Genomic DNA, 72,089 nt, shown 5'->3' with positions numbered 1-72,089 from the left:
CTTCAATACTTGAAGTAGTGATTTTCATATTTTAGTACTTCCCCCTACCACTAAGGCCACAAAATTGTGTTCAGTTTTGGGCTCCATACTACAAGAAAGATATCAAGGTCCCAGGGCATGTTCAGAGAAGGGCAACAAAACTGGCAAGGGATCTGGAGCATAAGTCTTACAGGGAGCAGCTGAGGGAGCAGTTTATTCTGGAAAAAAGGAAGCAGACAGGAGGGCTTACTGCTTTCCACAGCTGCCTGAAAGGAAGTTTTAGTGAGGTGGGGGTTGTCCTCCCAGTTAAAAGGGACAGTACAAGAGGGAATGGCCTCAAGTTGCACCAGGGGAAGTTCAGGTTAAATGTTTGGAAAAGATTCTATGAGAGAGTGGTGCGGAATTGAAACAGGCTGCCCAGGAGAGTGGTGGAGTTATTGTTCCTGGAGATGTTTCAGGAAAGTGTAGATGTATTACTTAGGGACACAGTTTAGTGGGTGGTATTGGTGTTTGGTGGACATTTGCACAAGAAGATCTTGGAGATCTTTTCCAACCTTAATGGTTTTATGATTCTATAGTTGACAACAAAGTTCCAATTGTTCTAGGGCTTTGCCTAAGCTACTCCAGATCCCCAGGTACTAAGCCTGCATCTTCTCCTTACTGTTTTTATTGGAAAAGTAGGAAAACATAGAGCTTTTTGTTTTACTTGTTTTGTAAAGCCAACGACGGCTTTCAGAAATTCTTACTTCATCCCTAAACTTCTTAATATCTAAGATTAAGAAGAAAGCTAAGAAAGGTTAGAAAATCTTTTCCCATTCCTATTAATCCAAACATTACCTTTTGATAATGCCTAACATTGCTGCAGGAACTACTGAAAGCTTTTAGAATTTTGATAAAATTCAATCATCAAGCATTTTGCATCTCTGATCTATCTACTTTCCAGTGTACTTAAAATCATTAAATTAATTTGACAACACAAAGCTAAACTCTAATTTTGAGTTTGTTATGTTATTGTAGATACAGTAGCTGCTCTTCATTATACCGAATCAGTCTCCAACTATGATAATTGGAATACTTTCCATAGCCAATTCTTCAAGATCATCCTGATTATTTATCAACGTTAAATATGAAAATATCATCACCCATCATTAAATTTATTTGAAGAAATCTGTTGACTGTAACATCTGGAAGTATATGGGGACACCTGGCAGTACATTCATTTTCTGAACATCAATTCAGAAGTTGAATTTTCCCACCATTCCATTATAATTTTATTAGAAAAACATACAAACAATAGTATCATTACAGAGGTTTGATCAATATACAAATCTGAACCGACTCAACAGTTTTCTTTGAGGAGTCTTTCTTACCATATACTTCTTGAAGTAATTTTGTTAGGAAAAAAAAACACTATTTTGTTTTACTCTATTCATGCATCTTTTTTGCAGTTTATTGCACCATAAACATCACGTCTCTGACTTCAGTAGAAAAGCTATGGTTTTACCAAAAGTATTATCCTGATATATATTTCTTTTAGTTCTTTTATAGCCAGGTTCAAAAGATGGCATACAACTCTTTCATTAATTCCGCCAGAGACATACTGCTATTAATAGTGTGACTCCCATTGTCCTTCATCTCCTCCTTGCATGCTTTCATCCCTTTTTAAGTCCTTATTCAGCATAGTTTCCAAACAATTTCATTACATTTATCCTCCAGGAGCTCCCTTTGTTTTGATTAACTCCCATCTTGCTGATTTTGTGTCATTTTTACCACAGTTGACTACCTGAAGAATCAAATTCCATTTTCCTGGCAATTGCCTTGGTATCTCCTTCAGTTCTCTGGACGGTCTGCTTCAGAAAATAAACATTTTCTCATAAGAGTTATCAGATTCAAAATATATGGGAAATAATGCACAGACACAAAATATCAACTTTATCCTTTGTTATGGAGAATTTCTAAAAAAACTCTTGTCCAGTTGTTTTTCTTTTTGAGTGGAAATGATGCCAGGAGTACCACTTGCCCCTCCGCATGCAGTCTCCCAGCAGATAAGCTTCACCCCAGCCCCTGCTTGAAGTGTCATGGGCAATGGTCTGGGGAAATCAAAGAGGAGGGTCACAGGGAGAATAAAGATATCAGGCAGAAGGTAAGGGAAGTAAGAGCAACTCTGCATATAGAAGGGTCATAGAGACTTCAGCAAATCACTGTCTGAGACTTGACATTGTCCTCAATTATAAAAGCATGTAAAATTTGTTTATTAGGATGACACTGCCAGCTGTCACATAGTCTCTTGTCAGAGCAACATCAGGAACATGTTAACTTGCTAGCTGAGAATTCATTGCAAGCCATTCATTGCCTCTTCTTTCTTGGAAAAAAATGTTTGTCACCTTGTCAGCATGAGGAAATAATGTGCTCTGCCTCACTGAGACAGCAGACAGAATAAAAGCTCACATCAGAGATGGTGCATGTGTAGGCACAATATTTTTTACTTCAGAGGAAGCAAAATCAAGATACATTTTGCTATTGTGAAATGCGCTTCAAAGAAGTGCATACTTGGACCCAGATAGTCGCAACCTTGGTGGGCCCCAGGATGTTGTGGCATTTGCCTCATCAGGTGGGCAGCGAGCATTTTCAGCATGTTCACTAGACCCCATCTGTGCTCCTAGTCCTTCCCAGTACTAAGTCCGGTGCCTGCAGCCATGTTCCGTAGTCTAAGGAGTGAAAGTGGCGCAGCTGTTGATGGTAAGGCTGTCGGCACAGCTGTTGATGATAAGGCTGTCAGCCCAGATGTTGTCACCATGGGCAGCACAGTACAGGGCACTGGTCAACTGAGAAGGAGCCTGAAGGTGGAGGTGAGTATAGTTTCTGCCAGGAACTGATGGTGTTATGGCAGAGCATCTGCAAAGACCAGACTCACACTAAACAAGGACAGCAGGAGGCCATGTCAGTACAGATGGCAAAGAGTGGCCACTGAGGCAGCAAGGGCCAAAAGCCTGTAGCTTCCATCAATGGATGGAATGCCCGTTGCCCACCTACAGCTTCAGCATAAGTACAGTGCTCTCCTGTTTACTGTCAGAGACAAACGGAAAAACTTCCAGGAAATTCATCAGGACTAGCTGAGCCTGAAATTGATAAATGTAGGAAGGAGAAAGATCATTGTACTATTGTAGGAGTCTCCTTCTTGTGGGGGTTGCAGATACTATTCTGATAACCACATACGATGTCTAGAAATGTATCTTCCTTACTAGTAACTGACCTAACATCCTCATGAATTAACTGGAAGATGGAATGGAGTATATTCCCAGCCAGCTTATGGAATGCACAAAGCAGTGAGTAGGACTGCCATTCCAAGATTTGGAAGGCTGCAGAAATGGATTCAGATGAAAGTCGTTGGATACCCTGAAGAAGTTACCTAATCAGAACAGGTATAGGTTTTATTCTTTTTTTGACAGGAGCAGTGAATAAAAATTCCTGACTCCAAATGACAGTACAGATTTGTATCAAGAGGAGACCTCTTTGGAATAGTGGATCTATTTCTGCATTTCACTTGCCAGTGGTTTCAGTTTATGTTTAATTCCAAATGTGCTTATTACACATCATTTGAATAACTTGTACTGAAATTGTTTAAATATTCATCAGATCTTACTACATGAAGAATGTTACATATTACTTACTAGTAGTAATACAACTAGTATTTACAGATTCATACTCTCAGGATAGCTTTATCTGTGTATCATACCAAGTAGCCTTGAAGCCTGTGAGTCATAAATGCATTTGTCAATGGTTAGAGTCATAAATGGAGAATCAAAAAACATTACTCTACCTTATATTTTATATTTACGTAATTTACGATTTATATTTACGTAATTTGCTCTGAAAGCAGTGCCTACATTTATTTCCATAATGAATACAATGGATATAAAGAGCACAATAATACTACGTGATAGAGCAAATTCTCAGCGATAAAACGCTCTTTTTCAACACAGCCACCACCATTAGCTGTGCATTTTCACCAGCAATGAACAACAGTCTACATGCTGCGCTCATAAAAATCTGCACCAGTGGAGGTGACCACTGTCACTGTCACTGCTGCTGAAATCCACCACCCACTGCCTCACTGTGCTCACTCCACTGTTTTTCCTCACAGAGGAATTCAGTGACACACATTTGCTTCGTACGCTCTTCCATGTCAGATATCATTCTGTCAGACTGCCTCTCTGCTGCCATCTGTCATATGGCAACAAAGTGTAATAGGATATTGGTGGGAAGGTTCGGCCTCTACTGCCATACCACCAACATCTGCTTCTGATGTCGGCTGATATCATAAAAGAGAACATACTATTTTTGGAGCAGACCTCATATTTTCTATGGTTGTACAGCTGATGCAGTTTGACTTTGTCATCTTTTTCATTGTCACCTCCAAAAGAGGTTACAGAATTCATTTTATTAGGTAGAAAAGAATTCTAAATCCAAGTTTGTGTGATGGCTGCCTCAAAAGTAAAAAACAAAAAACAAAACAAAACAAAACAAAAAAAAAAAAAAAAAAAAGAGGAAGAGGAAAAAAACTTCTTAAGACATTCAAAACAGAGGCTGAAAACTGTACCTAGTAAGTGTCTGTTATAATGGTTGCAATCATCATATGTCTCCATTTGCTTCCCACTATGTATAATTAGACATAATTGCACTTACATACATTTGTGATTGAATTGCCAAATGAAAACATTTGCTGTTTGATTATCGTCTGTGTTGTTGCACATAACACCTGAAAAACTGCATTTCATCTGAACATTTTAAAATGAATAGCTTAACAAATACTTAAAAATATCAAAATTCAAGAGCTATTTTCTATGTTTTATCATTAAAATAAGGCTTTAAATTCCAATTCTACATTACAATTCTTTCCATTATGCCATTTAAGTACTCAGTAGTGTCCTAAGTATACATATTTTAATTGACTGAAGAAATACATAGTTACCCTTGTAAAACTCAAGCATATGAAGTTTTATTTTCATTAGACATGTGACATAGCAGTTGCTAATAAGTGAAGTTATGAGATGTACAAGCTCTTGCAAAGTATTACATATTAATAATGCACCTATTTTAAGCATGGAAGAAAGAAAAATATATTTAAATGTTGTACCTAAAACCGCACAAATATTATAAATCAACCGCTCATGCTGAGTTTAAAGAAAAAGATTTTTTTACAGATTACGTTTTAATTCTGCCCTATAAGTCATCAAATATAACTGCATCAGAGCAGTAAATAGGCAATAGAGGCACTAAGTGCAAACTGGAACACAGGAGGTTTTGTCTAAACATTGTGAAGCCCTTTTATTGTACAAGTGATAGACCACTGGAACAGGTAACCCAAATTGATTGGTCAGTCCTCCTCTCTGGGGATGCTCAAAAGCCAGATGTCCTCCAGATGACGTGGACCAGATGAAGTCCAGATTTCCCTTCCAACCTGAACTATTCTGTGACTCTGTAGTTCTGTGAACAGAGGCCAAGTAAGCCATAATAGTATGCTACAAGAAGTGCTCTGCTAAAAAGCTATAAAGTGTCTTGCAAGATTCTACATCTAACAATACACTATAGAATTTTTACTGAATTATTTTCATTGAATCATAGTATGACAGAATCATTAAGGTTGGAAGAGACCTCTAAAATCATCTAGTCCAACTATTTCAATGGAAATAATTGCCAAATGAGAGCTGAATAGTGTAATTCACTAAATTGCCTTACAAATCTTTATTTCCCCACCCAAAAGGCGAGGAGCATAAACTAGCGCTTCTTATGGTTGCCTCTGTTATCAAGGAAGAGAAGAGTGCCAGCTGCACTTTGCAAAGATTCAGTGACAAGAATACTACAGACCATTATATATGTGAAAAACTAAAAACATGGATTGAAATAGCTATTGTGCAGGTCCACCAATGTGACTTATGCCACAGTGCTAAGTTTGGGCCTAATGAACACTGGGAGAAACTTCTTAAAGCACCCAATTCCACTTAATGGACTGAAGATTTTAGATATGGTTAAATCATAAAAGCCTTTTTAGTTTAAAAATCCATTTAATTGGGTTCTAATATTATAATTTTTTAATTCAGTATAAATAGTTAGTCTTAAATTTTAACAAGGCTGCAGTGTTTTTTCCTATTAAAATGTTTTCGTTATAATGGGACCTTTAAAATCTACATAGATTTATATATGTAAAACATACAATTTTTATATATATATACATATACATGCACATATATACATATATATATACACACACCAAGATTAGCTGACTCCAGGATTAGTACAGACTTCAATATTTGTAAGCATGAGACTTCAAAAAGTCTCTTTTACTGCATTGTACTGCTCCTTTATATTGTAATGTCATTTCTATAATTTCTTCACACTGATCCATCTCCAGAGTGTGCACCTTCTTTCAGGATAATATCTTCTCCTTTTCTTCACTGAAATTACTGTCCACTCTTTGTTGTCTTGTCTGCCTTAAATTCTCATTGTTTATCAACTTTCCACTAAGAGCTTCTCTCTTCCTTGCATTTTCACATTGATGTTCCTTGGCTTTAACTTATCTCCTGATGATGCTTATTTTTCCCTCTATTTGTGGAATTTTTGAAGAAAAGGAACTTGTGAGGCTGAAATAGATAAACAGACCATTACAAGTGGCCAATTCTGAAACTAGTCTTTTTCTCAACCATGCAACAGCAGCCTATGTAAGCATTATTTTTATTATCTGGAATACATGTCCTGTTATGCAAAAAGCACATGAGAGAATAAAATGGCTCTTCTTCCTGACCGTGAAATAAGGAGTGAAATAAGACGTGAAACAGAACAGTTTGAAGTGAGAGAAGGTGGAAAGAAATTAATTTAGAGAATGATGAAAATCTTTTTCTTAACAGATCATTGTTGAAACTGATTCCTTGAAAACATGCCATAGTAGCTTTTGTTTGAATAAATAGCATAGAAAAACATTCAGCGTAGTAGCAAAAGCAACCCTTTTCCATTATCAGTTGGGTAACAAGCTAGAAGGGAAAAAGGAGTGTAATGCCACTCAACTGAAATCATAAGCAGCACGGGTACCAAAATCTGTGAAGACTTTGGGTGGTACACCTCCTGTCTTCAAGAGATCAGTGTGAATACATTTTGCATATGGGAAGTAATCCTGTAGTTTTTGGATGTAGCACCATATATCAGTAGGCCCCATACTGAATGGTAAGTGAAAAAAAAAAAGACCTTTCCATAGTTAAATTAAAAACTGCAATATGTCTGAAGCAAAATTGTTAATGCAGCAGTAGGATAACATACTCCCTCCCCCCTCACTAGCATTAATAAATTTGAGATTTCTATGGCCTATTTCATATGAAGAGACACTGATCATAACTTGTCATCTTGTGAGCACTGTAATATAAGCTGCAGATTCATTACACTTTTATGGAAATACTGTATCAGCCTGGAGTGTAGACCTTCTTCATAATACCCATGAAAATGCAAAGAGATTTTGGTTATTACTAGATTTTGCCGACACAAGGGCAAAGAACTTAGTAATAAGAAGACTGTGAGTTATTACTGGGTTTCTTTAACAAGATCAGGCCAGAGAACTCTTTAAACATGGATTTTTCTAACGTAAGCAAAGTAGGACAAATTACCGTCTCATTAGAAACATTTACATCACATGCTTTATGTCATATCCTTTAAATCCAGCAAGTTCTATGTCAGTGAATTCTGTTAAATACCCCTTCAGTATACACAGACTTTTCAGTCATCAGTTTAGCTTCTACATATCCAGAGGATCATAAAGTATAATCACTGCTATCTATCTATCAGGTGTACTGGAATTAGCAATAAACCCCTGTCATCTTTCAAACCTCCCTGGATGCAGCAGGAATTTACTTCACAATCTCATGGGAAGGTGATACAGTAAGAACCTGGAAATTAAAAAGTCTGTGAGATATGAGAGGCCAAACTGAAAAGAAAGTACAAATTAACTCAACTTTCTGATGGTCCTAGCTTTAAGTAACAGTAATTTGATTATCATGACCTAAAGTTGGAAAACAATGTAAGTTGGAAGCCCTCTGGAAGCCCTCTGTGAGAAGCATTAATTTCAACGAAGCAGCAGTCACAGTTCAGAAACAAACTTTTTTATTAAAAAATATATATATTTTCTATTGTTAAAGCTTCTGAGATTTGCTGCATTTTTAAATGTCTCCTCAGCATTACATTTATTAAACTTTTCCATTTTGTTCAGACAGTTAATGCAATCAGCCAGTATGAGTGGACTCCTGTACATCTCAAAGCAGTAGGTGCTACCTTGAATTGCTACATTCACTCAGTTTTCTGTGGGAAATGAGGACATTTTTTCCTCCATAACCACCTCATACACAACTGCAAGTCAAAAATATGTCTTCAGTAAAGTGTGAATCAGCAGGAGAGTTCACAACAGCACATTGGATTGGAGCTGGAATCACCATCTTTATTATTATTTGTTATTATTATTATTATTATTATTATTATTATTATTATTATCGTTGTTGTTGTTGTTGTTGTTGTTTTTGTTGTTGCAGAAATCTCTGAATAAAAGCTTGCTAAAATACTTCTAAGGAATAATCCTCTCACATAATGCTATTTTGGTAGAATATGAATCTTCCTTGGTAGCATACAAATTCCAGTGGATCTTCAGAGAGAAACCACTGCCTATCATATCTGTCCTGGCCTGCTGTGTCATCAGAGCTTCTTTTCTGGAAGGTGCTCTTGCACCACCAGTATTTTAAGAAATTTCTAGAGAAGGGTTCATGCTCCTGCTCTCCTGCTCTGCTTCATACAAATGAACCTTGCTTTTCCTCATTTTAATTCAAGACCTCTTTTGAATTACTCCAGAAAATACCAGATTAATTCATTGTAGCCAACTTTCTCTAGTAAGTCCCTTCCTTTAGTAAGATTGGAAGAAGACAGCTCAAGCAATTCATTTTTAGTCTTTATCATCATGACGTCATTTTCCATTACAGTTTCATTTTCCAACTAAAAATCAGATGGAAAAAAATCAGAAATCTGAAAATTTTTATCAACAAAACTTCCACCACCACCAGTGTATAAAAAGTACAAACATATCTGGAGATAGATTAATGAAAACCTCCATTCAGGGTAATCAAAGTTAAATAATGAATGAAGTTTTAATACGTATAAATTTCCCCATAGTAAGGAGTTCTTTTGCAAAGCACTTGTTCAGGAGTATCTTTAAAACAGAAAAATACCTACACAGACATCATATTGAAGGTATCTGAACTGTCTCAAGATTGGTTGGTTTTCAGAACTTCCTAGGACAATACATTCCAGAGTTCAGTAATGGAAAAAGCAAGATGGATATAAGCTCTTTTGAGAATCTGAGAACAGTTCACCGTTGTCCATGATTTTAAGGCTTGTTTTTATACTAGGTAAGTAATGCCATATATACTTTAAAATATACGTAATCACCGAAATTGATCTGCCATTTCACTACCTTATCATTTATTACTACAAGATCTTCTTACATATCACTATCATTCATCTTACAAAGATATGTTGAGGTTTGATCCTGGTAGGCTGCCAAGCACCGCTCTCTCACTCCCTCTCTTATTCATCCAATTTAGCATGAGCATTCTCTTCTGTTTTCGTCCTTCCCTCACACTTAATCATTTTGTTGTTGTTTACCATTTATTTCACAGCTGGCAGATGTCTGGTCAAAACTGCCCAATATAATCACTGTTTACAAATACGGAAAATACAACATCTCAAGCACTGTTTTGTCTTTTTTTTCTTTTTCCTGAATGCAGTGCTAATGAAATACACTCATCAATATTCTGAGTGTTTGCTTTTCAGACAAAGCCTCACAGTCTACACTGTGTACAGCGTAAAAACAATGTTGATTTATTCTGTTTCCTTCAACAATGTAAAAGTTTCTCTTGTATAAAAGACACCAAAATATAAGCCGTTTGGTAGTAACTGGAGCATACAGCTGACAGTGTGAATTACACAAGAAGAAAAGCAAGAAGAAGACCTAAACCTGGTGCAAACGGAAGGCCTTTCATTCAAAACAAAGCATGATATTGAGACCTCCAGTTACTGGGCAGTAACCCCTCAGGCTGAAAATGAAGGTAAGTGTCACAAAAGTTAAATATTGCTCCTGGTATATTTTGTATTAAGAATTTTGGTATACTTTGGATATTCCTTTCTTTCAGATGATCATGTACATGTTATAGAGGACTTACACTGTACTAGTACAAAAGAAAAAAGATCATAGTACCAGAAAACTATCAGAAAAAGAGTCAAGTGGAAATATTATTTTTAAAAACATGTTCATGAAAGGCATAATAAGATTGTCAAGATGGTAGCTGTACTATGAAGGTAACTGCATAATACATAAGAATATATTTTGTTTTATCCTATAAAAAATGCAAGAAAATTATGTGCATCACTTTGTAACTTGCATATGTACTTTATATACATACGTTCTATTTTAGTGACATAAACATTCAATAATCTCCTTGACACTTCTGGTCTCAAATATGTGTTGTGGTATTTTGCTCAACCATGACCTGATATAATTGAAACTTTTCTAGAATTTTCAGTTTAAAAATTATTTCTGTGCTTTGCTGGGAAAACTATGTTGTCATTTATCCTCTCGCTTCTCTCTTAGAAATATATTTTTTTTAATATTCATCAAATATACTGCATTTTATATAGGTGTTTTATTATCACTGTATTACTAACACATTGCAGCTTGTTAAGGTAGTCTTAAAAATAGACACAAGCAGTGCAATACAACCCCATTACTTATGTAAGCTAACAGGGAGTAAGTAGAGGATTTCAAATATTGTTTCAGAAAAATTTCACTTTGCATTTTCATTAAATTTGTGACAATATTTCAAATTTCCTTTCAGTGAAAAGAGCACATCTTGCTCTCCTCAACACAGTGGCAGAGGAGGAACCAAATCACTGCTAGGATTAGAACAGTACGGTTCCTGTATTCAGAAGTGAATCTTCTGGATATTAGAAGAGCATTCCTCAAAAGAATGAATTAGCTCTATTATAATTTCTCTGTACATCATTCACTTCCATGTCATCCCAAAAGAGAAACTTGGCTTTAAAGAAAACCTGAAATCTGACCTTAAAATGTAGAAAGTAGTGGACAGCTAGTTTTTCTATAAAATGCAGATTCAAAACAAAGAATTAATGCTGTATGCCGTGGAAGAATCCTGCTAGTGATTTCATGCTATGCTTGATTTATTTGATTGCTATAAGATTATGCTATTCTGTCAGGAAGAATTTGTACCATTCTAAGATTTAGTGGAGTGTGACTTTAATTTTTGTACAAGAGCTGTACCTGTTAAAGGATATCATCAACAAAATACAGCCTACTGGCTTGGATTGCTACCATAGCTCTGAATGTCATGTGTTTTTCTCTTGAGTTACTACATGAGAAATAACAGTACACATTGCTTTTTTTTTTTTTTTTTTTTTGCCCTCCTGTTACATTTCTTCCTGGAAATGTGACAGAAACCTAATTCATTCTCAATTTGAGATTCGCCTCCCATGTGGGTTAACTCCATTAAGCAGCCCTTGCTCATCCCCTCAACCCCCACTCCACCACTGGGACAAGGGAAGGGGAAAGGAAAAGTTAAAGCAAAAAAAAGAAAAATGGATTAAGATAGAAATTGTTTAATAACAGAAGAAGAAATGGAAGAAGAGAGAAAGAATACAATGAAAAGCAAGTACAACAAAGGCAATTGCTCACGGCCTCTGAGGATCAGACTGATACCCAGCCAAATTCTGAGAAATTTGATTTGCCTCAAACCTCTTCGCTCTGTTTTACTGCTGAGTATGGCATTCTATGGCACGGAATACGCCATTGGTTAGATCATCAGCCTGCTTGTGCCCCTCTTAGCCTCTTGCAGACTCCCAAACTGTTCACTGTAAGGGTAGAGGGTGAAACAAAGAAGGCCCTGATGTTGTACAAGACCTGCTCAGAAATAAAGTAAAAAGTGGTGTGTTATCAACACTGTCTTTGCCATGAATCTAAAACACAGCACCATGGAGATGCTGTGAAGCTCCACCTCTCCAGATGCAATGTATCTCCCATCATGCAACTTCTCAAGGTATTCTGTGCCTCTGTGCTCAGCAGCATCAAAGGTAAGTGATCAATTTATTACACTGACAGTGATCAGATACTGGGACATGTAGCACAGAGAAGCTGTGGTAATTCTGTTCCTATAAATGCTTAAAAATCAAATAGACATGGTCCAGTAAAATGTATGATAGCTTTCACAGCCAGATTAGAGGTCAAACCAGAGAACAGAGGTCTAATTTACTCCAGGAGACTGCAATAGTTTTATATTGCCAAAGTTAAAAAGATCTTTTCAAAAAAAGATTCCATGTGGCATATTTTTCTCAAGTTTTTAACTAACTAGTTAGTTAAACTAATCCCCTGTAACTAATGGGGATAGCCAGTTGAAAAACGTTAGGCTCTGTAGTGTTAGGGTTAATCCCTTGCTCCTCTTAAAACACTGCATGCTATTACACAAAAGGCCTCTGGTGATTTTTTTAAAATTCTCCAATTGGAGAGGACTGTAGTACTGTCTTGACCCACAATACACCATGAAGCCACCAAAAAAGTTTTACCAAGCATACTGTGCTGATTTAACTATAGTATTATCCATCCAAGAAATATTCATAGATAAACAGTCATGACTTCATGAACAGAAGAGAAAAATGCTAAACAAATAAAATTTCAAGAAAGAGCCATTTCACTGAAATCTAAGATCTTGTAAATTGGTAATAACGAAGCTAAACTCAAACTTTGTATCTTTGATCTAAAGAACATGATAAAATTATAATGCTGATCTTGTTTGGTAATAGTTTAATCAGAAGAAAAAAAGCTGACAAAATTCTGAACAGTATGAAAAAAACACATAAACATGAGATAAATTAAATACAGTTTTACCACATTCATTTTTAGAAATACTGTATATATATATTATTGATCTTTATAGTGCATACAGCTGACTTGATCTGTCATATACAAAGGACGGTGAAACAATATATTTCTCCCTATCTACAGTAAGTATTTTTAACCTGGGGCATTTCCATATAAATGAGTCTTGTAAGTCAGTGTACCTCAGAGCAGGTGCAGAGCCTGCCCGTACAGAAGAGCCTAAAGGTAATGATGTGAATCACACATGCATATGTTACAGCATCAGAGCCTTATTTTTAACCCAAGAAGAAGCCACAATTGATTCTGACAGGACGATGAAATATATCAGCCTTTCAAGGCCATCTGTTGTGCTTGTTGGAGATTTAAGGCACTAATTCATTAATGATTACCTGAGGAGTTATAAGTTTATTTTTGTGGCTGATTTATAGTTTCAAGATTTTCACTGTTTCCTTTTTTTTTTTTTTCCCAAACTTTGTCATTATTTTAAGACATACAACATGAGAGCATAAATTTTTATTCCCTTAAGAATCAAGTCGGCATTTGATTTAATTTAAGTAGAAATTCTCTTCATAATGGAAAAATGTATCATAATTTTGTCAATATCATCTCAGAATAATTGTATTTAACTCTGCACCTTGCAGAATATCTATGGAAACCACATATCAGCTATTGTGGCTCTCTTCCTTTACTGATATCAGTTACTGTTGCCTGCATTTCTGCCTTGTTCTTCTCCACGTTGTCAAAATAAATAAAATAAAATAAAATAATAAAATAAAATAAAACAAAACAAAACAAAATAAAATAAAATAAAACAAAATAAAATAAATGCAGATCTTGGAACCGATGTGTGCCCCATTCATCCTCAAATTTATCCTCGGGCCTTTCTTTTTCGCCCGTGGTGGAACAGCTCCCAGTTGTGAGCAGCAATGGTGTCACCTAGCGGTCACTTGCAAATTACATTTCGAACCATGAAGTGTATAGTGTTTCGAATAAGAAGTGTATTCCACACACGTTTGTCATTGTGAGCCCACTAAAATGATTATATTTGAAGTCAGCTTGAATTTATCCTTCATTTGAATCAATGCCAAGTAATAATGAAAGATAAAAAAATGTTACTACTATAGGAAAAAAGAGAGCAGCGTAGGGAAAAAGCTCAGGAAAAAATCATGTCTTTTGTAATACCATGAACTGGGATAATTTTTCTAGTGGGCAGATATTATAGGGAAAACTTATTCAAACGTTTATTTAGTTTAATCATTTTCATCAGTACTGGACCAGCCAGCTGCTTGGATCTCCTTGGATTGCTCCCTATGTGTTTAAAGATTAGGATTGTGAAAGCACAAAATTAATTACAACTTTTACATCACTATCATATCTTGAAGGAATAAATTCTGTACGGGCTAGAAATGTGTATCATGCTTGGAATAATACATGATTCCAACGGTGAAGATTCTAACACAATTAAGTATTTTCCCTTACGATTGCACTCTGGTAAACTCCTCAGCCATCTTTTACATCAAGGCAAAGGTATTTAGAGATCTTTCCCAAATCTTTTACTACAGGTCAGTTATCAATTCAGAACTAAAAGTAGGAAGGTCTCACAAAGCAATTCTAGAGGAGTATGTACCACAGGTTTAAAACACAAGAGCTAGAATCTTTTCTTTCTATCATAGAGAATCTCAGACAAACCTATTTTTATTAAGAAAAGGCAAAAGTCTCTTTTTTTTTTTTCCTTTCACAGTTGAACATATGCTAAAAGTGTCAGCTGGGGGCAAACTTGAGTAAGGAATCAGGAATACGATGGGGTTTTAAATAATTTTTCAAAAAACCATGAAACAATGTAATGATTTCTAAATTGCACTGAAAAATAATGTACACTTGGAAATCCATAGATCTATTCCAGTTTTGTTCAACAGACCACAGCTTTAAAAACTAATAGGGGGTCCATGATGGCTCCTTCAAATGTTAAACTGTAAAACAGACAATAGATTTTCACTCAGTGACTTCCATAGCAAGACTAATCTCTGTATCCATCAATATTTACTCAGCAAAGTGAATCCAAGGCAATGTAGCAACAGAGTTACTTAAGTCAATATCCAAAGAATGAATGCAAGATGCACACTGTTTTCAACTATATCAACATTTAATCTTTAATTTAATCCAGTCAATGGACACATTCCTTTGATTTCATAATCGCTGCCCAAAGACTCAAATTTGTATTTCTTGTTTATCAGGTATGTATCTTAGACTGAATACTTTGATAAAGTTTCCCTTAAAATGAAAGTCGTAGAATCATAGAATCACTCAGGTTGGAAAAGACCTTAAAAATCATCAAGTCCAACACAAGCTAACCATACTACCCTAAATAACAACCCTCCGCTAAACCACAGCCCTGAGCACCACATCCAGATGGTTTCTAAACACAATCAGGGACCCAACCACCTCACTGTGGAGCCTTATTCTAGTGCTTAACAACCTTTTCAGTAAAGAAGTGTTTCCTGATATCCAACCTAAACTCACCCTGGCACAACTCGATGCTATTTCCTCTCATCCTGCCACCTGTCACCAGTGAGAAGAGAACAGCCCCACTGTAGCATATATTTCAGATGTTGGAAGAGAGCAATAAGGTCTTCCCTCAGACTCCTTTTCCCCAGACTAAACAGCCCCAGTTCCTTCAGTCTCTCCTTGTGGGACTTATCCACAAGCCTTGTTGTTCTTTGGAAGTCCTAATAATTATATTTCAGACTTCACATGCAATTGATCTAACACAAATTTCTTCATAACCTCAGGGTCCACACCCAGCAAGATTCCCCTTGCCATATTTTGACTGGAGTAAAAAAGTTGGTGAAGTGAGTACTCAGCTGCCCTTTTAGCTGAGGTATTTCTGTGAAGCAATAAGGACTACAATGTCAGTCCTCAGTAAGGTCCACACAAACACAAATCTGTAAAACCAACATAGTTGTGATTGGAGACCTGCTTTCATGAGTGTAGATGACACTTCAGATTTCTTTTGTTATGTTTATGCAGATTTATATTGAAATGTATCCACATCATATGATGATCTAGATCCTGTTTACTGTTTTTGCATAGTAAATAAAGCCTTTACACATCTGTAAGAATTTTTTTATACAAAATAGGAAAAAAAAACTTGAATATTTCAGTTTAAAATGCTTGTTTCAAATTGCATAAAAATTTCAGGCATCACAACAAATTCTAATGGCTGTAGAAAAAAAAATCATGATAAAATAATATGAACATCATGAACACCATTACTTTTGTTCTTACCAACACCAAAAAGCTACTCTCAAGATACTTTGAAAGTGTCATTCTCTGCTACCTCTGTAATGTGTCCTCTGGACGCAGTCCAACAGATTCACATCTCTCCTGTGCTGAGCACTCCACATCTGGACACGGTATTTCCAAGTGAGGTCTCACCAGTACACAGCAGAAAAACAGGATCACCTCCCTCACCCTCTTGGCCATGCTTCTTTTGATGCAGCCCAGGATATTATTGGCTTTGTGGTCTATGAGGACACATTGCTGGCTTATGTCCAGCTTGCCATGCACCCATATCCTCAGGTCCTTTTCAGCAGGGCTGTGCTCTTTCCTTACATCCACCAGCTTGTCCTGATAGTGGGGACTGCTGTGACCCAAATACATGACCTTGCACTTTGATTTGTTGAACCTCATGAGGTTCTCCTGGGCCCACTGCCTGAGCCTGTTTATGACTCTCTGGATGGAATCTCATCCCTTGGGCATGTTGACAACACCACACAGCTTGGTGTCATCAGCAAACTTGCTGAGTGCACTCAATCCCACTGTCAATATAATGAAGATGTTAAAGAGCACTGCTCCAAGTACTGACTCCTGAAGGACACCACTTGTCATCAGTCTCCATCTGGACATCGAGCAACTGATCACCACTCTTTAGGTATAATCTCACAAACAGCTCCTCAACCATTCAGCTGTCCACCCATCAAATCAGTATCTTTTCAATGTGAAGAAAAGGATGTTTTGGGTGATCATTTCAAGGATGAAGTTCTGATAGATTACATCAGTGGAGCTTTCTTTGTCTGCTGACACAGTTACAGCATCATAAAAAGTGACAGTTTTTGTCAGGCAAGGCCTGCCCTTGGTGGTGATTTTATGAAATATTTTATGAAATAAATTAAATTCTATTTATCCAAAAAGTCAGTGGAGTATATTTCATCGAATTTCTTAGCAGTAGGCATAGAATCACTGAATAATAGAATGAGCAGTATTGGAAAAGACCTCCAAGATCACCTTGTCTGACGGTCCACCTACCACCATAATTTCCCCAATAAAGCATGTTCCTTAGTACCATATCTAAATGTTTTTTTAACACCTCCAGGGACAGTGACTCAATCACTTCCCTGGGCAGCCCATTCCAGTGCCTGACCACACTTTCAGAGAAAAAATAGAATTTGAAATAGATTCTGCCATATAAAGTCATCTCTGTCTTGTAGAGCACTAGCAACTCTTTTTTGTGATACTCATGTTTGTGATAAACCATAAAGATTTATATATTTTTTTAGGCTTTACTGTTGGTAGCCCCCCGAACAGGGAAAGTTTAGAGGATTACTACATCTATTAAGAGGAAAAAGTAAGCAAAATACTCCATATTAGCCATGTGAAGAGATTAGTGAGAAAAATACTGACATAAAATCATGAATGGCATGTATAAGGTGAATAAAAAATAATTGTTTACTATTTTATGTACTATCAATTGTTACATATAAATAGTACTATTTGTTCTGGACTAACTTATTTGTACTAATTTATTTGTACTAATTTTGTACTATTTATTGTGGACCAAATAAAATGAAAAGTCACCTGAACCAGTGTCAGAGGAATAAACTTCCACCCAGTACCTATGGCACTTTCTCTTGACTTGCTTTAAATAACTGCTTTCACTTCATGCACCTTCTTGTTATTCACCCCAAATATTTAATATACATTTCCAAATATAAAAGTATACTGTAAAGGGAAGCTATGCACCCAAGTATTTGAGGTTCTACTAAAGGTGCAAGTACCAAAATAACAGGAATTCCTTCTGCTGTTTTTCAGACCATAAGCCCCATATTCAATGATATTTGGATTCAGAATTTCTTGTTTTGTGAAGATATTTTTAACATTGTCTTCTATAAGTGTAAAAAATTAGACAGAATAACATCAGCTTCAAGGATCTAAACAACTTTGAAAAACTGGACATATTAATTTTGTAATTGTTGCTTACACACTGAGAAGCAATACTTCTAGTTAAAGACTTTTCAATATTTAAATAAGAAATTTAGTAGTTGGATATCATATAATCAGTATTTAATTAATCACTGATGTTTCATAATTCTAGTTAATTTTTTATATGTTGTCATATATGATCACACATTTTCATACTCCTAAACTCTTTCCGAAAGTGGTGCGAGGCACAGCAGGGCTATGAACTGTCCGAGACCCACACTAAGTTATCCTGAACATGATCAAAATCAATTTAATGAAGTTTACATCAAAATGTTTAATTTCATAACCTAATTTTTGCAACAGTTGTACAGCAACAGATTCTGTGGAATCTGAACCTTAAACCATATATGTGCTACAGCTGGTGAAGCACTGAGCACATGTGAAAGTCAAAAAGGACAAGTTTACACTCTAAATCTAATAAACAGTGTTATCAAGAGGTTAATGAAGGTTTCAGAGACTCTGAAGTGTGACAATTTAATACCACATTTCACATTAATTTTGTGGCTGATTTATGTACTGAATTGGTATGTTAGCTGGCTGTGAGGAAACAGAAGCAGAAAAATGATGGGCTGACATGCTACTTTTTAAAGTTAAAGCAGGAAAATATTTCTTAAACTTAAGTTGTTAGAAGTGTGCTGATCATTACCTTTTTTCTACTCCCCTTCCTCAGGTTTATTCAAGAACAATGTTTACAAATGAACTTTTTGGAAGCAGATCATAAAGCATTATCCTGAAGATCAGTTCTGTTACTGAGAAAGGAAAGAATACTTGTTTTCACAGTGCATCAATTCTTTCCAAGGTTAATAGATCCTGATGAAAAAATATAAAGATTTTTACTTAAATTATTTAAAGCACCTCTTTTTATCATTGCCAACTGTTTTGGTGCAACTATACTCTCACTTTTGATCACCTGTGTAGGTTGATCTGAAAGTAATGCCTCCTGTTTTCCGTGGAAACCACAATGGATACAAAGAGCACAGCAACACTATTTGATTGAGCAAATCCACAACTACAACGATGTATTTTTCAACACAGTTATCACCATTAGTTGACTAACACAGATGAGCTGATTGAGATGCTTTTCCCTTCAGGGTGGGACGGTTATACAAGCTTTTCCAGAACATGGCTTGTCTTTCGCAACCACTTCACTGTGAACATATCCACTGTTTGGCCACCACAAACATTGAGGAAACATCAATTAATGTCACGAGTGTTATTCGTTTTGCATGGAGAAATTCAGTAGCACACTTTTTTTTCATCCACACGTCAGACATCATTTTATCAGACTGCCCCTCTTCTGTCATCTGTCATGCGGCAACAAAATGTAATGGAATATTGATGGGAAGGTTCAACCTCTACTGTTGTACCACCAACATCCACCTCTGACATCATGGGCCAACATAATAAAATAGGAGGCACTGCATTCAGAGCAGTCCTTGTATCTGCTGTAGTTTTGTGCATAAAGGATATTATCTTCTCTCCAAGTTCATTACATTAAAAAACATAAATTTCATCAGTGTTGAATTTTAAGAAAGAATGTTCACCAGCTAGTAATTTCTCTAATTTCAAGGCCATAAATGTTGGCATACTTCCACTCTTTCATCTTCTGTATTGATCTACATTCATTGTTATTTAATTCTTTCAGCCTTGTTGATGTTGCAATTGTTCAGAGTAGAACTTTGTGGATAATTGTTTCACTTCGTGCCACAATTCCATCTCATCTTGTGAAATACCAGTCCTGAAAGTCCATGCAAAAACTAAAAATAATGGGACCCTATTTGCCCAACTGGTACTTTTTAGAAGCACTGACACCCATTCCTGCCAGACCAATATCTCAAATTTGAGGACATTATGCTAGCTGTTTCTGAGGTCCAGGACTACAAACTCTAAATTCTCAGTCTATATCAGTTGATTTAGACATGGAGAAGAGGGCATGAAACATGACAAGGCTCAAGAGACACCAAATAGTCAGGGATTCATCAGAGCTTCCCCTGAGGGAGAAGTATAGATCCCCCTTTCAGCAGAAATCAAGAATATTCCTTGATACTTGAAGACAATTTATCCAAACAAAAAACGTAAGACAAAACATTATATTTTTCATTAATCATCACATTTTTTTCAGAAAAGTTCTCCATGTGGGTTCTCCAGTAGTTTCTTCTCAAGTAGTGCAAATCTTGGTAAGCCTGTGCTGTTTGGCAGGGCACGGTAGGGGGAGGTGGGAATGTTGTTTTGTTTCACTTTTTTAATCCTTGCCACTGATCTCTTGATTTCCTGATACACAGTGTTGGAGTGGTAAGGCACACAGCAGTGGTGCTAAGCCAGTGGTCCGCATTCAGCACAATAAAGAAGCTGACAGTGAGGTAGTAAAATTGATTTCTTTACACATAACAGAGAATCACAGAATCACAGAATTGCGGAGTCTGGAAGAGACCTCTGTAGATAAAGCATAGTCAAGCAGCCTGCAAAACAGGCCCTCTACAGCAGGCTGCACAGACAGGAGTCCGGGTGAATCTTGAATATCTCCAGAGAAGGAGAATCCACAACCTACCTGGGCAGCCTGTTCCAATGCTGTCACCCTTACTGTGAAGAAGTTCCTTTGCTTATTGGTGTGGAACTTCCCAGGCTCAAGTTTATGGCCTTGTCTGGTCCCCATGGATGGCTGAAAAGAGGTTGGCCATGCCCTTTTGACCCCCACACTTAAGATATTTATAAACATTAATTACATCACCTCTCAGTCTTCTTTTCTCAAGTCTGAATCCAGGTCACCCAGCCTTTCCACAAAGGGGAGGTGCTCCAGGTCCTTTATCGTCTTTGTGACCCTCTGCTGGACTCCCTCCAGGAGATCCCTGTCTTTTTTGTACTGGGAAGCCCAAAACTGGACACAGTACTCCACGTGAGGCTTCACCAGGGCAGAGTAGATGGGAGGGATCACCTTCCTTGACCTGCTGGCTTAATCTTTTGCTTAATCACATGAAGAAGTTTAGCTAGAGTTCTGCTACTATTTTAGAAAAGAATCCTATATTCACAGCTGTGACTTGCACACCATAACATCTTTAACCTTCAGACTTTTAACAGAAGTACTGAAAGAATTATTATTAGATAGCAGTGGGATTTTTAAAATCCAAAGAATACATTACTGGTGCCACAGCCTAACAAGTTATAGATTACAGGACATAGGTTATAGCCAACTGCTACTAAAATGCTGTATGTACTGACACTGTAAATAAGTTTATAGAGGAGTTCAGTTGAATTATAAGAAGCACAGTAATTTTAAGGCAGCCTAAATGGACTGTTTGGAGCAGAGCCAGCATCTTTCACTGATATCTTTTAGAGTTAGCTCCATTATGGCTTTTCTTGTTTACCATTATGATACAGAACACAAAACAAATTACAGATCCATTCTTTTGTTCAATTACATGTGCAGTCTATCTTTACTAGATGTTCTCTTGTGCTCTAAACTAAGGCTTCAGAGTGTTTTAACTAGCTGCTTAAAAACTTACTTGGTATGGCCATAAATCCATACAACCATAGGCATCTGCTAATGAAAAAAAAAAAAAAGGAAAAAAGAAAAAAAAAGAAAAAAAAAAAAAGAAATTAAGACCAAGCTTCAGTGGTTCTGTATTAATATTCTCCCAGTACATGCTTTCTCATTTTAATTACAAAGTCTTTGGATAATTTCCAGTTGACAAATGAAACCGCTACTAACAAAAGCCTGCTTAGACTTTGTTTAAGCTCTCTTATTTGCTTAGCAGAAGATGTTTCAGCACCAATTAATCTCAAGGCTGTTCAGAGCTTTTAATTCCATGATTTATGCAATCCTTTGATATAACTGACGTGTCGGCTTGTTAGGTTTTGCAGTGCTTTCAAGAGAATCACTGTACATTAATGTGAGATCAGTATAATCTTACTGTACCTATTATTATTTCTGCAGAATTTATTTCAACACATGCTGCTGACTGTGTAGCTCAACATTTTACTTATTTGAAGATTCTCCAGGAAATCCTACTAGAAGAGAGAAGCAGATGGCTGGTCACCAGTTTGTGGGAAGGAGTATATGGGAACCTACCTACCTCCATATATATAAGTAATTATTGACAGCACATCATTATTATATTTTAGTACATGCAAATAGATGACCATGTGCCCTCCCTTGAGACATTAGGCAATTCTGCTGTTTGTGGATAAAAAAAGAGTTGCAACATGTTCATAAACCTTATTTCTATGCAGTTATTACAAGTACACATATCATACATAATCAACATTTTTTAAAATGAATCTACTTCTGTGCATTTTTTCTTGGAAGGTTTATTTTCGGCTCATTCAGAGAGAAATAGCAGTCCTATATGTGCCTCCCTCAATAATCTCAATTTCAGCATTCAAATTAAACACAAGCCATTAGTTTACTGGTTTTGACTGAGTATGAAAATTTCATGATAAGATTTTCCTTATTAGAGACATCAAAAAACAAATGTGGAAATGAGGCACAGCTTTTACCTGCAGAGCAGATGTGCAATGGCTGCTACTGTTGTAGACTGATGAGAGGAAGGTCAGACTGCTTTGTCTTGCAAACCTTTTCCTACATGCTAGCTAGTAAAAATTTAATTGTAATTATTTAGGAATTTATGAGGACATTTTATCTTCACTTTCTATGCACATTTTGCTTAGGTGGTCCTACCATCCCATCAATATTACTGCAAAAATTGCTAGCTTACAAATGGCAAGAAAATATATATATAGTATATTCTAATATTCAATATTCTCATACCAGCAGCAGTCCAAGAATGAAACTAATCTTCTCACTAAACAACAAAGGCAGATGATCACCTTTAATAACCTCTCCATCCTCCCCTCCCAAAAAAGTTGTTAGTTGACCCTGACTTACATGGCTTACAAGTTACAAAGTGACTTTGTGAGGGTTTCTCTCAACATAACCATCTTCTCTAAAAGGTAGATTTTTCCCATCAAGTGGACACTAGCTACTAATTTTGGTTTTAAGACTGCCAAGGAAATAAACAAAATTTCCAAGGACAAAAATGTTGTCTATCGTAACAAGATTTTTTAAATACCATTTGAAATTCACTTTAAAATGCACTTTTCAGACACTGGCACCTCAGGTGACAGCCTGGTTCTTTCCAGATCAGAGATGCAGCACAGGGAAATGGACATACTTTTGTCAGAGTTTTTTAGTTATAATTTAATTATATTTTAATAGTGTAAGCTACATCTCGATATAGCAGAAACACTCCCAAAGTCCGTCAGATAGCTTGATTACAGGGAGTCCCGTTTCCTAATATCTTGCCCCATCTAGCGGCTGAAATTCTCAAACACACCAAACTCATTTGTATTTTACTATTTTATTCTGAAATCTTGTAAGTAGTTCCACAAATCACCATTGATAGCAAAGGGTGCATGCTTAGAATTTCAAGGTGTACAATGCTGTTAACACATCTATTAACTTCACATAGAAAATATTTTAAAAGGCAGGCTGTGTGAATATTTCCACGTGTATTTGAGCTTTGTATGTTATTACATTGCATAAAATGAAAAAAATATATATTGGCCAAATTCCCCAAGGTATTACAACCTGAGCTCACGTAGAATACACAAATCATGTTTTTCAGAGGTACGTCTGGCAGTAACATCACAGTGTCTACTTAGTAAATTTCGTTATATGTACCTAAATTAAACATCTGGCCTATTGAACACGCTGCACTATGCTACTTAGCTAAAGTGCTTTGGAGAGTTAGTTGTCCTTTCTGGATTTTGCACTGTGGTTTTATAGTCTTATCTGCAGCACTGTTGTGTACTCAGCAAAAATATGAAATTAGTAAACGTTATAAGATGTGCAAAATATTAAACAAAACATTAAAACAGTAAAAATTCAAAGCAAATCTAAACAGGTAACACTAATAGTAGAACTGAATATGACACTAATAATAAATTCCATATGCTTCTCTAAAGGACTTCATGGCCTTCTTTCATCAATATTTTGCTTAACAAAACAAGTAATTGTGACAGTTCACTGGAAAAGTTCTTGTTTGCCTCTTTCTAGGCTGTGCTTTGCTGCTTGAATACCGAGCATAATGTGTTCTGCTTCAACTCTAACAAGTACAACAAAGTTTCTTCAAAGCTAAATGTTTTCAGAGCAGAAGTAGAGCAGACTGAACACACCTTCTCCAGTTTGAAGAAACTCTGTTGTTCAGTTTAGTTAAGTACTACAGTAAAAAAAGAGCAATAAATTGCACTGTATCTCCCTCCTAGCCAGGTCAGAAGAGGTTTTTAAACGCTTTTCATTTTTACACAACATGTTCAGCACAACTGAAACATCATCTCTTACTGTATTTTATTTGACAAAGACCACCAGCTGGTTGGGTCCCCTGGGAAGATGAAGTCAATGTTAAGAATGGCAGGGATTACACCTTAAAAATCAATAAAGAAAATCTGAAATATGCAAGATGTTTGATCATGTATTCTGCTATGAGTAGAATGTGCTATGTACTGCAATATTATGGAGTAGAAACACCAAATCTTACACTACTAGAATTAGAAGAGTTTTTTTGTTTAAAGGTGTAATATATAAAATAATAATAATAATAATAATAATAATAATAATAATAATAATAATAATAATAACTGATAGTTTCTAGAACTTCTGTAATTTCCAGGGTCAGTATGTAGAAATGTTAACTGTGTGAAAGATCCTTCCTACATGTGAAAAGTATCCAGAATAGGCTCACTAGTCAATTCAGGGCTTCAATTTCAGACCCTGCTTTTCTGATATTAGATGTATAAGCTGATTTCAGACAGTACAATGCATATCATAATCATGCATATTAAAGTTACTTGTACTGGTGCTGCCATAAATAATAACAACAAAAATGAATGTAAAGAAAAAAAGAAAAAAAGCACTATAAAAAGTCTTTGCAAGTATACACAGTGTATATCCCAACAAGTTATTGTAGATAGGTGCACTATCTGAAAAAGCAACAAACCCAGCATTTTTCAAATTATACTTAGTCTAAGCACACTGTGAAGTATGGAAATAGTTTTTGCAAAACGTTTCTAATGGATTTCAAGACACAATACTTCTGAGTAATGAGAACTTTTAAAGTAGGAGATTTTTATTATTATTATTTTTTATTAATTTTTTTTTTTTGTCTTCTTTGTTGGCATTTTAAGTAGTATCAAATAAAAAGGTAAATCTGGGCAATGACACCACATACATAAAACATGTTATGGAAAAACCCACAAGCACTTCAGAAGACATCGGAATACATTTAGCTTGTAATAGCAGAATTCTTAACAGCAGGCACTTACAAAGGAATAATCTCAGCAGTTAATGGTCCTAGATGAAGTTGAGGACCATTAACTCCTCCCAACTGGTCATTAAGTGGCAAAAGAATAAGAATTCAGTTGTGATTAAGAGTCATTCATTTAGCCCTTTGGGTATTAAGTTACCTTCTCTGTAATGAAACATTAAAACACAAGGAATTTGTTTTTTTCTGTTTCTTCAGTTAAAATCAAAGTTGAATTGAAAGGACAATCACCATCCACAAAAAAAATCATCATCATCATTAAGCTGTCAAAATTTGCAGCCCACTAGAAGAAATTTCCTGCCTGTTATACTATATGTGCCCAGTCCAAAAATATCCAACCAGGAACTGTCAAAGAGGTTTAAAGGAGAGAAAAAACATTACTTCTAAACATTAAGTTCAGATCATTTACTAAAGAAAAACAAAGGAGCTTCAGAGAGACTGTCTCCTGCTGAACTGAAAGACATGATCTCTCTGGGAGATTATGGGGAAAAAACCTCGGATTTTTCCTACAGCCTTAATACACAGCTACGGAGACATGACATGGTATCATTATAGGACTGTGGTTTTGAAAGCACTCTGAAAGTTTTCTAGTACAATTCCCAGTTTAAATACAAGTTCAAAAGCTAGGTCTATTTGCTTAGAGCCTTCTGCATTCAAGTTTTGAAAATTTTCAAGGACTCACAGCCTCTAAAAAAAAAAAAAATCTATTCAGTTATGACTTGCACTCTCCATAAAGCTCCTTTTATGTCTTATAACATGTCTCCGCTGTCCCCTTATAAAACAACATAAAACCCCCTTTCAAAGAATCATAGAATTATTGAATCATAGAATTTCAGAATTGTAGAATCATAGAATGGCCTAGGCTGAAAAGGACCACAATGATCATCTAGTTTCAACTCCCCAGCTATGTGCAGGCCTGCCAACCAGCAGACCACAGAACCACAGAACCACAGAATCACAGAATCACAAGGTTGGAAATGACCTGCAACAACCAGGCAGCTCAGAGCCACATCCAGCGTGGCCTTGATTGCCTCCAGGGATGGGGCATCCACAACATCTCCGGACAACCTGTTCCAGTGTGTCACCACCCTCTTTGTGAAAAACTTTCTCCTGCTATCTAACCAAAACCTCCCTGTCAGTTTAAAACCATTTCCCCTTGTTCTACCACTATTCACCATCGTAAATATCATTCCTCCTCCTGTTTATACACTCCCTTCAAGTACTGGAAGGCCCCTTGGAGACTTCTCTTCTCCAAGCTAAACAAGCTCAAGATCCCTTAACCTTTCCTCATAGGAGTGGTGCTCCAGCCCTCTGATCATATTAGTGGCCCTCCTCTGGACCCATTCCAAGAGCTCTGTATCCTCTTTTATTCCTGTTTCAATAGAAGACATTTTAAAAGTAAACAGAGATAGTAAGGCTAAGCAGTTTTAAATAATAGAAGAACAAGATACAAGCTGGCATCTGATGCAGTCAGATAAGGCATGCTTTTGAATAGAGCTTCATCCTCCAGGGCAGGGTGGATATCCAGAGAAGTGGTGGGTAACCACTACCGTGTAAAGAGCTTCCTGTAACTCCACCAATCTGGAGCCAGCTCAATTGCATGAGGAAATCACTAAGCAGTGTAATGCTCTGGAACTGGTTAGAGAAACTGATGTGCAGCATCACACAGTGATGTGGGCAGACCGATAGCTTTGTCTTCCCCTGCAGACTTCCCCTGCATGGGGAAGAAGCTAAGCACGTTTCCAACCTTGAGGAGTCAGACAACAAAAATGTAAGATAAGAGAGACTGGACCCTTGTCTCGACTCAAAGCAGAAGGAGGAGCCTCCCACTTGCCCACGAAGTGCCCCACAGGACATTTCAGTTTTTCTGCTTTCCAAGCCAGCAAGGGAGCTGGCAGGCACACAACAGTGACAACCGTCCTTCTAAATATTCTCATTACTTCCAAGCAGTATTTAGAAGTAATGTCATATTTCTGAGATTTTGGTAATTTTCTACATTGTAAAATAAAAGTTCTGGTTGATTTTGAACAGAGACAGAGCAAAAGTTAGTACGAGCATTGAAGTATTTGGTGTCTGTGCAAAGAGGTTCTTATATATCATCTTTAAATCAGTTTGTTTAGTTTACGATTCTGATCAAATGATTTTAACGAAAGTAACTTTATCATTTGCACATATATTCTACTTTTCTTTCTTTTGAGATACACTTGCTTCCTTCCATGTCCTGGAACTCAAACTTATGATAATATATACTGCCAAAGTCTTATAGCCAAAATAACTGAGGAAAAGAGAGATGTTTAATCTGCAAAATGCATCAACAGGATTGCCAGTGAAATTCAGACTCCAGACTGTTTATATCAGTGATGAAGTAGGAAATGGAATGAACACAGCTTGAATTTCAGATAAATCACTAGGCATGCTGTGTGGGATGTTAGAAAAATCTTGCTTTGACTTATTAACTGAGCACATCTGATCTGGAAGCTTCAACAGAAAATAAATAAGGAGAATCAAGATGTCATTTTCACATAAACACTTTTCCAACCATGCTTCACATGGCTGTTCTAAAGACATACTGTTTCTTCTCTTAATTGCATGTTTTATTGCATGTTTTTGTATGTATTCTATTGTATTTTCTCCTCAAAGTAAAGATGTTTATTTATTTATTGAATAATCAAGAAGAAGGAAAAAAAAGGATAAAAAAGAAAAGGAACTCAAGAAAGCTTTTAGCAGATACAGCATATTCAGCCTTTCCCAGTCAGCATATGCTTTTCGTTATGGTACCACTTGCTATTCAAAGAGGTTAGAAATAGCAATACCTTAAACATAATTGCTCAGTATGAACTGATTTATACAGTCATGTCAAGTACGGTGCTGAACCTGAGCTGCAATGTCTTTACTTTCAGCAACTCTTGTTACCCTTAGTTTTCCACCACATTAATTAATCATCTCTTTTGGTCAAAACAGACTAGGAGTAGAACTAGTTCCCAGCTGCTTGCAACACACTATGAAGATACACGCATAAAAGCCTTCACTGGAACAATTAGCTAGAAAGCAGGAGACTGCATCCCAGCCCCAATTAACACAGAAATAGAGTTAGTTAAAATACAGTTAATAAGACATACCTAAAGGCACACCTCCAAGCATCCGGAGAAGTCTGCAAACAGAAACTGAAGTATCTCTAAATTCTGGACCACAAATTAAAGCTGTTATGGCAATATGGAAACTTACTATTCTTTTCTTGTTTCTCCTAAACTCAACAGGAATGATTCAGTTTAACAGCCTAGTTGAAGATATGGTCTTGAAAGTATGACAGTTAAAATGGAGTTTTCATGATGACCCAAGACAAAGACAGACCCGTGGCTGCTCCCAGAGGTACTGAAAGTCCAGGTAGGGAATGAAATGATAGAAAGAATTCCACACATCTCTTCTCTACTGTTTTCTTGTGAGCTAAATTCTATTGCTATTTATTGTAAAATGCAGATACTGAAAGCTGGTCTGCATTCAAAAGTAGAAAATTAACCCACAGTTTCAGGGTTAAAGAAAACCTCATGTCTTAAATCTCCCAGAAATGAAGTTATACATTAATAAACTTAGAAAAACTGCATTATAACCAAGAACGTACTGTACCATATTTCTCTAACACAGTTCTTTAGTAATACTGTCCCATTGTAAAGTAAAATCAGAATGCCTTCTTAGGACCCAGAGGTCATTCAGAGTATTCACTGATGATTACATTTGCAGTACAGTCTGTTCCTGAAGATTAAATCAGAGGATTGTTAAAGAAATAAGAAGGAAGAACTGAATAAGGGACAAAAAGAACCTGTGCGCATAAAGTAAGGTACGTAAATGAGGTAAACTGCCCCATCTCACTGTTTCTGAGCATAGCACCAATTGCTATAGAGCTGTACTTTCTTGTCACTCAATAGCCTACTACTGTCGCTTCAGAAATTACTTTAATGGGATACAGCTCTGAAAGCTGAAAGGTATATGACCTCATAAAACCCTATCCTATTTGTGGCCAGTCACCAGCAGATTTATTTTCACTTTTAGCGTAAAACTCCAGTGTTCAGCGACACATTTTTGAAGAGCTATGGAGTGAAAAAATAGAAAACTTCTGTCTGTTGTCCCAAGAAGTCAGACAGGCTAAGCATATTTATTAGCTTTATTCTTATGTAAAAATATCTGGAAAAAAAAAATAAGAAAGAAATGAGTCTTGTTTGTTACATTTCTATACAGGCAGGCCCTTGAAAATTTCAGCCTCATCTTCTCTGGCAATGCAGCAGCCCAAACATTCCAAATGCCTGTGAGGGATGTGGCACTGGTGTGTGACACCTTCACCGCTCCCACAGAGCCGCTTGGGCCTACACACATTACGTTCAGTAGGGCCTCATCTTGCTGCAGGGCTGGTGGAGACAGGTACTGCACAGGGCCCCACACCTCCCTGGGCTCTGAACAGTGCACCACTACCACAACAGCTTACCTTGTCAAGGAAAAAAAAAGGCAGGAGGCCTTTCTAACATGCTGCCACTGCCACAACATATTTCAGATTTGAGTTTGTGACAGAAAAAATAAACCCAAGCTTGTAAGAAGATTTATAAGGCTAGAATACTCTGTGAAGCAAGAAAAACTTCTCTGTGAAGCAGCAGGCAAATTTAAATCCAAGATTCTGAGGCTAATGCTTTAGAGAGGAAAAGACATTTTACACACAGGCACACATTTCTTTCAAAAACAGGCTCTGCAACAGGGTTGAATTAGAACATTAAAAATACCGTCGCCATCCCTTTCCCTCTGCGAAGAGAAAAATAAGATTTAATAGTTACTGGTGTATTGCCCTGCATCAGATGCTGACAGCTACGATTTTGCTTTCATTTTAATTTTCTGCTACCAATATGCTGATTTCAGCAAATGAAGTTCCTGCTTGAAGAAATAAACTCCCATAAGGAGTATAATTTTAAGGGGCCAGAAACTATTTATGCTCATATTGTTAGATCATGCAGCCACCACTGTGCAATTAATAATTTAGAAGCATTTGGGGGGAAAGAAGTCTCTAGTGCTCAATTTTATCTCAATTACTCTTGCTCTCATAATATCCTTTCTGGAAAGAAATTACTCACCCAAGTAGAATGAGGCACAAATACGTGAGAGAACAACAAATAAACACTTTAAATACCAGGTAGAAAAATCACAGAAGACTTTGCTTTTTAACCAAAAATGAAATTTAGAGTCCTCTGAGGACATCTGTGTTAAAGAATTCTGCTCACCTAAAGTTACTTGAATCAGCAAAAAACTGAAATGTTGGATAAAGTAGCCCATGAGGAGCTTCTATATTCAGTATTTAAAATGAAGTTCAGGTACCTCTAAGCTTCCCTGCAGTTGGACATGGTAATGGTCCCATCAGGTATCTCATTAAGTGGCTTGATTCTTCAAATTGCTGCAGGCACAGGACTTCCAGCAGAGCTTCCCCTGGATGTTCTGAGGACATGCACAATGAAACACTTGGTTCTTTCTAAGCAGGTCCATGCTAAAACATATAATATGCTGGTCTGCAAAATAGCGTTCTCTTACCAGCTACTACCGACGTTATGCAGTATGCTGAAGTAACATTCTTGTTCAGCCTAATACCAATAAACTTCATCAGCATAGCTTTCTAATGTGTTGTCATGGCTTTGCTTCCTCACATCAAAAAGTAATGAATGTTACCCATTTCTAATTCCATATGGAATGTGATAGATATTGCTAGTGTGCAAATCAAATTTAAAAATGGAAATGAAAGGAAAATATTTTGTCTGCCATAAACAATATGAAGTTATAAGACAAAATTAGCAACTATCACTCTCTGCTTTATTCATTTCAATATGAAAGTGAAGGATAATGAGATACATAATTAATGCATCAAGCAATTAAGCAATCCCTGTAAACTGCTGCTGGAATCACAGGCCAATGAAATATCAATTAAAGTAACCCAAAGAACACAGTCTTCAAATAAACAACAACAACACTGTAGTCCATTCACTATGTGTATAAAAAGATTTTAGACTTTTTCCACAGAGAACATAATGATGATAAGGAGGCCTGTATGTCAGCTGTATGATTTCAAAAGATCTAGATATGCGGAGACTGTGTATATACATACACACAAAATTGTACAAAACATAAAATGGAAGAATTTAACTAGGTCATCGCTTTTAATCTAGCTTAGTTGGTTAATTCTTCAAAAAAAAATGTAAACATCATTGTGCTTATGTTGTGCTACACTTTAGTATAATCAACTACATCAATCAGGTTGAAATGCACCTATTTTAGAATTGAATGCCAAACAAACAAGTTTCACCAAACACTGAAATTGAAGAGTAATCTCCAAAAATAATACCTGTTCACAGCTATATGTACACAAGACGCCATACATTTTGTCTATTCAACCTAGTGCACATTTTCTTCTGGATTTATGCCTGCGGCAATTCCGTGTCTTCTTTCTAAGATTTCTGAAACTGATATCATTGTATCATAATCTTTATTAACAAATAACATATAATAATGTTTTCCTTCAGAGTAGGAAACTCCACTAGCAAAAAGCTAGTTAAACATAAAAACAGCTAACTGTGTGTCAGTCTTTTTCCCTGTGTATTAAATTGCATCATCCTAGGAATATGCCTTGATTTGCTCATATTCTGTTCTTGAACAACACAGAATGGTGCTGGGACCGATGCCATTTAACATTTTTGTAGGTGACATGGACAGTCGGATCAAGAGAACTCTCAGCAAGTTTGCAGATGACACCAAGCTGAGTAGTGAAGTTGACATACTAGAGGGAAGGGATACTATCCAGAGGGACCTAGACGGACATGAGATGTGTCCCATGCCAGCCTCATTAAGTTCAAAAAGCCCAAGTACAAATTCCTGCACCTGGGTCAGAGCAACCCCAAGCATAGGGAATGGGTTGGAGAATGGCTTAAAAGCAGCCCTGAGGAGAAGGATTTGGGGTGTTGGTTGATGAAAGATTCAACATGAGCTGGCACTGTGTCCTGCTTCTAACAGTCAGGACAGAAGTTCTATTTGATCAATTTTGATCCAATTCACATCGGTTTCCATCATATTTTACCGTAAACACATTGTTCCTCTGTAGCTTAAGGGATTCAACACGCGTATCAAATCAACTTATTCTGATAAATTTTCTTGGGTAGTGCTAATATCTTCAAAAATATTCCAAGCAGTGAAAAGGACAATTGCTTATTATTGTTTTTGAGATTTACAGAATTTCTCATGCTGTTCCAAGTAGTTTCTTATTTTAACTGAGAGACATGAAAACAAAATGTATTTCTCAAGCAATGTATGCAGTTTTTAACAAAAGCCATCTTACCTGATACAAATATTGCATGGGAAATGGAGAAAGGGAAGGGGAGGAGGAAGGAGAAGGGAAGGAGAAGGTGAGCAATAGACCATTCTGTTAAACTATGAAAGTTTAACAGAAAGTGGTAATTAATGGTAAAAATTATGCCTGTGTGAAATCAAAAATCTATCTGAATTAAAACTAAGTGTATCAGAAATTTGTGTTCCCTTGGAAATTTTTAAATTATAGTTGCCTGATTACTCTCAGTATTAGTTACTTAAACCTTAAACTAGAAAACTGCATTTTGTCCTCCAGTTCCTAAGGAAACATCTTGGAAGAATGAAGTTGCTCTTTACAGGGTTCTTAAAATTCTCATTTTCTGGAAAAAAATGACAAAAAAAAAGCAACAAAAACCTTAACCAGACCAGAGTAAGACAAGAACAGAGAGGTATAGTGCCACACAATAAAATAAACAAAAGTGATACCAGCTTTACACACAGAAACAAACTGATCCATGAGCATAAGTATTAAAACTAAGCCAGTTTTTCTATGGACTTGCTCTACACCCTCAGCATCATCTTCAGTACTGTCCCACTGGGCATTTGCAAGCAGCCATTCCTCCTCCAGATCTACCGTACAATTGTCAGGCTTTTAAGATAGATAGACAGCTGACTTGTAGCTTTGTGCATGGCAGACAGCTATCAGTTCTGATGAAAGCTGATCGACTTTTCGTTAAGTTTAATGTATCTGCTGTAAAAAAGCAAACCCAGTTAACTGAAAACTCCCCAGAATGTCCGATTAGTATATGTACATGAAAAACGCAGCCTTCCAATAGTGTAAATTACAGTTACATCAGGAAGACAATAATTTGAAATTTTAAGAAGTTTAAATCTTGTTACTTCTAGTTATCTTACTTCATATTGTAACATTCCCACAGTGTCAAATCTGTTTCTATCGTTTGTTTCCAGAAAGTTATGCCCCTATGCAATCAAGTACTGTACGTCCTTGTACTCTCTTAAGCACCAACTACTCATTTACAAAGCATTTCAAATGAAGGTCATTCACCTTGACTCGAACAAAATACAACAGCAATGTAATCTTCTTCATCTCTTGTATGAGTTTCCTTCCGTGTGTCTCATTTTCAGCCCTTATTGCTTTCGTCTCATTTCAGATCTCCTGTTACAGCTGTTTTAGTGGGCTTATTTGGCAATATATTGCTGGAACTGCTTCAGTTCACTTATTGTAAGTAATTACCTCAGTGTTTTGGAGCCTTCATTATCTGCAGCCTGACAGTTTGCCATTCAAAGGAATGGCAACAGATGCCCAAGAAGCACAAAGCACAAAGGTGGAGATGTGAATTTGCATTAAGTGGTGGTCTTTTCTAAGGGTGAATATCTAATCTAGCTGATTAAAACATAAGAACCAAAACATTTTTATAAGGTGGCTAGGTAGGAGAAAAACCTATTTTCTCAACCCAGTTTGAATTTCTGTCATAGCTCCGTCATATCTTACAGTTTTATAGGTTAACACATCCTTTCAATCTTACACCAACTTCCATCAAGTACAACAAATCTTTCAAATTTTCTGGCCACCTGGATTCTCCTTAAATAAATAGCAAGAACCTACCCTTTTTTGTTTTTTGTTTTTTTTTTTTTCTTTTTTTTTTTTTTTTTACACCAAGTGCTTCTGTTTTATGGCTTTGTCTTTATTTCCAAATAAGTTCTTCCCCTTGCTTTGTTTCTTGAAAGATAATATCATAACAAAATAGAGGAGAATTGAGAAACATGCCAGCAGTTAGCCTAGCTATGATTAAGTACCTGAATGGAGTATCAAGGGAAGAATGGAGGGAATGACCGCCTCCATACTTAGCTTGAATTTTCTTTTCCTGGCTTATATTTCAGCTCCATTCAAGGCGAGGTTTCAAGCCATGCATGCTCAGTATGAATGCTTAAATATTAATAACAATTAGAAAAGCTTCACATATGCCCCAGTACTTCTATTTTTGCACTAAGTTATTTTGTGAGCTGCAGAGGAGAGGTTGTACAGCCAGTTTCCAGCACTCATCTTACAGAGATTTTGAAATGCATACACATGAAAAGGCAGCCCAAATTCATTCAAATTCATTTCTTTTTTCAAGTCCCTATAGTCATGTGAAGATAGACACTGAAAGCCAGGTGTGTGTAGAAAGTATTTTATACATTTAGTTTTAAATAATGCTATGTAAGACGGTCACACAGAAAATAATATTCACATTTTCTGTTTTCTCAGCCAGCATTCACAAATCCAGAAAGAACGTTCTCCTTCCACTGCAGTGAAATTCAGTGTGAAGGTATACATACCTTCACACTCTGTAGAAGTGTGCATATTCAAAAAATTAGCTCAGTTGAACAGAGTTCCAGCTTCCACTCTCCAATCATAGGCTGTGATTCTCTTATCATTGTCCTTTCCCTGCTGAATAGAGAGTCTTAATTTTCTGATAAAACGGAATGCAACAGCAAAGTTTGGACCAGAAGTTCAGCCTCAAGCTACCATCACTCCCTTGTAAGTCCTCTGGACTCCTGTAATTACTAGCCTTCGTTATGCCCTTGTGACCAGGAGATCCATTAATAATTTACAGACTATTGAAAAACAAAAGTTAAAAGTACACATCCTCCAGGCTGCTTTATATGTTGCCCTAACCACAATGATAGCTCTGCTGTCAGATCAAGCAAATCAGGTTAAGGAAAATATGAATGACTGAATCGTATGGTTGTATCTACCTAGTGTAAGCAAAGAGGATATGATGCAACAGTGGACAGTAAAACAACTTCTGCTTACAACCCTTTTTTTTCCTGAAAGTTTAGTTATGCTTTCTCAATGTGTGGTTGTGAAACAAAAAACAAACAAGCAAACAAGCAACTAGCTTAATGCAAAACCAAACATGCTATTCGTCACAGTGCCAAAGAGAAAACTGAAGATGCAACATTCAAATTTTTAAAGTGACACAATTTGTAGATAACCAATTAGCAGAACTGCCAATTCCAACCATACAGCACATCACAAAACTTCACATTCTTCTATGATTCTTCACAGCATGAATCAGTAAGACACTCTGTAAATCTGTCCTGTTTACTTATCCAAAATAATTTTCTAGAGTTTTAGATGCTCCTAATTTCTCATTTCTCAAGGAAAAAAAAAGTGCTGAAGCTTCTCTGAAGGGAAAAAAAAAAAGTCATGACTTTCCTAATGAATGAAAATGCTAGATTGACTGGAGGAATATTCTGTCTGCTAGAATGCTGTGGCAAAGCACTGAAAGAAAAGTCAAAAATCCTTAAAAAGAAAAAAAAAGTTTGTCCTGTTACTGTAAGGTCTACAAGTAATTCCTGTACAGCTGTTTTCCATCTTTGGAAGAGCTTCATGAGCATTTACAAGAAGAAAATAAAGAAAGAAACATTTACAGAAACATTTTCAGTTGGGAATATCTATCATAGGGACTACTTTGCTGTAGCTTTAGTATGCTCACACAGAGAATAAGTCTACTTTCTAAGATCAATTCACATGCTTTGAAAAATTTATTTTCAGAAATGCAGTGCATTTTCTCAAGTGAGGAAGAGTAAAAGGTGGCTTTAAAGCTAAATACATCGAGAACAACTCTTCAGAGTATTTCTGACATATGCCAGATCATCTATGAAAGAAAGGTAGTTGAGAACAGCATGGAACTGAATAGTTCTCTTGAAAGGGACATACAAAGAACACTGAGCCTAGCTGCCTAATTACTGCAGGGTATCTGAAAGTTAAAGCATGTTACAGTGTCCAAATGCCGTAAGAACACTGACAGGTTTGAGGCATGAACCTCCAATCTAGGAAGCTATTCTTGCATTTGACCATTCTCATAGCAAGGTAATTTCTCCTAATGCCCAGAATGAATCTCCTCTGTTTCAGCTCTCCGCCATTTCCTTGAGCTGTCATTGCTGACCAGGCAGCAAAGATCAACATCTGCTACACTTCTCCTCCTGAGGGAGCTGCAAAGGGCAACGAGGTCCTCTTCTCCAGAATGGACAGCCCAATGCCCTCAGCCACTCCTCACAGGACATGCCTTCCAGACCAGCTTTGTTGCCATTCTCTACATGTTTTCAAGTACCTTAACATCCTTAGCTACTGAGGACACCTTGAACCGCATGCAGTATTCAAGGTGCAGCAGCACCAATGCTAAATATAGCAGGAGAACCATCTCTCGTAGTTGATTGCCTGTATTCAATACATTCCAAAATGCACTTTGCCTTCTTGGCATCCAGAACACACTGCTGGCTTACGCTGAGCTGCTGCTGCTGAGTTGCTCTCCAGCCACTCATCTTCTACTTAGTGCTCGTGTTCGGCACTGATCTGTCCCAGCTATCCAGGACTAGCTCTAGAACTGTGCACTAGGAAACACAGCTAATAACTGATCACCAGCCAGCTGTAGCCTTGTTCACTACAACCTTCTGAGCTCTAGTGCTGAGCCAGTTCATCACTCAACATAGCATGAATCTGCTCACCTCACAGTTGAATAATCTGTCAAGAAGAATACTGTGACAGAAAGTGTCAAAGGCCATACTAAAATCCATAAAGATTACATTCACTGCCTCCCCTTCATTGCTAAGCATGTGACCTTAACACAGACTGAGATCAAATTACTAAGAGGACTTACCCTTCATGAACCCACGCTGATTTATATATGATATCAGCTTTCTTCTCTGCATGGCTTTCAACATGCAGAATAATCATTTCCATAACTTTTCCAGAGATGAAGATCAGATATAGGTCTGTAGTTTGGTCTTCTCTCATGCCATATGTAGAAGAATATAACATTGGCCAGCTTCTATTCAGCAGAGACATCCCCAGACTCCCGAGACGTTTGGCAAATTGTTGAGAGCTGCCCAGCTATAACATTTGCTAACTCCTTCAGCCCTGTGAGGTGAGTCCTGCCAGGCTGCACTGGCTTAGGAATGTTTAGCTGGTTTCCTTTCAGTAGCCGCACATGAGAAGTCACTGCTCCCATAGTCATGGCCCTCCTGCTCAGAGGACCAGGCAAGACAAGAACTATAATTAATATTAAAAAGAAAATGAGACAGAAAGCACTTTTTTTTTCATTTAAATATACTGCAACATTTGCTTTCACCAAATAAGAGACCTGAAGAACTAAATTAATGTTCCAGAAAATGTAAACTATCTGTGGTTGTATTTAGTGTGAAAACATCAAGGATACAATGAAAATTACCTACTTTCTGTGTAAGAACGGACTTTTGTCCTCAATGATCAGTTTAATATCAATGGATAAATCATAGAATGGCCTGGATTGAAAAGGACCACATGATCATCTAGTTTCACCCCCTGCTATGTGTAGGGTTACCAACCACTAGAATAAGCTGTCTCTTTAAAGTTCTATCCTATACACAATCTATATCAGAAGTACTTACCATTTTTTCACATGGGATATTCTGTGTGGAACAAGTCCTGTTAATCCTTTGGTTTTGCCTGCTTTTTCCATCTTCTTTACTGATCAGTCTAGTCAGGTGAACTACTGCATGCATACTTCTTTTTTTTTTTTCAGCCCTAGTTATAGTAGCCAAAACATTTTCAAATTTGTAGCATTCTCTAACAAAGGCTTCCTGTTGTTATAGGAAAGGAGAAATAACCCTGGAAGATCTTAGTACTCTTCCAAATTTATAGGTAAGCTGTCAAATAGAAAAATGCACTTCTGAAGTCAACGCCTAAAATCTGTATTTTCTTCATTGTACTCTGCTAGTATCTGCATTACATTATGGTGGAGTTCTATGCTATTACAAGCAAGCAGCACATTATAACATAAAAAGAAACAGAACCCCAAAACTTTACTGTTATCTTAGATTATCAAAAAGCTACAACAGAAGTAAAATCGGCTACTGTGAATAAGCAGACTATACTTAAAATTTTTTTAGAAATGTATAAAAACACTATTAGTCATGAAAGTAACAGACCCCAAGAAGAGTCTTCAGTAAGATTTTTGAGACTTCACTTCAGCTAGGAATAGAGGGCAATATATTCAGGGTTAGAAGCTTCCTTCTGGCTCAGAGGTTAATTAAAACCCTGTGTTCAGCTACAATGACAGCCTTCATTTAAACTAGGAATTGCTTCTAAAAATAATCACGTCAGCTGGAAGATGCAAATTTCAGAAAGTTTTAAATTACCTTTATTTTAGATAACACTTGAGTTTGCTCCAAGCAATCTAAACAGTATTTCACAGAGCACACATAAATCCCAGAAGGTTGTCAATTGCTGTTGGAACCGTTTTGCTTATCTTGATAAACAGAACTGGTATCACCAAGTGAGACATTCACATTGTATTAGCTGCTGAACACAGCTTAGTGTAATGTACAAGCATTACACTACACATACAAAAAAAAAAATGGACACTGTGCAATAACAGTTCTTCCTTTGCAAGAATCCATACAGAAGTTACACATCACATAGAATGGGGAACAAGTGCCACCATAATGACAAGTATTTCACAGAATCACAGATCTGTTTAGTTTGGAAACAACCTCTTGCGATTATCTAGCCCAACAACCCTGCACAGGAGCCAATCCAGTTTTTAAACATTGCCAAGAATGGAGATCCTATACCCTGTTCTAATGTTTGATGTTCTTAATGTTAAACCCTGAGGGTTTAAAACAAAATAATTAAAAAACACAACTTACTAAGTGTCAATAGAATTTAATGTTTCAGTTTGTGACCATTTATTCTTGTCTAATCAGCTGGGCACTACTGACAAGAGTTTGGCTTGCTCCTTTTCATTCCCTGCCATGAGATTTTATATGTATTTCTTAAGTGTTTTCTCCATGCTGATGGAACATTCTGAGCTCTCTCTCAAACTGCATGAAAGATGCTCTGCCTCAGTCATCTTTATAACCTTGCCTCCTCCCTTGTTTTAATACATCTGCTAATCTCCTGTATTGAAGACATCAGAACCAGACAGCACTACAGCTGTGTTGAGTAGAGTTGAAACTGCTAGCAATGCTGTACTTAATGTAGCCAAGGATCCCAGTGGCATTTTTGCAGAATGGGCTATGCTGTGTCACAGTCAGCTTGCCCATCATAAAACCAGTGTCCTTCACTCTTTTCCTTCCTTATTCCCACCTGGTGCCATTCTTTCAAATACACCAAACCTTGCATTTCCTCTTGCTGAACTTCATGAAACTTCATCCATTTCACTACTTTCTCACCATTCATCTTTGGTGATCCATCAGCCACCCATCCCAGGTTTTTGGTTGTGATTTTGTTGAGTGTATACTTAAAATCCATCATACAGGTCATTAAACTTGAATTGGACTGGTCCCATGGGTAGATCACTGGGGCCAACTAGACTTTCAATCCGCAAGGCTCAGACATTTGGGCAGTTTTTAATCCATCTTCAGTTACGTAAGCTATACTTCATCAGCTTGTCTGCGATGTTTGTCTCAACTTAGTAGAATCTTTGACACACTATTTTCTACTATTGTTTGCAGAATGAACATTGCTATAATGCAAAGGAAATAAGGAAGCCTTCGCAGTTCTAAATATTTGGTTCCTTTCTGATCATTCTCATGCTCCCCCTGAATTAGTGAGTGTAATCTTTAGCAAGTCAAAAATGAAGGCTGTTGCAACTTTTAATTTAACTGTAATTTTACACTATGGCAATACTTCCTTCCTTCTCCACCCAAATAACCACTCCAAAAGCAACTACAGGTTCTAATAATTTCCTCAGAAGAGGAGGAATATCCTGTTTCTCTGCTCCACAATTTTGTAATATGTTCAATCATGTTAAGCAGTAGAAATTAAACAATGATTTTGCATCTTAAGTCAGACTGAGAGAAGCAAGTTTGCCAATGTAGCCACTGTAACACACACCTTTAAAACAATTATGATTTGCTACACCCTACAGAGAGCAACTCAGAGCCAGAAACCAAACTCTAAGTCTTAGGCTGTTGCTTCTAGAAGATCAGTATTTAGTCATTTCAAGGGAAGTTAACCAGCTCTATTAGCTCATTTATAAGGCAGCTCTGTTACCAGGAGACTGTCAACTAGATAAAGAGTAAGCTTAGATGTATTCTACTGCTTTACTCCTCTGTCTGAAAAAACATGCAGCCTTGTGCTTTAAGGTTGTGCATTCTACTGTTGAGTTTTTAGTTCCACTCTTCCGAACAGTTCTAGCTCAAAAAAAAAAAAAAAAAGGAAAAAATCTACAATGTCTTCTTGAGTTGTTTATTTACCATCTTCATGCTTCAGAAGCTGCATGTAGATACTCTGATTAAATATTACTTTGCTTCAGTGCTTCTTTAAAATTTTTTTAGTAGACTCCGTGTGTCCATGTAACCAGAGAAAACAGGTATACATAGCTACATAAAACTGCATCATCAGCACAAAAGAAAGTTGGCTTATATTAACTAAAATAAGCACATTAACTTGTTCATTGAAAAATTTCAGCAAATATTGAATAATTTCAGTAGTGTGCAATGAAATTTAATATTTGATACCAGTGGCTAAGTCTCAGCTGGTGCACTAAGCAAGAACACAGTAATAATAGTGCACAGTAAGCAAAGAGGAATAATTGAAGATACATTTTTCTACTTTTGCTACTTGCATACCTACTTTCTGCCATTTCTCAGCATTTCTTTGAGTTCAGAAGTCTAGGACTCAGTCACATAGAAATAAGATGCATACAGAGAAGTTGTAAGAAAATAGATTTTATTTTCACAGTTTTATAGAAAAAAATGTTAACTATGCCTAAAGAAAGGAGCTTAACAGCATCTTTCTGTACAGATTTCAAATAGAAACTAAGGCACTTAAATAACATTTTGCTGTCACAAATGCATCTACCTATAACAATTTACAGTTTTCTACAAATACTAGCAAGTGAGCGTACACCATTAAGGTAACATGTAAAACTATTTAAAACATGTCCTTACTTGCACATACCCTGGCATATCTACACTCAAAACTTGTATCTAACATACTAGTTCAGAAAGTGTGCACAATGAAATAATCCCCATTTTAAACAGTGACAGTTCCCTTCAATGAACCAGGTTCCACATACGTGGCTCACAGTCAGCCAATCCAGTTCATGTTATCTTTTGCCTTTTTTTTTTTTTGATTGGGTGGGTGGGGGAGGAGAGAGGGGGGAAGGGAGACAAGGTGAGGGCCTGGGGGATAACAGAGATTGGAATATTCTACCACATTTTATTCAAGTTATAAATGAGACTAGAAATTTAAGGGTCTTTTTTTAAATGTACACAGTGAAGCTTACTCTTAATCTGTTTTGAAAGTCACTGATTTGTTCAAAATTTATGCATGTATAGCAGATACCATTTCTGAATCCTTTTGTGGCAGAACTGGCCTTGGCCGTGGAGGTTTATACAAAAACACTGCCATGATCACAAAGATGATCGTGATGATTTTGCAAGCAGCACCTAAATGCAGAGAATAGAAGAGTCTTTGTTGCAGTCATCTTTGATGGTGAGACAAGTATTTCAGCCACTTACAGTTTCACACAGTGAAACACACTGTCAGATGTTAAACATATTGAAATTCATAATATCAATTAAAAATATGCTTTAGATTAACTCAAAGGGCAAGTAAACTTCCAACTGACTTTAGAGAGCTTATCTGCCTTCTGGTTCTTGCCTGCATCAGCAGCTATTACTATTACTTCAGTTCTGTATTTCCTCACCCCATTCTAGCCTGAAGTGCAAGTCTTCCTTACTTCTTTCTTCACTACTGTTCCTTATTGCATCAGTACTCTTTGCCACAAACTAGAAGTGACTATGACAAGTACTCTCCCTCAGCTACCTTGAAAAAAGTCATTTAATTTACCCAAAGGTACTCAGTGGTGTTTGTCTTACACATGATCATGTTCTACCACTGAACTACATCCACATCCAAAAGATTCCAAAATTTGATGATGTGACTCTTCATTTTTCAGCTTGAAGATTAGTACTAGCAATTCAGTTTGTACACCGTAAGATTACAACCACTAGAAGGTATTACAACTGCATCACAGCCTGCCTTCCCTCCTCCAGATATGCATTTCACACACACAACTAACAGCCCATTAAAGAACTTGGGAAAATTTTTTGCTACTATTCAGAGACACTTAACTGAATTCTTAAGTTAACTGAGTGAGAAGAACCAGAGTATGACAGAAGTACAGAAGTCCTTTAGACCTTAAGCTATCAGCAGACCACAACAGATAAGACTGAAATGTGTGCCAATCCCTGAGAATTCAGAAGAGCAAAATTATTGTGTGTTATTGTTTTCTCTTCTAGGCTATTCTTAAGAGTAACTCAATGGAGTCTTGCATCTTCTCCTCCAGTATTTTGCTTTTTATTATTTGGGAAAAACAAAGTTTATTGTTATTGCTACTGTTGTTTTAACTGTTAATTTAAAAAAAAAAAAAAAAAAACAACAAAAACTAGTTCAAGGCTGTTTTAAAAAACCCCCACCTAGTAGTCAAGGTAGCTAACGTCAATACATCAATTGCCTTGTACATGTATTTAGTATGAAGTCACTTACTTATGCTCATCAAAAGATACGCCATTTTTTCATTGTCATAAACCCAGCAGGCTCCTTTAGTTTTACATTCATCAACATCCCACAGAGAACAACTCTTATCTATTGCAAAGCCAAACAAAATTGGTCCAGGAACAGTACCTAAAAAACAACAACAACAACAACATGGCAACATACTAACATTGTTAAAGGGTTTCTACAACACTTAGCATCCTATTTAATTTCTACCTGTGATTATGTTTATTTTTGTTACACTTTATCAGTAGAATGACCTGGATTGTTGGAGTTTCATTATGTTCACCAAAATAACACTCACACTGACAGACAACTGATCTCAAAAAGTAAATTATGTAAAAGTATTACATAATTATATACAAACCTAGCCAGTAACTAAGCCTTGACTCAGCCTTGTACTATGTATGCCATTTAAAGCATCCAAGACAAAAATAAGACCTTAAAATTAGCAAATCAGAGAATATCTACATTTAGTGTAATTTTTTTTAACTGAAGTTGATTCACCTATCCAGCTATCTTTATTTAGAGTTTTAGTGAATTTCCACATAAAGACTGAATAATTAGCAATTTATGTGTAATTTTACAATTTCAGTCATTCAAAAGTTTTTGAAAGGGAAAGGAATATTCCATCTGTCCCCTTTAGAAATAAAACAGCATATGCAGCAGTAACGTTACTGGTTAAGACTGTCACCCTCCTGTGACTGTAAACTTCATGTGCTAGACACATGATACTGTTTTCCATAGCATAGCTTCTTAGCAGGATCTCAACTTTAAGAATACAACTTCCTCCAGCACTGGGGGAGGTGACAGAGGGTACCTTTTGCAGGAAGAATGATAGTTACCTACATTTTATTCCTGCCTGTGACAGCAAGAAGAGCTAACATGAACATGCATAATCTATTCAAGGAATTTGAGTTCTGATAGCACTTGCCTTCTAACAAGTGTATTTCCTAAGCCAGCAAGATACTACTACAAGACCCTCTGGAAGTTTCTTAATGCATCATTAAGTTTAGAAAACAGTCTTAGAGAAGCAACTTGTTCAGAGACAGGAGTTTCAGCAAGAGTTTTATACCTAGTAGTCGTAGAAACACTGACTGCACTCCAAGAGCAAATGAGCGCTGCTTATCTGGCACACATCTGTAAATAGAATTACAAGAAAACAACTTCTTAACTGATTCTTTTCCCAGCTATTTTTCCTCACTGGATATGCTTTATCTTAATGTATTATTTTAGCCTGCTGACTGCACACAATTTTAGAAATCCAGCACAAAACAAATAACTAAAGAACTTTAATACCTGTTTCCACAAAAGAATAGAAGCAACTCCTATGGGTTATCAAGGAATTGTATATTAAACTATGTTTAACAATAAGTAAAAATCTAACTTACTAGCAGCACTTTGATATATTATTGAACATTTTTTCCACCAGAGAACAACCAAGGATTAAAGGACAATGCTAGAATGCTATCCTGAGCAACTATTCTTGAAAAAGCAATGTATGAATAGAGACAGCTTCAGCACAACACTCACAACACAGTACAGCCTTACAATAAATCAGTTTTGGTCTGTCTCATACAAATTAGTGTACTGATGCAACACTAGAAGAAATCACCTCCTACCCATTTCTTTCAGATATTTCCCTTGGTGCAAATTATTTTATCTTCATCACATTTTAAAGATAATACATAAATATTAAGTGCAACCTACTCTGTCATTTATGTGATTTTGTTTCTGTAGTGTATTCTTTACTCAACCTGTACTAAGTATACTGAAGTGCTTCATCCAAGATGAGCAGTGAAAGCCATCTGTTAGGATTCCCCTACCCACAAAGACAATTGGAGGTAGGAGAACAAGCAGTCTTCTATGGTGTGTTTACTTCCAGCACTAGAATACTGTCATGAACACACAGGTTTGCATTTCAGTGTGTACAGAATAGACTTGCTGGAGAGATACATATCAAAATATTCTGCAGTAATTTAACTCACATTGAGCACTTCAAATTAGTTCTTGATCATTGGAACTGCTCTATAGTACTCAAGAACTGAGTAACAGTTTCAATTTAAGAGTTTAAAGATTCCAAATTCAAAATGTTATTACTCAGAATCACCTAAATAAAATTGTCAGTTCAGTTCTGAAGATTGGGCAGCATTTCACACTCGTATGACCACAGACTAACATGGCAAACTCTTAAGCCCAGGTGGACACCACCCCTGAAAAGAGACTATTTCAAACTACAGCTGCAGTATCATTGCCCATCTCCACTATCCAGAAAGTTGGCAAAAAAAAAAACCAACGAATTTAACAGCCACCACACCTTACCTTCTCCTCAAGTACCATGGGTAAAAATGCATATATATCTACACAACAAATACTTTTTTTTCCCCTCAGAAATATTTGAAGTACAAGTCAAATTTCAACATCAAGTTAAAGACCTCAACCTTCACATATACACATTGAAAGAACAATAAATCAAGCTTTTATGCAAGACAGCCAAGACAACAAGTAACAGCCACATACACGCTGCCACATCTCATATTAACTACCTCAGAATCCCAATATAACAAAATTAATACGATAGCAAAGGTAGTCTATAGTTCCTACAGCCAAAATTGAATTGAGGAATAGGAATTAAATAGATATTGACTGATTGTTATTTTCTTAGTAAGACCTGAAGTCCTGGAACTAACCATACACAGAGTAGTTGAATGTTTTCCCCATCCAAAAAAATGGCAAATTTATTCCTTGCTTTTTGACCACAGAGGTCAAATGAATGCTCCCATGAAATAGTGAGCTTTGCTTCTACTTTTTCTGCAAGTAGGAAAGATTATTTTTACTGATTCAAACATTATCTACTTAACTACAATGAACAACTATCTCTCCTTCAAATACTGCCTGCTAAGTGCACAAAATACCACAAAAGAAAATCCTTTGCACATATGATTGAATCCATATTACAGACTAAAATGAATTAAAGGGTTTCACTGATCTCAGTTCTCACTTACATGTTTTCTCTAATGCCCAAAAAGCGTACCTGAGAACGGCCACAGTAGATGGAGTAACAGCCATAAATGTAAAAACAACAGCAAAAAAGAAATAGATCAGAAATAAAGGTAAATATTTGCATCGTGTTGAACATTTCCCAGATACAGCTTCAAAGAGAAAGTCTTCTGAAACGTTTTCTCTCTTCAGCTTCCCAATACACGAACAGTTGTAGTAAGTCTAAAAATAATTTATAAAACAAATTAAGTAGACATCATTCTAATATGGTAGGTATTGTGCATTTGCATCCAAGTGAATTAAAAAAAAAACTTGACTTCAAGTGTGGGAAGTAGTCTACTTCCTTCTGACCATATGACCACGTAACCCCAATTTTTTTAAATTGATTCAGCAGAATTTGACTGATCCAGTGACCACCTGACCAGTAATCAAAACAGTCAACCTCTATTTTGTGTGCAGAAAGTTCCGAGGTACAAACATAAAAAGCTTAAAGTAAAGATATTCTAGAGTCAGAGACACAGATACTCAGTACACTATATTATAAACAGACATCAGCAGAATAAACCTTGGAAAGCTATCTTTCATACTTAAATCCTACTGCAAATCTTTGAAGGTTTTTTTTTTTTTTTTTTAAAACACATTATTTGGAAAATAAGTTGGTTTCACACAAATCATTTCTTAAAAAAAAAAAAAAAAAAAAAAAAAAAAAAAAAAAAAAAAAAAAAAAAAAACACCATTAAAGGTTTCAGGGGCTGGGTGAAATGCTCCTTTCTTTCCAATTAGTTCTTTCAAAAGTTTCATGGTTGAAGAAAGTATATCCAAAAGCTACAGATCTCTTACAGCACAATATATCTAACACGTTTCTCAAAAGATGTTTTCACTAAATTAACTACTGGTAGCTGCTCCCTTGCTTATTAACCAAAGCTGCTGATTATTTCCAAAAACTCAAAAATCTTACTCTAAGCAATTTTAACTACAAAATTGCTGTTGCTTAAATGAAGTTCATTCTTTAGATTCAAAGCTACTTATGTCATTATTTCCTCCAGTTTATCTTCAAGCTTAGGTAATACAAATTCAGTTTCAACCACAGCAGAACAACTGAGATAAACGCAGGAGTCCACATACTTTACATGAGCTGTCAGCAAGCCCCATATCACATGGCTTTATGCTTTTTGCTATAAACAAACTGGTTTTCACAGTAGGCTGTACTTGACAGGAAAAGAAATGAAGGCTTCCCTTTTTCAAGACTACTCCTGAAGACTTAACGAGGACAGAATTGATGTTGGGCTGCTTTTTTAAGGATATGATCAAACTGAATAGTTTTAAGCTCTTCATTTAAATCCACTCTAGTTTGTTTTCAAGAGAAAAATAACAAAGTCTGAACTTTCCACTGGGAGAAAAAAAAAACAACAACAACAAAAAAAAAAACACAAAACAAAACAGTCAAATCAGATATAAGAAGTCCCCAGCCAATCTGTTCAACTTGCCTCCCTTTAAGGCTTTTCTTCCTACACTCCCACAGCCCTGCTCAAGTGTTTGTTATGCTAGCAGAAACAAGGAGAAAAGAGTCTACCTTGCTGAACTAATCAGCCACTTTCATAAATTCACGGTAGAGCAAAATTACTTTCCAGGGTGTGACTTTCCAGGTTTGCAAACACACAGAAGCATACTGCCATGCATATAATAAACATTATATTATTCTTTAAGATACTAGATAAGAATTGCAACTTAATGTCAAGGCAGCTGGTGATTTCTACTATTGTGATCAACTCAATGTATCAAACCTGGATTTGCTTTGAATTTTCAGCAGTAAAAGGTCTAGTGGAAGTAACATCAGCAATGAGACACTAAGCAAATGAGAAACATATCAGCATTCACCCTACTTACAAGCGTATGTGCTTCCAATTCACATAAGATTTTCCCGTAGTAACCATCACTTTAGTGATACTTATTTGCTATCATACTGATGGGAGAACACTTGCCACATAGAATATATTTTGTATGAAAAACAAACAGGCTAAGTCAACAACTTGCATACAATAAAGCACCTTTTTCTTGTTACTAAGATTAGACGATGTACATCCTGCAAAACATGGAGAAAAGTACTGGACTTCATCTCTGCCACAAACAGGGTAGTATCTGGAAGTGGAGCATCTGCACTTAGCATTGCATGGTGCTGTTAAGTTATGTAGCGTGCCTGTTCTGAAATAATAATAGTTTTAAACTAATTATAAGCAGCAGACATGTAGATAAGTAATACACTATTCATAGAAGAACAAATCTCGATTAGTCCAAAGACTAATTCATGCTCATAAATAATTCATACTCAAAAATAAAGCAATTTCTAGTAGATACAGAATAAAAAAGAATTACTTCTAGAGTTCTAAGTAGTTTTTTTTTTGTTATTACTGCCACAGGTTTTTTCAATTTAGAAACAAAGAAAGATAAAGATTTGTATCTCAACCCAGTTCCTCTTCTTTTCTCCCTCCCACATACATGTACGCTTGAAGTTCTTTAATTTATAGTTTCAAGAAAAAATGCAGCAATTAAAATTCAGTAACATAATACTACATCTAGAAGAGCACCCTCCGACCATCCCCAGACAAGCAGACTTGTCTGCTCAGAGCACTTAAAAGTTGCATACATATCATTGTTTTCTTATTCATCTATTACACAGATCCCAAGAACAACATCTTGAGTTTCATAAAACAGTTCTGTTTTCATACATCAAGGTAAAATTATGACTTTAAGATTCCGTACTCTAATGTAGTTTTCTTAGTTTAAACAAACACTAGCACCAAAAATGCATCAAAATATATTTACCCATTATAGGTTTCAAAAACACCAGCAAAAGGCTCATTCCCACATTTAGCAACTAAAAAGACTGTGTTTAACAGAAAGGCAACTGAACAAGTGCCTATGATGAACTTGATTATGTTTTTGCAATCCATTTTGTACTTGGATACCAAGATGCCACTTATGACTTGGCCTATTGCTGCTGCCGGAACTAATACAAGCCCTAGAGGAAAACAAGAAAGCAGCAATTATACCGAAGCGCAACACATAGTAAGTGAAGTAATTCAGAGAGCAATTTCATGTTATGTAAGAAAAAAAAATCGTAACAGTTATGGGTTGCATCTTAAGGTGTAGAGTAAGAAATGTAATAGTTTCTGTGAAAGCAATTTATCCTGTCTTTATATTACCCGTAGTCTTTTCAGAAGATCAAATTCACAGTGTAATCTTTAGACATACAAATTTGAAGCTCAACAAGGCAAACCAAGATTACTTAAGGGTACTTAATTCTGGGCAGAAAACTCTGAACACTACCAATCTGCTTTATGAAAATACTACTCCATGGTTTCTCAGTATTTTTCCTCATCTATATTCTTTGTTCCAAATTCGTGCTATGAACTTTTTAAACAACAGAACATAGCTATACAGAAGGCAGCAAAAGATACAACAAAGCATCTACAGAAACTAAAAACTAAAGTTCTCAGAGACCAAAGTTGGCCAGTTTTGCTCTCATAATCTATACAGATTTATCCCTACATACTATTGGAACTTCAGAAAGATAACTGAAAGCTTAAATATAGCTAAACTCCAGTAAAACAGAGTTCCAAGGCACAACTTGAACTGACAAGGGATATTTAGAGACTTGAGATACAGCTGCAGAGCTGTACAGGCACATATGCACATAGAGAAAGGCTCAAAGTATAACACTCAAGACTAGGTTGCTCTTAGTTCAGGTAACTCTAGCTTTCAACATGACCGTGGACATTTCTTCAAAATTCTGCATCTAATTAACACTACAAATATCAAACTCAAAGTAAAATAGACTAGAACAGGAAAAATTAGTTTTCTCCCTCCACTGCTGACAACAGTTTAACAATTCAGCATATATTCCAATGCATTTCTGCTGGAAACTTACAGATAACTTTGCTCTGAAGCAAAGATGACTAAATAATAATAGCAGTAGCTATTTAGAATTACCCAGAGGACTAAGTCATTGAGAGTTAGTGGAGAAAGAGCACTTCAACTACCATACGCTTGCACTAGTAGCTGGAGTAATTTAGCAAGATGTTCCAGAAATACAAAGCTGGCCATAATACAAGTATCTCTTGGCCTACCTGCCTTGATCTTGTTGCTATCCTTGAAAGATGACTACAGACTTACTCACGTGATCCTAACTAGTGCAGCTTTTCCATCACTTACCACATTGATTTCTACAATACTAGCTTTTCAAAGCCCTTCTTTTTCTACCTATTACTTCTGCCTATCAGGTAACAAAAATAAGAGGGACTACAGCTTCGTGCTTCTTTAGCCAATTTTAAACAAAGAAAATTAAATGCCATTCATCAAAAATAGAGGAATAAATTAAAGTGTCACTAGCATACAAATTTTTCATTCCACTTTGAAAGTTACTATTAGTTTACTGAACATACAGACAACTCAGATTTTCACCATTGGCAAATTAAAAACTTGGGTTTTAATTCAGATAGGCATAAAGAGCTTAAAAGATTTTTCTGCTGTAAGAACCCAATTTTAGCTGTTTTCAAACAAATAACTTCTCAATAATCTCAGAAAATACAAGACAGACTATATTAGCTCCCAACTGTAACCTAGTAAATATGTTAAAGATTTAAAAAAGAAACAAGCAATAAAAAGCAAAAAAAAAACACAACCCCATTACCTCCAAGAGTTGCTGAAAAACTTGATGTCATTCCAAACTGATTTTCTATAAACTTTGGTAGGAATGTGGCAAAGCCAGTGGCAACTAAAGCTTCTGAGGTGCTGGCTAGTATTAGACTCATAAGCACAGGATTCTTCAACAAAATCTGTGGAGAAAAGTTTGTGTAATTTCCAGAGTGTTATTCCATCATTGCACCATGTAAACTAGATGCCACTTTATTTTCTAGCAGATACTTTCATGCAGAACTTCACTAATACGCTGCTCATGTTAGCAGTCAAAAACATCAAAACATAATATGCTTTATTTCTCAGTGACTCTTAAAACTTCTGCCACAGCACTTTGAAGATGAAGTTACCTCAGTAAACATTCATTTAACACCTGAAAAGAGTCTTATTCTCAGAACATATCAGTTTTATTAAGTTCTATATTTTCTTACCAGGAGAGCAATAGGAAAGTCTTTAAAATTTTTTCCAATATTCTTTGTTTCAACAAGTGCCTCACTTCCATCATTATGGGTTTCAGAGATTTTTTCTGCCTGTATTTTTGCTGTTCCTACAGCAAAAAAGGAATATTTATTAATAAAGAAGATGTTGAATAACAGTGCTCAAGACTTAAAGCAGAAGGAAATACTACAATAAACGTTTCCTTTCTACCATAAGACTAATTGAGTATTTCTATTGACTTGGAGCCAGAGAATATCAACAATTTATTGCTGTGGGAAAATTTTAATTAAAGGCCTCATTCTTCCCTTTGATAATGTTGGCTGTAATAAGATATTAGCAATTACATCTTAAGAATTTTAGATTCTTAGTCCATTCCCTGTTTTCATAATCCTCACGTTCTGCCTGGTTCACTACTTCATTGTTCCTTTCCTTTAGATCTTTCTTTCAGATAGATGCTCTTCCAAGCAACTACCTGCCTCAGCAGAAAATGTGTTAAAACCTTCTTTTTAAGACTGCTCTGCAATACTTGAATTCATATTCTACCCATAGCTATAATGCAGTAGTCAAAGACAACAATGCAAGAGTTAAGCTAGTAGGATTTCCTTATGATTTTTGGTGATAAGCAAACATCTTTACTTAAATGCAGTCCTGTGAGCACCTAGTTGAAAGCATCTTTCAAATTCTGACTGTCAGTTCCCATATTCTATCTGTTTCCAGTCCTGCTCTACTTTCCACTAGTACTTGGAAGATCCTTCCTCTGGCTAATTCCCCATGTTTTAAAGGGTAACTAGTAATAAATACCTTTTTATTTCAATAAGGCTTGGGCTGTTACATAATTAACTGAGAATCAGAGGAATCAGCCTCTGAGTCCAGAACTCTAGAGATAGAAAGAGATCTCCTTTACAAAGCAGCTCTCATTCCCATTTAAGAAAAAAAAATAAAAATTACCCGGCAAGTATTTCGGAAAGCATGAAAATGGTATTATCAGAAACCAAATTGCAAAAAAGCATACAAGGAATCCTATCCACCATGCTCCAAGCCAGCGTGGATCATCTTGGTCCATCTGTGTACTGGAAAAATAATTTGGGAAGAACTGATGAAATCATGTCACTGATTTCAGATGTCCGTGAGATAGAAAATTCTTTTTTCTAAAAGTAGATGAGACAGAAGGTCCTTGAATGTTGTCACTTTGTTATTTATGTGCATTAAAATTTGTTGTTTACATGTTAAAGTACGAAGTACACTCATGATCAGTATTTTCAAACAAACAAACAAAAAAAACCGAACCATTTCTCTTCCTCATGTGGAGAAGAGTTGAAGATTTTAATAAGTACTATTAGCAATGAAAACAGGAACTAGAAGACTCATCTTGCCTTTCTGGGATCTTGATATCAATATAAATATTAAGTAGCTGTCCTCCTAAGACATAGCCAATAGCAGGCCCAAGCAATGACATGGCATAGCCAATTCCTGGAAGAGAAAATAAATTATATTTTTAAGCTTCCTTTTCAGGAAATTCCTTAACTCAACTTCAGACCAAGTGGTTTCTTAATTCAACCTCTTCTTTCAGTATCATTGCTTCAGGTACAGTATGCAGAAGAAAAAGTTTGTACCTTTACCTCAACACAGAAATTTGCAGCACTCATTAAAGCTACATTCTCTGAGGTTTAACATACCAAGACACACACTTCACTTGCACTGTTTGCATACATTGTTAGATTACCTTCAGCACATCCTGTCCTGCAATCTTAAACAACCTGTCATAAAAGTTTCTTAATTGCAATTATTACAAGCATCAGTTGTTAGAAGCATATGCATGCTGTCTTTAAAAACCTACATACTTTGATCTTCAATTGAGTGCAGATTTTTATTTTTTTTTAAAGTTTCTGACAGGAGAAATATCTGCCACTTGAGTTTGTGGAGAACTTGCTTCAATTTCCTGATGTAATTCTAATAATATAAAGCCATGGATTTGAATTACTCCTGGCAGTTAGGTGAAAAACACTAAAGCTGCAGCTGTAACTATGTGCTACAGAAAAGCAGTCTTAAGTCTATATTGCTTTTGTGTTAGTACAAGACTTTCTTGATGTCACAGCCTTTCTGGCCTATCAGACACTTCTGTGGCATATTAACACTGTCGGCAGAAGAACTCTACTACTAGTTGAAAGACTGTCTGCAAACTAGAGCTGTCAAAATAAGACATGCATTCCTGCTGCCAAAGCTCTGTGATTTTCATCCTCCTCCCCCTGCCCCCCATGTTGAAGAACCTAGACTTCTAGAATGTTTCCAGATTGTCTGTTTTATGAGTATTATGAGTATATGATTTCATTCTCTTAAGATAGCAAGAAGTAGTGGCAGGGGAGAGTGAAATAGAACAGACACACCAGAAAGTTAGAATAAATATGCAGTTGATGAGTCCTAAGTTTACCTCTATTTTAGTTACAATGACAAGCTAATAGAAATACTCTACATTCACATTCATCCTACATAACTTCAAATTTCTATGATCCTTATTTCTCCTACAAACTATTCAACCTAAATTATCATTTGGAACTTCTTAACAGTTCCCTGGCTTTAGATATAAATATGTTTCTGCTGAGCAAGGTAAGAAGTCTTCACAAAACATCCCTATTTTCAAGAAGGAAGAAAACAACAGCTTGTATCAAGCAATACAATATATTTTTAATCTTCAATACAGTGTTATTAAGGTTAAAAAAGACTATATATTATAGGCTTAATGTAGCTACCTGTCCTCTCACTGTAATTCCCTCCAGTTTTTATTCCATCAAGTAGAATACACTATTCTGCTAAATTCAGCAGGTATCCAAAGACTGCAAATGAATCAGGTTTATTATACTGTCAATTACATTTTAAGCCTCTACACTAATCACATCTCTTGACTTTTCAAGACGCTTCTTGATCCCTTAATCATACCAACAGTACTAACTTTGCTCTATTTATGTGTACAAGCCTTAACTCATAGTAAAGACAAACAAAATTAAGGGCTGCCTTGATTTAACATAAATATTTAACATAAATAACTAGACACTTGGTTGGCAGAAGATGAGGTGGCTTGTCTGGAACAATTAAGCAAGAAGGGTATGCAAGTAGATGATGACTTCAGTGATTTCCCCCTAAGAGAAAAGATTAACACTACGAGTTTTTATTCTTTAGCTTTCTAAGAGCTTGATAGTAAATATAAATCTATTATCTGCATTACTAGGTAATCTCTTTACTTTCAAGTAAGGCAGGAATATATATCGGAAGTATGTTTAAGTGCCATATTTGGATGTGACTAGAAGACTGCACTGATCACACGATGCTCATAAGTGTCCCTGTCAGCTACTGACTGTCTACTGTCTACTGTAGCTGCCCACTGTCAGTAGAGAGCTAATAGGTATGGGTAAAGGACAGATACTAGCAGTAGACATCTTACCTGAACATATTGTTTATATGAAGGCTATATTAAGCCCTTTCAGTTACTGAGATGACAGAAGAGCAAGAGAGGGACACAAAGCAACCTCCTGGTAACCCTGCAAAATTACTACTGAAAAGACTTCATACTTACAGCAGTACTCTGCAAGTTATAAAACTACTTCATGCACATTAGCATACAATGATGAAAGATGAGCCTTAGGTCAATACATAAAACAATTCATTGGATATTGTAATCTGTGATCTTTCCAGACAATGTATTATAAATGGACTTAAAACTTACCTATATAAAGGGAAGATTTGTGCTTTGGAACACTATCATCAATAAAAGCTGTCCCTAAAGTATACAGAGGAGTTCCTCCAACTCCCAGCAGCAGCTGTCCCAGTATAAAGACATAGAGATAATTGGAAAGTGAAGACTTTGTCCTGGTACTGCAAGTGAAATTAGCAGAGCTTGTTCCTGAAATCTGGCATGTATCTGAGGACATAAACAACAAAATTTTAAAGGCATACTACCTAGCTCATTACAACTGAAGAACTTGTATTTATTCTACATATACATATTATACATGACATATGACAGTGCATATATTCTGCACTGTTGCAGCCAGACTCCTATTCTAGTTTTCACACCTACTATACCTTATGCATGACTATACTAACCTTCAGTTATATAATATCCTCTTAAAGAAATATGATTACAGCAAACAAAAACAGGTTTTTTTCCTTACCAATACAAACATATGGATGAAATAGCCTTATTAAAACACTTTGGCCTGAGGACCAAGTGTATGCAAAAAAAAAAAAAAAAAAAAAGTCAAATGGTATTCAACAGTTTAGGGAACACTGCTAGGAAACAGATATTTAAGTTTGGTTTTGTGCCCTACAGTAGTTCTGAGGAGCACTAGCAACAGCCTCCATTCTTAAGCAAAGAAATACAATGGCCTGAACAGCAAGAGGAAAGTTGGACTGCTGGAGAACAAAGTGCTACAGTCAGAGTTATAAATAAATAAATAAACAAACAAACAAACAAACAAACAAACCCACCCTCACACACAGAAATCCCACAACACAAATCACCACAGGAAGGAAGTAGAGCAGAATGCATCTGCTGTGCTCCTGTATGCCTCTATGCAGAAAGGAAAAAAAAAAAAACCAAAAAAAAAAAAACACGAAATGAAGACAGTATGTTTTTTCTTTCCCTTCCCCTTCCCTTCCTATCACTGCACTTTCAGTAACAGACAATCCCAACTGACAAGATCAAAAGAAAAGCATGTTTCTTTCTTTCCAAGCTTCTCCACAGAACATACAACCTCGAGGAAAATAATAAACCTGTCAATTTGGTGAAAACAAACCATCCTGAGAAAACATGAAAACAACCTTTGAATCAGGTAAGCTCACTGATGAATGCTTTGGGCTCTCAAGACATAAAACAAGAAAAATCCTGCCACTCAGTTTTTTGTTTTGTTTTGTTTTTAAAAAAAGAAGGCTGACCAACATTGTCATAAATGCATCATTGGCTTTTATCGTTTCCTTTCTAAAGCAGCAGCAGTACCTGTATACCATATCCATACCTGTAGTAGAGTCATGTACCACATAACAAGTACATTAGTGCTATTGTATACAAAGTGGCCAATTCTGAATGATTAAACACTTCAAGGGGAGTTATTAGCATTTTAAATCTTTCCCAGTCAGGAACAAGCCTCATTTTAATGTTTCTTTGAAACCACATATGGTATGTTTTAGTATGAAGCACTTCTCTCATGCTCCTAGAATTTGTTTTCCACTCAGTGTCAATCTATTTTCTTTACATCTTTCTGCACAAAAGATCAATACTGAGGTCTTATATCCAGTTAACTTTTTACTATTTATATGCACAGTATCTAAAGTTATCTATTGCAAGACAGCATTTCCTACAGTTTTCTGCTAACATACATGTCTGTGTACAGCATGTAGAGAACACCTACAGTTACCATTTAACTCTAAATGCCAATTAGGCAAGTCTGAATCAGCATTAACTTATTTAAGTTTCGCACTTTAAATAAGAGTACCTTGCTCTTACTACTTATCTGTACTTATCTGAAAATAAGTAATAAACTGTTTAAGAAAATTGCATGAATTTTATTAAGGTACTAGTCCAGCTTGAGATCCGCGGGATAGCTTCATGAAATAAGATTCCACAGGCTAATGGCCACCAAGCTCTGACAGACTGCTTCTCCATGAATCCCTGTCCCCACACCAAGTGTGTTCTTCCACATCAATTTAGAAGCCTTATGCCATTGTGTTACTAACTGAGTATAGCCTCTGTCAGTTTTCTAGCTTTTCAGCCAATATAATTATTCTCATGCAAAGATGAAAATTTATCACACTTTTTGTTTTCAAATCATACAATTAAAACTCTATCTCTATGAAATTATGAGAATAATGTATACTTTAATACAATTACAATCTTTGTATTTGCATCATCCACTAGACTTACTGATTTTTAGCTAAGCAAATATACATGCACTTACTGATTGCAGTCATAGACTTCATATTTCATTTCAAGAAAATTCTCCAAACAGTATTCACTAAATGAAACAAACTGTGATGAGATTAGTTTAATTCAGGGTCAAAATTGTCATCAAATGGCAACTCACTGTCTTTACCTCAGAAAATCAAATAATCCCCCTCTTCTACTAGTATAAAGTTTTGAACAGTCAAATAGCCTGGTAATGTGCCATAGGTTAATCTAAACTGTATTAGTTCCACCATCTTATGATCTGTGTGGAAGAGAAAGCACTGGCTTTACATAATCAAAAAAGTCTAATCTGAGATAAGCCAAGCTCTGGGAGAAGTTTAGATGGGTAACTAACCACTTCTATCCAACTTTTCCTCTATAAAACTGCTCTTCTTTTTAAAAACCATTGGATTAGTATTTTGAAGGGCAGAACTGTTTTAATGACAATATTATCTAAAATGGTAATTATAAATCTCCTTCCATTCTTTACTTTAATATGCCTATCTGAATACAAGTTACGTAAAGGGGAAGTATTCCCAAAGACTTAATGCTAGTGCAACATGCTAGTCAAGAAGGCAGAACTGCAACATGCTTTAGCAATTACATAAGTTGGAAATAATACAGATCAAGACTAGCTTTACTCATATCGTACACTGGATGTGGCTGTTTTGTTTGTGTAGGATTTTTTTTTAGTACATTAAAAAGTGCGATGTGGAGAAATAAAAGAACAGCTTAATTTCTGTTCCCTCTTAAGCTTAAAAAATATCTGTCTGTCCTGTAGGTTTTGAATGGGGAAGAGAGTTTTAAGGAAGATTCAGAATTCTGGGACAAATTCTTAGTTTCTGTGAACGGATGTTCTGTAACTCTGTAATATATAAGTGGTATAGAGAAATATACCAGATAGTGTGAAGAACAGCAGCTCTATCCATTATCTGACTTATCTGGTGGTCTGTTCAGAGACACAAACCAAAAGGAAATCCACAGGCATGCCAGTGGTGAAGAAAGAAAACAGTCAAATTAGAGGTTGGCATCTCACATATTCTGCTCACCCCATAGCCCTCTTACATGTTTTAGATGTACCACAGTCTCCTTCATTATTTAATTTGTCCTCTATATGTTCCAGGAAAAGAGATCAGTTATTGCCATTCTGAAGAGATCCACTAGTTATCAGCCCCTAGTTGACTAATCTACATTCAGAGTTTCCAGCACTACAGAGAACTGCAGAAAGGCGCTCAAGTCATTTTCATTTTTGTTAAATCACACCACATGCATTTAAACTTAAATAGTAGAAATGAAGGGTTTTGTGGAATAATTCAGGCTGCTGGAGGCATCTGGAAGTTGTTTAGTCCAGCCTCCCAATCTAGTGTCAACACCGACACCAGATGAAACTGCTCAGAACTCAGCTCAGAAGGGTTTTGAAAAGCCCTAGGGAGAGAGACTGTCCAGTAACCTCTTCCAATGCTTGATTATCCTCATAATGAGATTCTTCCTTTTTTCAAAGTGAGGATCTAAATTTTCCATTTGACATGAAAGTCATTTCAATAGGAATTGAGATAAACGTAAAAAAATATATTGCTTATAACAGCATTTCAACTGTGGTTTTTACAGCCCTCATACTGTGTCAGAGTAATCAAATAATTGCTGAATTATAATAAACCCACTAGATGGAGCTCCTGACTCCAAATTTCAGATCTAGATCAGAAGATTCTATGACTATTTAAAGATCCTAAACAAGGATCTTTAATAACAAAACAGATTATATCTACATCACAGTTTTGAGTTTCAAGAATTTTTGGAGATCAGAGAAGACAGAAGCGTTTGAGTTTTTCTATTTATAAAGAGACAGTCCACTGGTTAGCTATTCATTAAGTAAGACATTGATTTAACTATTTTTTACACTGCAATAATATTTCCAGTGAAACAGTTCTGAGCAGGTAAACATGCTATGCTACAAAGAGGTACACAGATACCTCGTGGTAAAACAGTAATTTCTAGGAAGTCTACAGGACTTCAATTTCTAGATTAGGTAATAATTTTCCTGGCAGTCAATCAATGTTATACTGAATTGTACTTTAAAGTCATACTATAGGTGAAGCTCACTGGATTTACAAATAGATGAACAGAAATAATCAAGTAAAAAAACTAGGTGGTGCAAAGTACCAAGCAGATGTTAACAAAAAATAGACTGCAAAACTTTTAAGTTGCACTCATAACTTGAGTTCACTCCCAGTATGTGGTCTTTAAAATACTCATCCAAATGATAAGCAACAAGAAAGGTTTGGACTGTGTTTGGTACTATTAAGTTTTACAACTAAATGTGCAGCTAAGATACTTCATCATCAAAACAAGCTAAACCGGGCATCCAATGAAAACATGTACTCTGGTTAACTTCACTGTGAAAGAACGCTGTTGTACAGTACCTGTAAACTTGCTTTGAGTCTGCCATAATACACATTTCCTGAATTCTGCAGCCATTTATTTTTGATAGTGTTTTGTTTAAGTCAGCTTAGACCCTTAAACCTGTTCACTGTCACAGCACAAGTATCTGCATTACAATAGTCAAAAAATTAAGTATGAATTCAGTTAGCTTTATAGGGCCATGAAGAAGAAAACACATGCGCCACTTGAAACTTTCTGCACAGATTCTGGATTTCAAAACTCAGTGTAGAACACAAACCCCAATAAAGTATTAACTCCTACAGCATCTTCACTGCCAGATGAAATGGCAGATGTACTGACAAAACAGGAACAGACAGATACTTATCAAAATTGCTAGTAAGGGAAAGAAACCAGTTGCAATAGTTTGCTATCTACCTTCAACACTCTTGTGCTGCCAGTATCTCACTGCAATAGAAAACAAAGCTACAAACAAGTCAGAACTTCCTTTAGATTAAGTTCAGCTTCCCTTACATAGTAGAGAGATATAAGAGTAATAAATAGTAATTGCAAAGAAATGAGTATGTGGTATAGCCAGAAGCAAGTAACTCTTATAGCAGCAACAAGCTTAATGTGTAATCATCTGTTGAAACTTTTTCATTTGGCTCTATTAAGTTAAAAGCTAGATTAACTTCTGCCTCAGGCCCTCATTTATTCAATGGGGAACAGTAATTTACCAAAGTTATTTAACTAATAATCAACATCTTGACAGCTTATGAAAGTGCATGGCATCTTGTGATTAACACTTGAAAAAATATAAACGAGTACCAGCAGCTGGAAGTCTGAGAACATTCCACCAGATTGCTTAATAGCTACTGAGATTTTCAGTTAGCATGTTAATATACTTAGTCACTAAAGAAATTTGCTTAAGCAATGCAATAACAATTAAGATAACCGTGAAAAATTAAGTCATCCTTCTTTTAAAATATCTGGATGTTTCCTTGTTGGTTACAGGTGTATCACCACACAGAAATACAAGCAGATGGCATTAAATACACAGCACTCAAAGTCTTGAGTTACGAGCAAAGCTCTGTTAAGACATCAGAGTTGGATACTACCACGATTTCGATACTGCATGTTTCTTCTTTACTTAAAAAAAAAAAAAACACAACATAAGTACAGTCAGCATTTTGGACAAACACAGTAAAACTTCTTAATGAATTACTCAACATGCCTCTGCATACCTTTGATAATAGTTCAAAATCTAGCAGAACTGCAATGTGTAGTGGCCTTTCAACAGACAGTAATTCTGACAGCTTTCCTTTGACGTTTATTCCACATCACTGACCTAACCTGCATTCTTACTGATGAATAAATACCAGATCATTTTTTAATCTAAGTGAATTTTGATTATACTCATCAATACAAATAAAAAAGCACTTTACTCAACCTCAGATCTATTCTGAAAAAGAAAGTTCAGTGTACCGAAACAGCTCGTGAACTCATGGATTTACTTTCACTACTAGGAAATACTACTCAATTTATACAACTTCAACAAAGGTTAACTAGGCTGCCCAAAGTAAGAGTTGCACCAAGTTGCTACAAAGAATAATGAAAAACAAAGCTACGTTTTCAGAACATAAGAATAAGCTTACCTTCAAGTTTAGCTCCATGGTGATATTTTCCACTACTGAAGTGCGGTAAGGAAAATACAAGTGAGCCCAATCCTAGCATAAAAGCTGAGAAAGCCAGCCATCGTGGTTTGTGCCCTCTTTCTCCAAAGAAAGATACGAACAGTGACAATACACAAAACGCAATGTCATAGCTTGCAGATATCAAGCCAGTAAGGGAGCTGTTCAACTCATAGCGCTTCTCAATTGTTGTGATACTGACGTTGATCAGGCCATTTACCACAACGCCTACAAGAAACAACAACAGAAATGTAATTAATAAAAAATTCTTAATTTGATGGGGTTGCAAGGACAAACTTACCATCATCTTCCACCACCAGAGGAAGACTAACAATATATTTACAAAGCTACATTTTAAGGTACTTATTGACTTTTAAATCCAAGCATATAGTGGATTCATATGCTGTCAAGACAGCCAAGCTGCACGGAATCTATTCAATTTTGTTCTCTCCTGTGGGGAGAGCTTTAACACTCAGCTACTCAGTACAGCAAAATGTCATACCCCATGGTCTGCCAATGTTATTAAGGTTCCAGATTCAGTTTGAGTTGCAAATTTCAAATAAAATGTATTTCAGTTTCAGGAAAAAAAAAAAAATGTAAAAAATTAGTCAAGTTTCTGATTTGCACGAGGACACAAACTAAGACTGAACCAACTTACTTAATACTAGACACATCTTTTAAATATGGACATCAAATAAATAGTATTTACTCCCTATCACCACAAAAGGAAGATACAAGGCCTTTGAACAGATATCTTTATCTATGAAGTTAAAAATATGTAAAACAATTTAAAGACGCTGCAACTGTTTCAGAGCAACCAAAGTGATTTAACTGACAAAAATGTCTCTCATGCAGAAGTATGAGATGACCTTGAAAAACAAAGGCCTCACAAAAGCTGCTATGCCTATGCAGTGGCAAAAATGAAATCCAAAACAAAAAAACAAAAACAAAAGAAAAAAACCCAGCCAAAAGTATAAGTTACGTTAGCCATGGTTTGCAGTGCAAGCTGGTTACAGGTACTAGCCTGAATTTCTTATCCTGCCATACATTCTGCTTCCATATGAGGAACTAGTTAAATGCCCATACCTTTACTTTAATAGTCCCAAAATAACATTCTGATACTAGTCAGATGAGCAACTATGCTTCATAATATTGTCAACTAACTACACCATAGTCTAAACTGTGCCTTTAATAAAACACTGAAGGAAAATGTTAGGTGGTCTTCAAATCGCAGTTGCAAATGAAATCAAAACATTGTGAGCACCTCTTACAGAACAAGCCCTACATTTATCCCTCCTATTTCTAAGAATTCAAACATGATTCTCTGCTGCCATTCCAGGAACAGCACGGGAGGACTAACACTGGGGACAGCAGTGGATTTAAGACAGTTTTCAACAAGCACTGCACTATCAAGAGATGCAATTACACAAAGCTGAATTTCAACAGACCTTCTTAGAGTCCACAACATATTAAAAAAAAAAAAAAAACACTGATTAACCAGCTGATTTTTTAATCAGTAGAATCCCCGCCATCACTTTACTTTTTAGCACAATCTTGATTATCTTACTATTGTCACTTCATTAAGGATAATAATTTCACCTATCACTCCAGGCACAATACTTAAATTCATATGAGATGAACAGCACTATTTAGGTGTGCCTCAATGTCATTTTTTAATTCTTCGGCAGCTTTATTCATTCTCTCCAGAGGAGCAGTGACCAAAGAACAATAGAAGCATGAAGGAATGAACAAACAAATACTCCTATTTGCAGAGCACTTTGAACACTTGCTGCAGCTTTAAAACATTCACATGAAGGAGGAGAGCTACTCCACAAGTTGATTACTGAATTAGAAGACACTGTTGCTTGCAGTTTACCAGTTATCTTAAATTTACATCCATTAAAAAAAAAACCTACAACGCAATTTTATTGGATAATTAGATTCATCTGTAAAATGCAGATGTGATGAATGGCAGTTTAACTTCTCCAATGCCATTATCTAGTCATTAACCACTAAAGCCTCTTCAGGAAAGAAGAGACCTAGTTGATCTCCGCTTTATCTGAAAAATGAAGACATCTTAACACTTAAGTAGTAGTACAGAAATTATGTTTTAATTAATCTCATCCAAAACTTTACTGTCTTCCCACGTAAGTTAGAAGCTTGAGTACAGTGTGAAGTGATCCACAAAATCTAGATTAGTTATAAATGAATTTCATTTGCTCCAACAAAAAAGAAGGAAAGAAGTTCATTTTTTCTTTATCTGCTTACCAAAAAGTGCTTGACAGGTATTCTACATGTCGCATATTTAAGGTGATGGTTTGCAAACATCAAGTTAAATTAAAATAAAAGGTCTTTCCAGTGACAAAACTAATGAGTGTATAAAGTACTAGTGCTATCTGGAGTGTTCAACCAGATTAGCCTGGAGCAGTCTCAAAGACCAGGTCCATTGATTTGTTGAAAAGAAACACTGCTGACATAAGGGATAAACAAACTATCTGGCATTCAAAAAAGTGAGATAATTTTTACCTTGTTTTCTACTGTAATTATGAACTGCAGCATATCCAGTTACAGTATTACATGATGCAGTCATACATTTACGCAATTCAAGTGCCATACAGAAATCAGGTATTAGTCATGTAAGCATGTTCTGCACAAAGAAGAGTTTTCTATACTGGAAATACAGGTTTTACCTGTACTTGAAACAAAAACTTCCAGAAATGAAGAGTTAAGTTTCAGCTCAAATCTTCCAAGCAGCTGAAACACAGGTAATCAGCTGCTACTAGGAGAAAGTAACCTACAAATACATCTCTTTGGTTAAGCACGCACTGCTGGAAACTACCTACCGTGTTTACTCCCTCTGTAAATGGAAGGGTGTTCACTATTCTTCAGCACACTAACAAATAAACTAGAGGTACCTTAACACTAGGAAATCTTGTAGATATGTTTTATCATTCTCAGTGATTATTTCTATAATTTGGAGGATAAATGAAATACTTCAGATTCAAAGCAAGATAGTACTTTAACTTCAAAATCCTACATAGTTTGTGTTGCTATCTAAGTCCTTCAACTGCAGCAGCAGAACATCTCTGCAAATTGTCACATATTACTAAATTTCTTGTCAGCAAATTCTCATTCTCTGTTTCTGAAGTGACAGTGTAAGTCCCCAGTGACCAATTCCCTTGTTGGCTTTTTTTTTTTTTTCCAGAAAAGTTCAGATAACATCTTTAAGAATACCACAGAGTCCATAGTTACCAAACCTACATCAGCTTTCAAAGTAAGTGAGCTCTGAACTTTCATTAAGTCTCAAAATCTAGACTATATTAAACAAGTGTTCCTCTGAGGTCTGCCAAATCTCTAGTTAGATAACAAGACTAAGAAGCCTTAAGGAACACCACACAGCATCTTAAGAGATTAAGACATATGCTTTATGACTGAGAACAAACCCTATTAGCAGTAAGAGATAAATTGAAGTGATACTGAATTTTTCATTCAGCCAAGCAAACTAGCAGTCAGCTTGCTAATTTTAAGAAATACTGTTTTCACAAATTGAAGTGCTGGAAGAAGTCAAGATGCTCTTTAGTACATAATAAAACTCTGAAAACTTTTCAAAGACAATTTCAGGATGTTTTTAGTTTCCTACCCCTATTTTTCTAAAATCTTTAGCAATTCAGTTACCACAGCAGTTCATTCTGTAATAAATCATTCCACCCCTCCCTTACTCTTTACTGTTTGAGAAAAAAAAAATTGAGCTATGGAGAGACAACTGTAACAATAACCACCTCCTGGCCTTCCCAACAATAGTGCAGCCATTCAAATACAGGCAAAGAAAAGCTGCTTCCGCCTCAAATCCTCTAGACGCTTTTTTTTCTAACTCAAAACACGTATGCTAAGGAAAGATCAGGTTCAGAACAGGCTGAAATCAAATCCTGAAAAAGCCCTGAGAGACACTTGAGAGTTTTCCAATATATATATGGGCAACAGGCAGCTCTCTAAGTTTTAAGAGTCTCTAGCCCAGCCCTCCCAAGACCATCCTGGTTCCACACAGGAAAACTGACATTCAGGTCCTGTTTGCCTTCAGTACAGGCTACTCATTGTCTTGGCAAAGGATGGCCCAGGTGGCCAAGAGGGCCAACAGCATCCTGGCCTGCATTAGAAACAGTGTGGCCAGCAGGAGCAGGGAGGTGATCATCCCCTGTACTCAGCACTGGTGAGGCTGCATCTCGAGTACTGTGTTCAGTTTTGGGCCCCTCACTGCAAGAAAGACATTGAGGCCCTGGAGCGTGTCCAGAGAAGGGCAACGAAACTGGTGAGGGGTCTGGAGCACAAGTCTTATGAGGAGCAGCTGAGGGGGCTGGGATTGTTCAGTCTGGAGAAGAGGAGGCTCAGGGGAGACCTCATTGCACTTTGCAACTTCCTGAAGGGAGGTTGTGGTGCAAAAGGGTCTGGCCTCTTCTCCCAGGCAAATAGTAGGACCCGAGGAAATGGCCAGAAGTTATACCAGAGGAGGTTTAGGTTGGACATTAGGAGAAACTTTTTCTCTCAGAGGGTGGTCAGGCACTGGAATGGCTGCACAGGGAGGTGGTGGAGTTGCCATCCCTGGCAGCGTTCAAGAGGCGCCTGGATGAGAAGCTATGAGATATGGTTTAGTAGCTTGTGATACTAATAGGAATGGGAGGGTGGTTGGACTAGATGATCTTGCAGGTCATTTCCAACCTTGTGATTCTGTGATGCGCACACATGTGCAACACAGTTGAATTTTAAGGCAGTTGTTTATGGCTTTTTGGTTTGTTTGTTTTTTCCCCCTGGGAGACACAACCTTCTCTTCTAGCTATTCCAATAAAGTTCAAGGTATATTCTGTAGTATATGAATCCAGTGAAGATCCAGATGAGGATCTCAGCTTTCCTATCCTCAGGTTTACACATTTGGTATGCCAACACTACTCTTTTCCCTCAGCTATCATTCCAAATTGCTAAGCCTAAGGCTCACTGAGGTCCCAACAGGTCTTGTTACCAAATACAAAAAGGATGGACAAGAATACCTGGAACTCCACCTTCCCCAAAATCCAAGCTGCTGGTTGGGTGACAGACTGACTGGGATCCAGAGAACAAAACCTGATTTTTGAAAGCCATCCTAATCACCCGAAGTCCCACATTGCCATGCCAAGGGATTTTATTAATTAGAAGGCAGGTAACAAAGTGCACAGGTAGTGTGCTCCAGTTTTATCTATCAGTGTATGCAAGTAATTTGTTACCTTTCAGCCTGTTAAGAACATCACTTCCCTGTGAATGACTGGGAAGATATACAGCAGTCAAGAGCTGATAGGGTCAAGGGAGTCAGTGGTGCTCAGAGGTCACCAGGGAGGAAAAAAAAAAAAAAGAAAGAAAGAAAGAACAGAAAGAAAGAAAAAGAATAGAGTCAGGTACGATGACTAATACTGTAGGGTCAGCTTCCCCATCCAGCCCTCGGTGTTCTCTTCCCCACCGCTCAGCATCACGATCGGACCCCAGCACCTCGGGGAGCTGATAGTGATGTACCGCCTCTACCGCCGATCCGGGGAAGGGAAACACCTGCGGGCAGCAGGAGGCTCGGCGGGACGGGTTACCTTGAAAGATGGCCAGCAGGCTGTAGGCAACCAGGTAGCCCTCCGGGGTGTTGCAGAACTGCAGAGCCTTAGGGGTGCAGCGGCCCCAGCCGCAGGGCCCCTCCTCAGTCTCCTGCGCCGGCGGAGCATCGGCAGCGGCACCTGCCCCGGCGGGGCTCACACGGCGCCGACCGCCGAAGTCAGGGGTAGGGGGCTCGAACGCCGGGTTCTCGATACCATCGTCGCCCTTCATCGCACCGCAGCCACCCGCCCGGGGCGGCAATGCTCCCCTAAATACCGGCAGGGAGGCCCGCCCCGCCGTGGGCAGGTAGCGGCACCTTCCCCTCCTCCCGAGGCGGAGGGCCGCGCCCTACCCTGCCCTGCCCGGGCCGCTTCGGGCCGTGCCCCGGACTCACTGCCGCCCCCCAGAGCCCCGCGTCGGCCGTTACCGCCTCCCAGCCGGGATCTGCCCAACGGCCGCTGCCAGCCGCGGCACGCGGGGAGGCGGCCCCGGCTCCTCCCGCGAGGCTCCGTCCGCTGCCCGCCCCGGAGCGAGGTAGGACGAAGGTCGGCAGTCGGGCTGGGGGGAATGGAAGTAAGAGACGGTGAACCGGAGAAAGGTCTCGTGAGTGCGCTTCACCGGGACCGAGCTCTGCAAAGCGCTTTTAAACACAGCTGGGAAAAATGGAAACGATGTTTTTCCAGATACGGTACTTTCCAGCATTAGGTAAGAGCGTTAGCACACATCCTGGATGTGGAAACACATTTACAAAAAGACCTGCTGTTGGCAAATGCCATCTTTAGACAATATTATTCCCCTGATGTACGGTAGAGTTTCCAGCTGAGGGAGCCGTCAGTCTGCGAACCCAGCAGTAGTGCTGCAGGCACGGCCGTGGGGCTCTGTCAGGTGCATCAGGCAGTGCTGGTCTGTGCCTACAGCAGGAATTAATTCTCCAATCTGTACAAGAGCAGCCTGGAAGGAGTTCAGGGATTAATGAGCTACCGCCACCGGCAGTAACTGAGGGCTGTACCGGTTTGTCCTGCAAAGTCCTTCCTCTTCAAGAGTGCAACGCAGTTTAGAGACAAGTGAAATGTGACTGAAACTGGAGATGTCAGCAGTCACTGTAACTATGCCACCCTACCCATAACCCTAACCCACCCCCTGAATTCCCATCTTCCCTTCTTTCCTCTGGTGTTGCAGCTTGTCAGAGGGAAGCATGCATTTTCAGGCATTCATTATGAGCTCATAAGGAGCTGGTCCTCTGAAAACAAGTAAGTAAATAAATAAATAAGTGAACCCCACCACACTGATTTGCATTTCACTGTTTTTTTTCCTTTAATTGCAACAAAAGATGTGTCACTTGAAATAGAATCCTGATCTTCAGTGGAGTGCTGAAGTAGTAAGAATAATCCAATAAACTACTAAATAATTATACTGGTAATATATATATTACGACAGTATATCCCCTCAATCTGCTCATGGTTTTCATTACTTCACATACCGTGTCCCCCTAAGCCCTCCCTCAGCTGATGGTTTTAGTTTTAACCGCACAGGAAAGTGACAGAAGGGAAGGGAAAAAAGAGAAGTGGAACTGACTAAGGAAAATAATGTTCGTAGCTGAAGTCAAGAATGCATTTTTAAGAAAATATAGGAGGGATAGTACTGTGCTATCTGGTCTAGGTGTAGACTGTCTGATCGAGAGAATTAAATGAATGAACTCTCAAGAGGGTTTATGCCATGCTAGTAAAATACAGATTTTAATAGATAGCTGCAGAGATAGAGAGGCAGAGAGAAAGCAGTAAAGTATGACATCTTGGTTACATTGCCTGAATGATACTGTTACTCCTCAGCAAGACACTTAAGATAAATAAAATAAATTATTTTATAAAGTGCTATATTGATATGAGAAACAATTCAGAACCATGAAATAAGTTTAAATTCCTGACATTCAAGAGCACATACATAACCCACCTGAAAATGTCAGTCCACAACAGTTTTACAGGAAGAGTGAAAGTTAAAAATAGTGGAAGGCTTTAAGATGAATGATCTGCTGAACTAGATGGAGTTTGCTCTTCAAAACGCAAATGCAATCATACAGTTTATGGGGAATGGGGAATGGGGACTGTGGTCAGTCCATAACACTTCATCTCTGATGATGATAAATCATTTTTTTCTTGGAAGTTAGAAGGCTTTTAGACTGCAAAGGTCTAAAGTTTTGGAATGAACTTCTAATGTGTTAAGTGGATAACGAAGCTCTTTAGATGGAGCTTGATCAAATTTTGACTGGAATAAGGACACAACAATTACTCATCCATAAGGTCTTTTTCTGGTACAAAGTTCCTGTGAAGTGGGAATGGGAAACTACAGTCTAGAAGAAAGGAAAATGATGGTTAACTCCAAACACTGTCATAAAAATCACACTGGAATACACTGCAGAGAGGCAAACAAGTATATTAAAGAATAACTTTGCTATATCAAATAAATTTTCTGTATTTGTGGAACAAGTATAATCTGCCACCTTCTTCCAACTTTACAGCCTAGTATATGATCTATTACTGCTTCTGTAGTCTCAAAAGTCCTTGGAGTTCTCCTGCTGCATGGTCTCATGGTACATCATGTTGTAGATAAACATGAACATAGGACATAGGAATGGTAGATAAGATCTGTGAACGTGTAAAGAAAAAAAGAAAATAAAACCGTAGTTTCTTCCTTGTGAATAATTTGGGGGCTAGGGATAGGAATGAAAGACGCATCTGTAAAAGAAGTATGAAGCTGAATGGATATGCTATGTGATATTCCCCTCTTATTTAAAGGTCAAGAGGTACGCAAACCCACTATCTCCTTGTAAAAAGCTTATCTCCCAGAAAAATGACACATTTTATCACTACAATACTTCCATTGACTTTACCAGCAATAAAATAACATGCAATATAGATTATACTGGATTCCTACAACACATTTTCCAGGCCACTTTTTAGAATTCATGGGGTGTTTCAGATGCCATGTTCCTCTACGAGTTCAACTCTGATACAGAGGCAATCAAGATTCAATCTTTCTCCACTATGGATAATCTTACAATAATAATGGTGATGAGCAAGTATGGTAGTGTATCATTTTCAGTTATTTGGTGTAGGATGGAATTTTCTCAAAATAGTTAAAAACAGTGCTACCTTTCTTCAATTAAGTATGAGGGCTCCAAAAGGAATGCCTCCTATTTTACTACTTCAGCCTATGACTTCTGAGACAGATGTTGATAGTACAGCAGTGGAGGGTGAAGCTTTCCACCAATACTGCATTATGTTTTGTTGCTGTTTGACAGACAGCAACAGAGGGCAGTCTAACAAAATGGTTCTGACATGGAAGTGCGGATGAAAAAAAAGGTGTCACTGAGTGTGGAAAAAATGGTACCCATTGACATTCGTCAGCACTTGCAGAACATTTGAGACCAAACAGTGGATGAGCACAGTGAAGCAGTGGGTGGCGTGTTTCAGCAGTGGCAATAGGAACAGTGATCAACTCCAATGGTGCAAATTATTATGAGTGCAGCATGCAGGCTCTTGTCCATTGCTGGTGAAAATGCACAGTTAATGTTGGTGACTATGATGAAAAATAGTATTCTTTAAGTGGGAATCATAGAATTACCAAGGTTGGAAAAGACCTCCAAGATCATCCAGTCCAACCATCCACTTATCCCCAGAATTTCCCACTAAACCATGTTTCTCAGTACAACATCTAAATGTTTCTTGAACACCTTCAGGGACGGTGACTCCAGCACCTCCTTGGGCAGCCCATTCCAGCATCTGACCACCCTCTCGGCAAAGAAGTATTTCCTAACGTCCAATCAGAATGTCTCCTGCCATAACTTGAGGCCATTTCCTCTCGTACTATTGCTAGTTACATGGGAAAAGAGGCCAACTCCCATGTCACAACCTCCCTTTAGGTAGTTGTAGACGGCAATAAGGTCACCCCTGAGCTTCCTCTTCTCCAGACTAAACAATCCCAGCCCCCTCAGTTGCTTCTCATAAGACTTGTGCTCCAAACCCCTCACCAGCTTTGTTGCCCTTCTCTGAATATGCTCCAGGGTCTCAATGTCTTTCTTGCAGTGATGGGCTCAAAACTGAACACTGTACTTGAGATGCAGCCTTGCCAGAGCTAAGTACAGAGAGATCATCATCTCCCTGCTCCTCCTGGCAACATTATTTGCGATACAAGACAGGATACCATTGGTTTTCTGTCATCGTCATAAAACCATGATATCTTCTTGGCCACCTGAGCACACTAATGGCTCATGTTCAGCAAAGCATCAACCAATACCAATTTAAGACATAAGGAAGAACTTTTTCTCTCAGAGGGTGGTCAGGCACTGGAATGGCTGCCCAGAGAGGTGGTGGAGCCGCTGTGTCTGGCAGTGTTCAAGAAGCGTCTGGATGACGTGCTGCATGATATGGTTTAGTGCTTGTGGTGCCAATGGTGATGAGGAGATGGTTGGACTAGATGATCTTATAGATTGTTTCCAACCTTGTGATTCTATGATTCTATGATTCTACCTCCAGGTCCATTTCTTCTAAACAGTCTTCCATCTACTTTGCCCCAAGCCTGTGACATTGCATGGGGTTGCTGTAGCCAAAGTGCAGGACCCGGCATTTGGCCTTGTTGAACTTCTTTCCAGGCCCCAGCCCAGCAATCCAGCCTGTCCATATTCCTCTGTAAGGGCCTTCCTACCCCCATATAGTTCAACACTTCCTCCCAACTTGGTGTCACCTGTAACCTCACTGAGTGTGCACTTAAAGCACTCATCCAGGTCATCATCTGCCTTTCATGAATCCATACTGCCTGGACCTGATTCCCCAGTTGTCCTGCACATGTGTCATCCTCCTCAAGATGATTTCCTCCATAACCTTTTCTGGCCTGTAGTTCCCCAGATCCTCTTTATGACTCTTGTTTTAGATGGGGGTCACATTGGCAAGCC

The 72,089-nt window shown here is 37.1% G+C and overlaps 1 protein-coding gene across 1 annotated transcript; it reads right to left on the bottom strand.

Moving 5' to 3' along the window:
• Positions 1–42,166: 42,166 nt before the first annotated feature.
• SLCO4C1 (solute carrier organic anion transporter family member 4C1) lies at positions 42,167–67,372 on the bottom strand (the record flags this gene model as incomplete). The annotated part of the gene is made up of 13 exons (XM_079548379.1): positions 42,167–42,291; positions 43,394–43,531; positions 44,478–44,542; positions 46,437–46,624; positions 48,451–48,604; positions 49,226–49,421; positions 51,093–51,237; positions 51,529–51,644; positions 52,484–52,605; positions 52,909–53,005; positions 55,254–55,448; positions 61,502–61,765; positions 67,141–67,372. 13 exons carry the CDS (start codon positions 67,370–67,372, stop codon positions 42,167–42,169), a joined length of 2,037 nt encoding a protein of 678 aa, XP_079404505.1.
• Positions 67,373–72,089: the final 4,717 nt, after the last annotated feature.

This window comes from Tetrao urogallus (assembly GCF_951394365.1).
Source record: "Tetrao urogallus genome assembly, chromosome: Z".
In the NCBI taxonomy this organism is placed as follows: domain Eukaryota; kingdom Metazoa; phylum Chordata; class Aves; order Galliformes; family Phasianidae; genus Tetrao; species Tetrao urogallus.
This window is presented reverse-complemented; position numbering and strand designations above follow the sequence as displayed.